The sequence below is a fragment of the Microtus oregoni genome, unplaced genomic scaffold (genome assembly GCF_018167655.1).
Source record: "Microtus oregoni isolate MIOR12 unplaced genomic scaffold, Mior012 000035F_ref0000213, whole genome shotgun sequence".
Taxonomy (NCBI): domain Eukaryota; kingdom Metazoa; phylum Chordata; class Mammalia; order Rodentia; family Cricetidae; genus Microtus; species Microtus oregoni.
In genome coordinates, this window is record NW_024543094.1 from 12,601,710 (window position 1) to 12,673,798 (window position 72,089).

The following is a 72,089-nucleotide window of genomic DNA, read 5'->3' on the forward strand; positions in this document are numbered from 1 at the left end:
CACTATTCTGCTATTGGGATATGGAAATTCCAACGGGAAGAGTCTTCATAGTTGGTGAGATTCAGTGTTTCATGAGGGTCACAAGGAAGAAAAGTGTTGGCAATCAAGGGGAAAATATTCCAGTATAATCTATTAGGTAATTTCACTTTTGTTTCTCCAGAGTCCCCCCTAAAGACACATGTGCACACATGTATGTGCACACACTCCCACACACAGAGTGAATGTTGGATGAGTAAGCTCATTTGCCAATAGAAGTTGACTATTAGAGAAAGTTTTGTTAACTTATTTTCTCTCTACATTCTAGCCTGGAGAGGAACTTCTGCCAAAGGATGCCAATGGAAAATTTATTTTAGACATAGTGGACATTTGTGATACATGGGAGGTATGTATTGCTCTAGGCAATAAGCACTGTGTGTCAAGAGAGGAAGTAATTAATACAGAATTAGAAGAGATGGATTTTGTTTCATTAACTGACAAGTCTAAGGCATATCATAATGCCTAGTCTTATAATACCTTACTATTCTAGGATCTTGTCCTAGGTAAAATGTATCTACTGTTCAGCTGATATCTCTGTGAGGCCTGATCATTCCTGTGAGGGAATGAATGAGGAGTGGATATGGGGGCGAGAGGAGATGAGGAGAAGGAATGGGAGGCGTGGTGGTGGTGGTGGGAACTGTGGTTGGGATATAACACATAAGAGAAGAATAAACCACAACAGCATCAACCACCACAATCCCTTCTCTGTCTTTCTGTAATCTCATCTGTAGAGGAAGAGTTGAGAGAAGCTGAGTTTAATTTTTAATCTCAGCTATGATTTGAGGTAGATATTTCTTTACCTACTAGATCCTATTAACAATAAAAGCCATATAAAAGGAATTAGCTGAAAGAGACTCAAGAAAGGTTACAATACTATTCCAGGACAGATAAACATGCCTTTGGAGAAGTATAATCTGCCTTAGCACAGAGCAGACTGTGATAGAGAATGAATCTTGCCACTATATACCCTATCCTGTATACAGATTTTCAACATTAAAGAGAAAATGTAACAATACATTTTACCTAGCACAAGATCCTAGAATTCTTTATCTTTGACTATGATGACATTTATTGAAGAACCATTATAATCCTGGCATCACAACAGATGCCACTGATGAGGGTGGGGAGGGTAAGGGGAGACTTAATATGTACTTGCTGTTCTCAATGTGCATGTAAATGAATGACATATATATATATATATATATATATATATATATATATATATATATATATTCATTGCAGGTGAGTGCCTTAGGCAAGGCTGTATTCATGTGTCAAAATTGTTTTGAAATTTTAACCAAAATTATGTAAGTAAATGAAGTTATTATGTAAGCAACTGAAATTATTATGTAAGTGTTCAAATAATCCCAAGGAGAATCTCCAAAGGGCAGAGTACAAATAGGATTAACTACATACTTCTTTCTCCCAGGCACTGGAGAAGTGTAAAGACGTAGGTTTAACCAAGTCCATCGGGGTGTCTAATTTCAACCACAAACAACTGGAATTGATTCTGAACAAACCAGGGCTAAAGTACAAGCCCACTTGCAATCAGGTGAGCTCTAGTTCACCTGGACTGTGCCTTACCTTCTGTTCTTCACAAACTTCTTTCTTACTCCATATTCCCCAAATCTCTTTTTCAAACCAGCTATTTAGGTTTATAGCTATTTTCACTGAGACAGGAAACATCAGTTATGGCTCAGGTTGACTATATTGGGAAGAACAAGACAGGGGAAGGCAGTTTGGTTGACTAAAATCACAACTCTTAAATGGAATACCATTGCTCAGTAACACAGTGTGTGCTGTATGAAAATCATTTAAAATCTTAAAAAAAAAACCCGATTGAAATAAAGCAGAGCAAAATTGTCTTGCTCCTATATTGTTCTCGTAGCACCCTAGATCATTTGTGTTGGTTTCTTTCCTAAATTTGTAATGAAATTTTTTTAATAACTTTTAAAGTCTTTTAACCTTTGCACAATTTAAAGCTACAAATCCACCGAGAATTGTGTGGGTACAACTTCCTTCACCTGCACACATCAACACGCTCAGGCAATAATTTCTCTTCTCTACAAATTTGTCATATACATAGTATTTGAAGTTTTGAGGCAGGCATCATATAGTTTTAGCCCATATTTTAAAAATACACATTTTAAAATAATTAACAGTGCTTAAACACGTACACTTTCAGCAAAGATTGGTATCACTAAATATCTTGAGTGTCAAAGTATGAATACTTTTTTTTTTTATTTTCATGGTACTTGGGAGTGAACCAGAGGCCTCACACACAGTAGCCAAATACTCTAACACTGAGTTTTAGCTTGTGATCTTTAATAGACATTTTGAGGTAGGCTCTCTTTGAACGATCTGGTTGACCTGAAATTTTATTCTTCCTGCCTTACTCTCCCAAGAATCTAAGTGTTTGTCACTATACCCTGTAACACATTGTTTTATTTTGTATTTATTTATTATTTAAGACAGGTTGTTTATTCTTTTTATTGAGCTATATATTTTTCTTTGCTCCCCTCCCTTCTTTCTTACTCCTTGTTCTGCCCTCTTCTATATATAATACCCACACTCCCAGTTTACTCAGGAGATCTTATCTTTTTCTACTTCAAATGTAGATTAGATCCATGTATGTTTTTCTTACAGTCCTCATTGTCATCTAGGTTCTCTGTTGTTGTGAATTGCAGGCTGCTTTTCTTTGCTTTATGTCTATAATCCACTTATGAGTGAGTACTTGTTATATTTGTCTTTCTGGGTCTGAGTTTACCTCAATCAGTATGATGTTTTCTAGATCCATTCATTTGACTGCAAATTTCAAGATGTCATTATTTTTTTCTGCTTTGCAGTATTCCGTTGTGTAAATGTACCACATTTTCTTTATCCATTCTTTGATCGAGGGATTTCCTAGTAGTTCTACTCTTATTAGTAGCTCTCATAATTTTGGTTTTATTTTTCCAAGATATTGTTCATCATTTAGGCTTTGGATAATGGATCTGGGACATTTAGATTGTTTCCAGTCTCTGGGTATGACAAATAATGCTTCTATAAACATAGCTGAGCATATGTTCTTGTGGTATAATTGAGCATCCTTTGGGTATATACATAAAAGTGATATTGCTGGAACTTGAGGTAGATTGTTTCCTAATTTTTTGTGAAATCACCACACTGACATCCAAAGGGGCTGTACCAGTTTGCACTCCCACCACCAATGGCGGAGTGTACCCTTTATCCCACAACCTCTTCAGCATAAGCTGTCATCAATGTTTTTGGTCTTGGTCATTCTTATGGGTCATTGGACATTCATAAGATGAAATCTCAGAGTTGTTTGGATTTGTGATTCTCTGATAGCTAAGAATGTTGAGTATTGGTTTATGTGCCTTTCAGCAATTTTAGATTTCTTTTTTGAGAGTTCTCTGTTTACTTAAGACAGGGTAGTCTTGTGTAGCTTTGTAGCCTGTCTTTGAATTTGCTCTGTTGTCCAGAATGGCCTTGAACTCACAGAGATCTGCATGCCTCTGTCTCCTGGGTACTGGGATTAAAGGCATGCACCCCCACTACTCTGCTATCCCCTTATACCACACCTTGTGTTTTTTTTTGTTTTTTTTGTTTTTTTTTTTTTTGCAAATTGATTCAATGTAGGGAGGTAAAATGACCAAACATCACCACTGGGTGGTATATCTATGAAGTTTTTCTTGAAATCAGAGGTTCGCTCTCTTGCATTCATATCCCATTTCCATCTTTTTTCTCTGTCCATTTCCCTTCTCCCTGTCCTTTGTTCTCACTCTCACTCTCTATCTCCTTTGATCTCTTTATGGAAGAAATTAAACATTTATTTTGTTAAAGTTCCCCACAAGATAGGGGAAACTAGTCACTGCTCACTGTGATAGTTTGGTAGGTTGTTTTTGAATTTCTTATACATTGAGGATCAGAGAAAAAGGCTTGATAACAGAAGACAAAAGTCATATAAGTTCCTAAAGCTTAAAAGACATGACATTTCCCCATCCAGTGCAGCCACTCTTGTTCATCTTTCTACTCGCCATTGTTCACCTTGACATCCAGTCCTTCTACAAGGCTTCCACTTCTTCCCTCTCTAGGGGCAAAAGCTTGCAGTCTTCTAACGATGGCTATACCCAGTCCTTGCTCTAACAGGCTATAGCTTCATTCTATAGAAACTGACAGAGACTGCAAGTTGGAAATGTTGACTTTAATCTTAAAATAAAAATAAAAGATAAAATACAGAAAAATGTACTTCCGGGTAAATTTGAAACTTATTGTACTTTAGTCAGTATAGAAGTAGATCTGCCCTTAAGGCACTTTTAAAATAGGCATGACCTTGTTGGCTATACATTCTAATACTGTTTTGTTTTGGAAATTTACAGGTAGAATGTCACCCATATATAAACCAGAGCAAACTCCTGGAGTTCTGCATGTCCAAAGACATTGTTCTAGTTGCCTATAGTGCCCTGGGATCCCACAAAGCCTCAAACAGGTAATGAGACCACTGAACTTTATTTACGTATGTCAATAATTCCATGTTGACAAACATTAACTTTTATCCTTGTGGAAAAGTTCAACTATGAAGAAACCATTTTAACATTGCAGAAGTTCCTATGCACCAGGGATCAACTTCAGGTTCACTAGTGGTCTTTTATTCTTGCTTTATCTGTCTACCTGTTTACAGCACTAATAAGCATAGTTCTAAAAATAGATTTTAAGGGCCAGTTTATAAAGATGAGACTACGTATATTTTACCCAGGCCATTTTAACAAGTGGGTGGAATGTAAAGCCCACATTCATATCCTTTCTAGAAACTTCCTTATTTCTGCAATATTTAATGTTTAATTTAGGAGGGACTTAGAACCATCTTCCCTCATAATATCAGCTAATGTTATACAGAAACCCAAAAGAGAATTCCCAGAAGAGAACATGATGTCTTTCCAAGTGGTGATATTGACTTGCAGAGTATCTAACATGTTATAAGAGATTTTTCAAAGGATATATGCAGCTGAATTCATGAACTTATAGTTGTATGTGCATTGATATGTTAAATAAATAGTACTGCTATTACATTTATCAGTGATTTCTGAGTTCTGTTTGTAGACTCAGAGACAGTAGATTTGCATATGCCCACACTGGTTGATTTTTTTCTTTACTTTTCTTTCTCTCTTTCTTTTTTTTTAACTTGACACTTGACACATGCCTAGACTTATCTGGTAAGAGAAGGAAATTATAACTTTAAAAAAATTGTCTCCATTAGACTGGCTTATTGGCAAGTCTGTGTGGTATTCTCTTTATTAATAATTGATGTGTGAGGGCCCAGCCCACAGTGGGTAGAGCCACCATTGTTGTCCTGAGTTGGATAAGAGAGGAAGTTGAGTAAGGCAATGGCCACCTTCCTTCATGGCCTCTGCTTCAGTTCCTTATGTGAACCTTTTTGAGGATGGACTGTGATGGGGAAGTGTAAGATGAGATAAGCTGTCTCTTTCCCAGGCTGTGTTTGTCATGATGCTTTATCTTAGCAATAGAAACCATAACTAAGACAGACAATAAGAAAGAAGACATTTTGATGACTGTCAAAGACATTGTCTCTTGTCCTGAACTTAGTAGAGTGTAGCCTTTACTGTAAAAACTTGATTTTCTCAAGTAAAAATAAAATAAAACAAAGTTGATCAATAATATAAATAAATAGCATTTTGTATGCCTTTAAAGTTCTTATTACTTCTGAGACAGTTTTCGACACTTCTCATTTGCTCTAGAATATTGCCTGTTCTATAGGAATGCTGTGTTTTTAGTTAAGAGGAATGGATTGAATTAGGATCATGCTATGTAGAGCAGGCTGTCTTCAAACCCATGAATAGCGACCTCCTGCTTCAGTCTCCCAAGTGCTAGGATTGCAGACTTCTGCTCCCATGCCTATCTGGAATTCACATGTCTATGCTTTTGTGGCCTTTGTCATCACAATTACCTGAGCTCATGAAATTTTATAGCAATTCTCCTGAATTCTTTCTTTCCTTCCTCTCCCTCCCTCTCTGTCTCCTTATCTTTTTTCTCTTTCTTTTCCTTCCTTTCTTTCACTTCTTTTCCTTCCCGTAATTTTAGTTATCAATTAATGGTAGCTAGAAATTATCAATGGAAAAGTTCTAGAAAAGAAATATGCAATTCTTATTTTAAAATTTCTTATTATTCTAAGTTACTTGATGAAATCACATGCTGTCTGGGACAATGATTAACCTTTTTTTTACTGTATTCTCACCAAATCTACTCCATGTTTGCGAGCCACTTGTTTGTTTGATTTATCCAAACTATCATAGCATGACAGGGCTTGCAGTTAGGAACTTTTATTTTACTTAATAAAGTCTCAAAATTATGAGAATAGGACTTCTTGAAACTTGGATAGGGCAAAGAGAGACACTTACTTCATTTAAAAATGGGCAAGTTCTCAACTTAATGATAGAGAAAATTTATACACTGAGATTTCCAAGATCCATGATAAGACTGAATCTTCTACCATGAAATTGTCAAGAAGAAAAAGGAAATTCATGCTAGCTTTGAATACAATCAAATATAAGATTCACTTATTCATCAAACATAACTTGGAAAAAGTATTTCATATATACATATATTTATAATACACATTGGTATCAGTGCTATCCCCAGACCCTCTGAAGATAAAAGGGAGTTTCTGTATTTCTGTTATATTCTATTATATGGATACCTGTACTACACAGTATTTATCTTCTCATCTATTGACGGATTACTTAGTTGTTTATAATTGCTACAATAATAAATAAATCACTTTTGAATACTTACAAAATTTGCTTTAATTATAACATATTGTACTTCTCAAAGGTCTGGGAATATAGGTAAGGGGGCAATATATTCCAGATTTGGTATCTCTTTGAGTATATGTCTGAATTTTTTCAGGATAAGCAGTGATAGCCCATACCTTCTGGGGGAACCCATCTTAAAGACCATTGCCAAGAAACACAACAGAACTCCAGCCCAGGTTGCCCTGCGCTACCAGCTACAGAGGGGTGTGGTAGCTTTGGCCAAGAGCTTCAATGAGAAGAGAATCAAAGAGAACTTTGAGGTAAAAGACCAGGGCTATTTCTCCAGAATGAGACCATGGGGACAATTTCCCTCACATGGGAACACTTGCTATTTATTTGCTCTCATGCGTTGCTGCCTTCTTCCACCCCCCACACTTGTGTGATACAGACAGCATTTTGAAAGGCCAGCAGAGAAAGCGTGGCTTTCCTCCACACTGGTTTGCCTTTTACTATTTCGTTAACATGCTGTATTGAATCTCCATTACTTCAGTTGGTTGTGGGAGTATTTTCAGATGGCAGAAACCTTTAAATACCTTCATTTCTATTCTTTGTATTCTATGCTTTTCAAATCCCTGTTTGTACTAAGGACTGCAATTTGGATTAAGATTAAATTACAATATGACTGCTTGTTGGTTAACTCACTGCATTTTATCAATACATTTTTGCTTTTTTTTTTAACTTCCATAGTTCTGGTCATGGGTCTGTTTTTGTTTTCCATTAACTTACAATTATTTAGTTATATACTGGTGAGCTTTCTGAGGTGTGGGATGTTATATATGAACATTTCCCCTTTAATCATTGGTGTTTCTCTATGAAGAAAAGGAGCTAGATAAATTTATAGATTGACCACATGAAGAAATCAATGATTAAAGTTATTCCTTAAATGTTTTTTCATATGTGCACTAGCTAGTCTCTCCTATCAGTCAGTGGTTTTTCATTTGTTTTGTTTAGAATCCCATAAGGTTAAAATTTAACTCTATATTTAGTTTCTGTATGTATTTGTGTTTGAGGGCACACTCACCAGCACACAGTGGGTAGCCAGAGAATAACTTGTGGGAATTGTTTCTGTTCTTCTACTACTGCACCTCAGGGGTGGATCAAAGTGTAAACAAGCACTGTCACCTGCAATATGGCAGCCATATTACTTAAAGAATGTATTTTTCAGAAGGACTTCTGGTGTATAGATGGATGGACAGTGTCTTGGTTTCTTTTCCTATTACTGTGATAAAATATCCCAGAAAAGCAACTCTAGGTAGAGAGGGTTTATTCTGAATCATACTTCAAGGGTACAGTCTACTATCACAGGGAAATTATAGTGGCAGGAGCCTGAAGGAGCTGGTCACTTTGCATCCACAGTCAAATGTAGAGAAGGTTGAATGCATGCTCACCTCTTCTCTGCGTTTTGCAGTGCAAGATCCCCTGCTCAGGGAATGATCCTACTCACAGTCAGGATGGGTCTTCTTATATCAGTTAGCATAACCAAGGTGATCCTATACAGGCATGCCCTACGACTCATCTCACTGATGGTTCTAGATTCTATCAAGTTGACTATTAACTTTAACCATCACAGATACCTTTAATAGATATAGATGATTAGAGAGAAATATATATTTAATTTTACATAATATGAAAAAATGTAAATTATGTATATATATATATAATATTAGAAAGGTCCTTTTGATTAGAAAAAGAATAATGTTTGATAACATTTGAGAAAATGTGATGATCAAGTGGTATTGTTGAACAATTGACCAGGGGAAGATTTTCTTCAACTGAATCAACTCTTCGAAAGGAGTTAAATCATGATGTTTGGGCAGGGCGGAGGTGAGGGTCTATTCAAAGCTGGATCAAACTCCAGGATAGCAAAGGAAGGAAAGCTAAAAATTTGGTTGAGACTAAATCTAGTATTTCATCTAGATTTAAAAATTAATTTGGGAGTTCTTTTTCCCTGCCTTTATTAAGATTAGGGATTGATGAGTCTTTCTTTTGTGAAATGGATCAAAGTAGGAAAGAAATGGATAAGGAGGAGCCTGCCATATTCAGCCAAAAGGTTTGAGACCCAGGCCGTCTGGAGACCAATGGTGAATAAAATTCTTCTCTTAAAATCACCTTTGGTGCTATCACCCTTATATTTCCAGGTAGAGGGACGCATCAATGGCTTATTTATTTATTTATTTATTTATTTTTTCTGAATTGTCTTTCTATCTAGGTGTTCGATTTTGAATTGACCCAAGAAGACATGAAAGCAATTGATGGCCTCAACAGAAATTTTCGATATCTTAAATTTTCATTGTAAGTATTTCCACTAGAGTGTTTTATGGGTTATTGGGTTTTTGAAACATGGAGGTGAACCATGAAAATGTTCTAAAGGATCCAAGAAATGATCAGTTTAGCTAAGCATTTGCTTTTTAATGAATGAGTTAAATTATGTGTCTGTGTAAAATAATAAGTAGTGACAGATAAAAAGGCTGCAAACATAGTTAAATTGTGCACTCAAAATATCCAGAAGTTGACTGAGACAGCAACTTTAAAACAACCAGCCTTAGTTCTCAATAGAGAGGGTCTCAAACAGAGGACAGGGTCTACTCAGGTGTGGCTTCTAGGTAAAAGGGCACATGACAGCATAAAGGTTGTATTAATAAATTTGATGCTTACAAACATTCAGCAAAGTCCAACTGGGAAAGTTGAGGCAGTTCCTAATAGACAGTCTTGAGCAGAGAAGAGTGAGCCCCTAGGGTGGGAATTCCAAATAAAAAAAAAAAAACCCAGAATAGAGAGAGATAACATTATCCAAATGGGTGCCTATAACATCCCGTTGAGACCAGGGAATACGAAGATCTACCAGTGACTGGTGGTGAGGAACTGAAATCAAATTCAAGATTCAACAGAACCAGAGACTCTAGGATCTGCTGCTCAAGAATGCCTTTATACTGCCATTCTGTGAAGTTTTCTTTATTATGGAAAACTCAGAGTTCAAAGGAGGGGGAGAGAAATGATGGAAAACATTCAGATTATTTCTTATCACTAGAAGTGCTCAAGAGACAGGAGATCTCTTGACTGAAGGGGATTGTTTGAATAATGCCTTTGAGCACACAAAGCTGCACAGCTAATAAGGGGAAGGGACACATCTTACCCTTGACATTCCTTGGCAGGTGGAAGGCATTCTCCTCTTGGGAGTAAACAAAGTGCTATGGGAACAGAGTTCACACAGCAGGCCAGTATATTATTATATGCAGGTCACAGGGGAAGATGAGGCAGTTCCCATGGCTGAACTTCCAGCTTCTTTTTCCAATGGCAGGCAATTTACATTATGGAAACCTGTCGCTGTTCTAAAAGCATGATGTTTTCACTCTTGGGCTGTTTTGCTGCTTTCTTCATTCCCTGTCAGAGGTTTTTGGGGGGTGCGAGGATCCCAACCCTAGACAAGGGGCCTAGACAAGAGGATACATCGAGACAAAATAATTGGTCTTAAATGCAGGAAGTGGCAACTCTGCTTCCAGAGCCAGCTTTTAGTGATCTGAAACAACATGTGATAGTATTTTAATACAGTGTCATTACAGAAAACACACCTGATTTTCAGAATAGGTTTGCAACAAAGGAAGGCATCCCTATGGACCTCAGAAGAGAGAAATTCCTTCTGAAGTTCAGATATGCAGTGAGACTCAGGACAACCCCATTTCAAAACTGGCCAGTCTGGGATTGGAGACTGGTTGTTCATCACTTCCCAAGCCAAAAAAACAGGCATGATAGCCTAAACGATTATTCTTAGCCCCTGAGAGATAGAAACAGGAGGATGAGAAGTTTAAGGTCACCCTTGATACACAGTGATTTTATCTGAAACACAGAATACATGTGACCTTGTCCCCCCAAATGGTCAAAGTTGCATCACTGTGAACTGATATTAAAGAATACACTATGACATATGGCCAAAACAAATGTCTTCAAGGTTCATTTGCCCATTATACTCAGATAACAGACAGATGATATAGTAAGAGGCCCATGAAAATACTTTCTTATTAGTGTTTATTGTAATCCAAAAAATAAAAGAGAATTCAATAATAATGAATGTACAGCTATGCATCAATACTATTTTAACTTTGTTTCCACGAAAACCTATTCTAACTTTGTTCATACTAAAGCAGTATAACATGTACTTTGAATAATCTGTGTGGAAGATGAACTCTCAAAGGTGATATGAATAAGTCCTAGGGAAAACATCATTCTCTTTCAGCTTCCTCCTCTCAGTGTTCATTGATACTTCCCCTGGGACAGTCCTTTACCAAGCTACATCAAAGGTGTCCTTTGACCTACACAAGCAAGTCTTGGCACAGAGTCAATCATATTAAAATTCTAAGAATAAAATAATGAAATCAGTTGATCCACAACCTTAATTGCTGATATATTCCATTGCATTTAGCAAGACAGGGTCCACTGAAGATTTTGTGGGTTCTCAAATCATGAGTGTCCTCATTTTGTCAATCAGAAGTGTGACTCGTGAACAACCAGTGTTTATTCTTTTCTTTCAGTGCGGTGGATCACCCTTATTATCCATTTTTGGAAGAATACTGAGCATGAGCTGTTAACCATTATAGAGACTCTCCTCCCTCCAGACAATGTGTATCTGTATTTGGTGGAGTGGTTGAGAAGCAGGATTCCTGCCTCCGTGTGCTTGTCAAATGTTACAATAATCTCAAGTGTTTTCCCTGATGATTATAAAGTAACACACAAGTTACAGAGAATTTATAAGATAAAAAGAAATATTTGATGTATCTTTCTTGATTGTTATGTAATTTCATGACTGCATTGTTATTTACAAAATTAGAATCAATTTCAACACACGGATCATATACTTTTAAATGTATTGTTTACAAATTATCAAACTTTATTGAAGAATTTTAGAGCACCTTTCTGGTTGTAAAGAATAGCTCTTACTAACTTACTTGATTTCTTAGTTATTGAAGCAGGTTTGGCAGTGGCATGCATCCCTTTTTTTTATTCCTTAGCAAAATTTTGTTGAATATCTGTTTTTCCTCCAGGCATTGCTTTATAATAAATTGGGAAAATTTAGTCTGTTTGCATATAAATATTTTTAAGTGGGGACTTTTGTTGAAATAAATGGCATAGGGGAAGAGAAGGGAGAGAGAGAGAGAAGGAAAAAGAAAAAGTGAGAGTTAGATGCAGAGAGAGAGAAAACATCTTGAGTATGAAAGCCTACTGGAAAAAGTAGGCTAGTAACCAAATCAAGTATTCAATGAGAAGTGGGGAGGGTGGGATGGGGAGGGAGTGGACTGGAGAAGGCTCAGCGGGAAAGAGGGTTTACTGTTCTTGCAATGTGGTTCCTAGCACACATGTTGACACTGCACAATTGCATGTAACTCTGCCTCCAGGACACCTAGGTCCATCTTTTGGCTTCTTTGGGCACACGTATTCATATGCACTTACCTTCCCCCCCCCAAAGATATACACATAATTAAAAAGCAAAAATAAAACTAAAAAAAGAAATCAATAAGCATCTATTGAAATTAATTTTTTTGATCTTTTATATTTTTCTTTTAAATTTTACTTTTTGATGTTTTGTTTATTTTTGATTTTCTGTTATCTTCATTGTTTTCTATTTACTTATTTATTCTGTTCTTTATGTTTATTTTTTCTTAAAATCAGTTCTTTAAGAATTTTGTATGCATTGTGTTCATACTTGCTATGGGACAATGGTCCTGTACCCTGTAACATTTTGTAAGTTGTACTGGTTTAATAAAATGATGACTTGCCAGTAGCCAGGCAGGAACAGCAGAATTCTTAGAAAAGGAAAGGCTGCATTTGCAGTCCTAACCCAGATGCAGAGGAAGCAACATGAGAATGCCTTGCTGATCAAAGGTGCCAATTCACATGCCTGACACAGACAAGAATTCTGGGTTAATATAGACTGTAATAGTTAATAGCAGGCCTGAGCTAAGAGTCCAACCCGTTTATGATTAATGTAGACTTCTGTGTATTTCTTTGGGACTAAACAGCCTCAGGACATGGCAGGACAGTAATCTCAGGCAATGCATACTTATCTTCAGGTCTTCCCAGATTCATTCCCCTTCCCTACCCATCTAACTTTGTGTCCTAAAAAAAAAAAAAAAAAAAAAAAAAAAAATACCAACCAACCAGCTAACCAACCAAACAACAAACTAACCAACCAATCAAACAACCAACCAAAACAAACAAACAAACAACAAAAACAAAAACCTCTTAAGATTAGTTTGTGCTTGCCGGGCAGTGGTGGCGCATGCCTTTAATCCCAGCACTCGGGAGGCAGAGGCAGGCGGATCTCTGTGAGTTCGAGACCAGCCTGGTCTACAAGTGCTAGTTCCAGGACAGGCTCCAAAACCACAGAGAAACCCTGTCTCAAAAAAACAAAAACAAAAACAAAAACAAAAAAAATTAGTTTGTGCTGCCAAAATAATTTTGAAAGTGTCATCCTCCACTGGAGTGTGATCAGCTAATAAAGGGATATACACTTAGAACAAACTGTCACATGCATTCCTTGTACTAACAATTGACTCGTGTTCTTTGCCTAGGGGTAGGAACATATAATTATCCACCTGCTAGGATTTCTTACATTGTTTTTACACATGACAAGTGGAGGGACTGACTGTGCTTCATTCTACATTTATTCAACAAGTTTGCATATTGAACAGTCTTGATTTATAAAGACAGCATCTCCCTTCAAGGTTAATGGGAATCATGTCTAATAAAGTAAACAGCCAATCTCCTTGTCAAAGAGACAGCCATTTTTACTGTTCATTGTAAATAATATGGGTTCCATCACCCAAGGTTTTTCTCTTTTTACTCAACCTACTGAATGTTCATATGCCATTGAATTGTTTCACTTCATGTTCTGAAAACTAGCAATGCAAGAACTGATGCAAAAGTGACCTTACTTTGGCTACAGATATTGTCATGAGTAACGAATTCTCATTTATCCCTAACCCAGAAGTTTTAGGGTTTCTACCACATGTACAAAACATATCTAGCTAGTTTATTAGTTTGTAATCTTGACCTTCCATATTCTTGACAATTATTTGAAGAAAATTTAGGAGTAGGAAGAATTGATAGTGGTAGCGGAGTGGGAATGTTAGGTGCTATTTCCTTCTTTTCTTCCTTCTTTCCTTCATTCATTCCTTTTTCCCACCCTTCTGCCTCCCTCCCTCCTTCCCTTCCTTCCTTCCTCCCTCCCTCTCTCCCTTCCTTCCTTCCTTCCTTCCTTTCTTCCTTCTTTCCTTTTTGTTTTGAAGCAGGGCCTCTCTACAAAATTTTGACTGTTCTAGAACTCCCTTTGTAGACCAAACTGGCCTCAAATTCACAGAGTTCTGTCTACTTCTAATTCCTGAGTACTGAATTAAAAGTGTAAGCAACTATGCTCTATTTTTCTTTTAACAATATTTTTTTAATAATTATTTGGGAGTATCACAATGATTATTATATTGTGATCATATTTGACTCCTCCATTTCCCCTAACTTCACCTATATACATCGAACATGTACCAACCTCATGTATTTTTTTTCTTAATTTCAAAAGGATTTCAGTTTGTGCTGCTCATATACTCAGCATTACTCACTTTCCAGGAGCTACAGAATTAATGAAAACTGACTTTCCCTCCCTAACCAGCCATCAGCTATCAATAACTCCTCAGCTAAGAATGGATACGGCTTTCAATACCTTGAGATGATGCTATTGAAGCCTGAACAGTAGCAGTGATAATATTCTCCCAACACTAGTGAATCCTTAAGCTTTCATATCATGTACCAAGTTGGAAACCAGCTCTGTGATATGTTTTAAAGGCTGCTATAATCCTGTCTTATGTTACCCACTACTTGGATCACTCCTTTCTTTATCATAGCTTAGATTTGTACTCAGGATATTGTGTCAGCACCTTTCATTGCTCATACAGATAACGCATGTATCAATGTCCTTTTCTTATTGTTCTTCCTCTCTTATTCAGACAAGTTTTTATTTTTTATAGACTTCTTGCTTAGTTTCTTGTTTTATTGCCCAGAGCAATGGCTGCACAACTGACATCATAGCTTGTTTACAATTCCATCCTATATTTGTTACTTTCAGGGGTTGTAGTATGTTATCTAGTCTCTCGGAGGCTTGGGAGGAACCTTTGTAATCATGGAGCACAGCCCATTTCTCAAAAAGACATTCCAATCGACACTACATAGTAAAAGATGGCCATGTTTTAATTTTCCCTACAGACAAGTAACCTTTAGATGAAGCAGTATTAGTTGTGTTTGTCTTTTTATCTATTTCAGGGATAATGCAATTGCTAGTGTAGCAAGCAATCCTGCCATTCCACACCACCAAGAGAAGAGGTGGCTGTACCATTATTAGCTCTGAGGGTGCTCCACTCAGTTGTGTGTGTAATCAACATCACATAGGTGAAACACGGCAAACTCAGCTATCTGTTTTTGTAAACTGCTGTATTCTTTCATTAAGTCATTCTTTCTGAGTTGAATAGAAAATGAAGTCTCAAAAAGAAGGTTGGTTACTTAGAAGGTACTTACAAAAAATAGAAGAGATAATTCTCCTAGCTGGTATGCAAATCTCAGCATAGCATATAAAACTTATGGAAAACCACAAGCAATAGGAAAAGAAACAATTATCAAAGAGAAGGAACCACCTACAGAACGCAAGTGGACCTTTAGCAGCTATTCATCTTCCAAAGTGTGAGCATCCAGAACATTTAAAGAACTGAACAATCCAAATATTAAATCATTCAACCACAAATGAAAAAAAGTGAAGAGCTCTAGAATTACTAATAAGAGTATAAAAAATGTTCACTGTCCATGGAAATCAAGGAAACGTAAATTAAAGATGACTGAATCCAGAAAATAAAGACCAATGAATGCTGTTGAGGAAGAGTGGTGGTGGGGTCCTTCTATAATGCTGGTAAGAATGTCAGTTACTTCAGCCAGTATGGAAATCATTATGAGTAGGTTCAGAAAGCTAAAACATAACCTTCATTTTGGTCTAGATATGCTGCTCCTGAAGTGTATGCAAATGAATCAGTGAGTATAATAGCAATATCTACAGACCCGTGTTTTTAAAGGTACTTTGCAGTGACCAAAATATAGAATCAGTCTAGGTTCCAATCAGAGGACAAATAGACAAAGAAAATGTGGCTTACATATAAAGTGGACTTCTATTAAGATATAAGGAAGAAAATATTATCTTATTTGAGTCAAAATGGATGAAGCCAGGTAAAAAGGATCTCGATAAACATAAAAATCACAACTTAGGAAGGCAAATAGTTTATGTGTTCTCCATAGATGGTGTCTAGTTTTTCAGAAAGACATAGAGTAGAAGGGGGGCTGTTTAGGGAATCAGGGATAGAACAAAAGACATTGTGGGCAAGGCAGTATGATCAAGATATCATGTCTCTGTATTGAAAAGTCACAATGAGAATCTTACTGTTTACAAAATAAAGAAGAAGAGATACCATTTTCAAGAGAAACTGAGCTCCCATCAGCAGTTGTAGGTAACATATGATCGATCAGTTACTATCCACCAGTTTCCTGTTTTCACTTTAAAGAAGTCAATGTGGATTATGAACAAAACAAGAAATTCATGCCTTCATTTTCACTCTGCAGTAATGTATTAGGGTTCACATTCATAGGAATGCAAGCAGCCTCTAACTCTGTACTCTGTGGACTATTGCTTTAAGCAGCTCCTCCCACATGCCACTGTTTAACTTTCCACTAGATATTTAAGGAGCTGTCACATTTGGCTGGCCTGCACCCTGTGCAAGCAGAAGACTCAAGACCTGTTAATTGCATGATTGACAAGCTATGAGTTCTGTATATCTGCATGTGGCACTGAATGATGGTCACTTCGTCCCTGTACTGGGATTTGGAACCACTGTGCCTCATAAGTTAACATTTGTGTCTTGGGTCTAAAGGTATACAAAAAAAAAAAATCAAGGATGTGTGGAAACTGAAGTGTACTTTCAGAAATGTTCCAGTTTGAAGCAGACTCCCAGATTTTCCAGATTATGTTATCCATGAGTATTAGAGAAATCAGTCTTGCTACTGTTTTTTTTTGAAACTTATCATGCAAACGTATGTATGTGTGTATGTATGTATTTGGGGGGAGTCCAGATATGCAACGTCAAAGCCCGAAGAAGGTGTGGAATTCCACGGAACTAGAATTATAGGCAGTTGTGAGTCATCTGACATGGGTGAAGGGAAACCAGACTCAGGTGTTAATGAGATACAGCATCATTTCTGTGAATTGTAAAAATACATGTACAGGTCTAATTAATAGATAACATACTATTAATCTGTATCTAGCTATTCCTGCTTGGCTAAGCTGTGTGAATTTGATAAGTAAAAGAATTGTGGTCAAGTTCTAACCTATCTCATTTTTTCAGATTAATGATCTACTACCAAAGGTAAATTGGACATGACTGTTAACCCCACTTCATCATGAAACCTTAGATGAAAATGTATCTTGATTCATCTTTCAGCAAAACAAAATGGTTCTTTTACATTCTTGTTTATGTAAGTCATTCATGAGATAATTTTTCAACAGACTGTGACAGTAAAATATTGAAAGAATGCTGTTCTCTCTCCTTTATTTTATTTTTTTCTAGCTCTGAGAACTTTGACCATGACTCAAAGGTTTGGGCTTTCTTAGGAAAGGGACATTTCATTAATTATCAATGTCAAGTTGATTTCAATGTGTGATGATTTTATGAGCAGTTCATTATTTTGTACTTGTTCAACTATGGTTATTTCATTGTCCTTTCAAAATTTATTCTACGTGAAAGAGTCTTGGGTTAGAATGTAACCCAAGTCTTGGTGTGTAGCCTTGATGAGTTTGTACATTCCACAGTAGGGGCATGTGGGTTAGAAATGTTAGGCAGAATAGACAGAGAGACAAAAGAGATACAGAGACATAGGATAGTACCAGGAGTGCAACTCAGTGAAAAATGAATACTATATACACTCACGGTTGTTTGCTATGTGATTATATAGCCCTATAAAAGAGAACTGTTACTTGTATCAATATTTGAGACAATATTTGAGAATATCTCAACCAAGTAGAGATGCAGGGCAAGCAGATATAACTAGAAAAGAATGAAAGAAAAAATTTCCCTGAAAGAATGCAGGGCAGTGGCAGAGATTTAAGTGGGGAGGAGTGGGTCCCTTCTATCCCCATGACTGAATGAAATGTTAAAACAGGATAGGAAACTCCGATGTTCAAAAGCAGAGCAATGGACTTACCTGCTACCTGCAGCATTACCCTAGGCTCAGAGAGGGTTATGGGAGTCACCAAGTCTGGGCTGCATCAATTGTCTGCAAGGCCAAGAAGTTTGAAGGCTGACACAGTCTCATTTACCAATGTTGTTGAGGCTGAACCTCCATGGCATAGAGGATGAGCCCATATGGGGAAATTATGATTTTCAGTGCCCAGTTTTCTGGCACATAGGGAATGGCTTCATAGGTGAAGGTCCAAGGCAATATCATGCCAAATAGCCATTTAGACCACATTTGAAGCAGGCTGCCATCAAGGGTGACTTGGCCTAAGCTCCAGCAGGATATAACCTTGTGGTTGACTTCCCTTGTCCCTCTTCTGGGGGTCCCAGTGGCCTTAGGGCAGATGCTAGGGCTTGTGCTCGAAGCATTCCTATCTGTTGTAGCTTCATCTGTCAGGAGGACTCAGCTATTTCTTCTTGGGCATTAAAAACTTTAAAGGCCATTTTTATCAATTTTTAATGAAGGTTTGGGAACCTTTTTCATCCTTTTTTAACTTTTTTTCTAATATCTGGTGCTGACTCAGAAATAAAATGGTTAGCCAGGACTGTGGCTCCTGCTGGGGAGGCTGGGTCTAGTCTAGTATATTGGACCAGGGTCTCTTGTAATCAGTTTTAAAAAATGGCTGTGTTTTCATCAGCTAGCTGTGTGATCTCTCAAAATTAGTCAAAATTAACTACTTTCTGAAAGACCAACTCCATATGAAGGAGGCACCAGACCGTGATGTCCTGCCTCTGTCAGCCGTTTTGGCCAGGTTAATAATCCCAGTATGCTTTTGTGGCTAGCACAGCCACTTCCCCCACAGGGACTGTCTATTAGTCGAGTCTGGTTTGCATAGTGTCTAGCTGCTGTCTGAATTCTACTTCACTCCTCAGGATGAGAGTAGAAGTCTAAATGACATAAAAGTCTTGCCAGTTTAGATCATAGGCCTGGGAGAGATAGCAAAACTCCTTAATATAAACAGAAGGATTGACAGAGAAGAAACCCAACCACTTTTCTATCTGAGAGAGTTCTGGAAGAGAGAAGGGAACATGGGCTTTAATAATGCCATCAACTACCCCTACCTCCTAGAGAGGGCAGAGAAAGGCGGGATTATGGTGAGATGTGCTATGAGAGGAGACAGGATTGGGAGGGGCTGGTCCAGTGTGTAGAGGAGGTCCAAGAAGTAGGTTGAGGCAAAGCAGGTGTAGGAAGATGAGGCAGGCATGAGATGAAGGGATGAAGTTGGTTAAGGAGAAAGTTGACCTTGACCTTCCTGTTTGGCTGGGGGGGGGGGAGTAGGTGGGCATAGGTAAGGGGAGGAATGTAGAGAATGTTGCTCCACAGGAGGGTGCTGGTAGTAAGGGTTTGAGTGAGTGGGGAAGGGGTCAGTGCCTCTGGATGCATGGTCATGGTGGAGTTATCAGGGTCCCAATTTCAAGATGGTTGGGAATCTGGAGGCACCATGACCCTGGTGACCAAAACGGGTGCTGCAAGACACTGGCTACTGAGGGAGGGGCGAGAGCAAAGTGCCCAAGAACTGTGGACATATGCAAGTTCTGTCCATTTATTCCCATGGTGGCAAATATTTTTTAGGCCACGGAGGATGGAAAACTCAAGAGTTCCTTCTAGTGGCCATAGTGTTCCATTGTCAAGGTCTTATTGAGGACAAATCTTTTTTTTTAATTTATTTATTTATTTAAGGATTTCTGCCTCCTCCCTGCCACCGCCTCCCATTTCCCTCCCCCTTCCCCGATCAAGTCCCCCTCCCTCATCAGCTCGAAGAGCAATCGGGGTTCCCTGACCTGTGGGAAGCCCAAGGACCGCCCACCTCTATCCTGGTCTAGTAAGGTGAGCATCCAGACTGCCTGGGCTCCCCCAAAGCCAGTACGTGCAGTAGGATCAAAAACCCACTGCCATTGTTCTTGAGTTCTCAGTAGTCCTCATTGTCTGCTATGTTCAGGTAGTCCGGTTTTATCCCATGCTTTTTCAGACCCAGGCCAGCTTAGTGCATAAAGAAATTAGCCATTCAGGACAGATTGTATTGGAAAGTCCCAATTTATAAAGATTTTGTAGGAGGTAGCCCAGGGGCGATAACAGATATGGCTTCGAATTGCAAGATCCCATTTTAAAAGTCTATGCCCAATTGCGGGCTCAAGTCTATCACAGTGCATCCACTGGGATAACTCTTGAGCCAAAATGGAATAGGGATTGTGAAAATTGAATGGTAGGCGTCCATGACCATGCAATTTTCACACCAGCTAAGCCCACCTTAGCCAGTTGGATCAGACTTTCACTGAGCGATCATGACTTCAATGGAAAGCCCAAACATCAACAAATAAAGACACAAATGAACCCCCTACTGTACCAGCAAAGAGCATAAAATGAGAGCTCACCAAGATGAAGCCAATCTAGCTTGTAAGCCAATTTGAGCCTGGAAGAGTACAGGCAATAAGGGCCTTTTCCAACACATGGCCTTGAGCCTGTGTAAAAAACAGCACCCCTGGCAGAATCTCCAAAATGTTAGGAATATTCCTAAAAACAAACCTCTCCACCAACATAAATAATTTAAACCAGACCAAGTTAGGACAAATTAAAAGATATCCTGGTAGCCGGGCGGTGGTGGCGCACACCTTTAATCCCAGCACTTGGGAGGCAGAGGCAGGCTGATCTCTGTGAGTTCGAGACCAGCCTGGTCTACAAGAGCTAGTTCCAGGACAGGCTCCAAAACCACAGAGAAACCCTGTCTCGAAAAACCAAAAAAAAAAAAAAAATATCCTGGTTTAATTGGACATCTGTGCCCTCATTGGCCCAAGGGAGGAAGAGAAAGCAGACACAACCACTGAAGAGGAAGATAAAAGACCCCATGTTTATTCTCTGGGAGAAAGTTTAAGTAACCTGTAGGAGTGGTCTTGAACTTTCCTGGGGAGGGGTCAAGGTTTGGTGAGCTTCCAAAGATTGATGCCAGGGGCTGAAATTACAACCATATTTTTTGCAAGACCAAATGGCCAGTATTTGGAACCTGTTGGACAATAGAGGGAACCTTTGGCCTGTATATCATTTTTAGGACAAAAGTCCTGATTTTTGGTGAACTTGGACACCCGGACCAGATTCCTTACATAATTGCTTTGAAGGACTTTGTAGCACACCCTTGCCCTTGGTTAAAACCCTGTATCTCCACAGTCCCGGCAATGTGGGGGATCCGAGTCTTACTTCTGTGCATCTTGGAAATGTGTGAGTACTGGTGTCTGGTGGACACCACCAATAAGAGATGATATGATCACTGTCTGACAGGGTATATATGATATGGATTGTGAGTCCTATGGAAGAAAAAAATGTAAACCTTTCAGGATAGAATTTGCTGATCAAGGAAAATGGACTCTGATTGAGAAATGGACTATTAATAAAACCTGATGTATTCAAATGTATGATGGCCCTGGGCCTTATCTTGGGCCAGTACCAGGGGCCCTCTTCACTATTAGGTTAGAGGTTCAGACAAACCCCACAGTGGCAATAGGATATAATTCAGTCTTGGTACCTCAGGAGGCTCTAGTCACCAGACCCCCAGGAGGGGGCCAGACAGCAGTAGTCCACTTGGGAACCAACCCTCAGAGCCAAGATTCTTCATATGGTCAACACCCTTTATGAGACTTGGTTTCAAAATCCTTCCAGGTGATAAATGCCTTGAAATCCAATCTGACTAAAGAATGCTGGCTTTATCTGAATACATAACCTCCTTTCTATGTCAGAGTTGCAATAGCTGGTGTTTATACCTCAGTCTTCCCGAAATTCTGCCCTTGGGAAAACCAAGAAAAAAATTTCACTACAACATCTGACAGGTACGGGGACCTGTGTAGTGCCCCCTGGAAGGCAAGCCCCAATGGGTCTAGGTAACCAAACCATCAGCATACAAAATAAAACCTTCTATTCGGCATCTGCTGGATGGTGGACTTGCACGTTGGGACTCAGTCCCTGCATCCATGGGACAGTCCTTCACAGAGGATGAGGATTTTGTGTGATGCTCTAATTGTTTGTCAACATAAAATACTGTACAGAGGCCCAAATGGAACTGACCTTATGTCCTGTTCCTGTCAGGGGAAAACGGACTATAGGAGCAACAGCTATATTGCTCTCTTCCCTGATAGGACTGGCCATTTGTGGAGCTACGAGGGTGGGCACCTCAGACTTAATCCTCCAAGATTACCAGGCCCTACAGTTGGCCATCAATTCAGATCTCAAAAACATAGAACAGTCTATACTCAAGTTAGAGACCTCCTTAGATTCCCTGGATGAGATTGCCTCACAGAATCGAAGAGGTTTGGACCTCCTCTTCATTTGCTGCCTTGGGGGAAGAATGTTGTTTCTAAGTCAATCACTCTGGGGTAATTAGAGATTCAGTTAAGGGATTAATGATAGGGAACAGACTGGCTCATGTGGAAACTGGAAGGTAGGAAAACTTGTTCAACTGGTATCCCTGGTTAATCACTACTCTCAAACCTAATAGGCCCCCTAACCATCTTGCTCCTGCTACTTACTCTTGGTCCCTGTCTCATCAACAGACATTCGCAGGCTTTCATTTGAGAAAGGGTCAATACTGTTCAACTGATGATATTGAGGTCCCAGTATCACCCACTTGAGCTCTGGACAGATAGGATCCATGATTGAGTCCTGTCATTGCTACTTTGTGAAGGGGGAAAAATATAGAGCCCAAGGCAGCTTTTCCAGGCAACTTGGTACAGACCTGTCGAGATGGGTTCTATAGATCATAAGGAAGGTAGACCTGAGTTTCAGTTTGCCCTAGGACAATGTTAACCCTTAGACTCCCTCCTGTTCCCATTTTACCCGAGGACCTTTTCCTTGCCTTAGCAGGAGAAAACATTAACAGCTAGATAAAACTTGTTCTGTTTTTACCCTCAAAATGACTAATGCAGTTTCTTTATTAGCTTTAATTGAAAAATTATTACAGAGTGTTGAGTTCTAGTCTTGTAAAAGCTGCTAACTTATTATAGACTGTTAGGAAATACAAGTTAGTCAGTCATCCTTAAAGTACTGATATAATTAGTTACAAGAATAAGCCTTATTAAGTTCTCTGTATTTGTTTTCAAAGTCAAACTTAAAATAAGTAACTAGAAACAAAGTTTGTCTAATCAGATATGCCTAGGCAGTCCTCATACATCAGAGATCTGCTGAATATGGCATTTAAAATAATGATAAAACTCTTATTGTAGTAGACAGAGACTCTGAGATCCTAGCAATAGCCCAAGGTCTCAAAGAAGTTTATGGGACACCATGATGTCTCCACCTGGATTACAATGATGCTCACCACTGGGCAAGGTGCCTCAGTGCAACACCTGTTGCCAGGACCCAGTCCAGACTGTGGACAAACAGCAGGACATTGGAGAATTAATTGCACCACTTTTGCCTAAAAAAAATAAGGTCAGTTTTTTCCATGTCCCTCTTCCCCAGGAAAAAATTTTATCTTATGGGAATAGCTAAGACTGTAAGACTGCTGTTCTGGATATTTCTGCCTCCAATGCTATGGAGACCTGGGTATGACTAACTGTATATAGACTCTTGTCCCTGTCATTTTTAACAGATTCAGTAACTACTTGATTTGTACTCAGATATACTTTATTTATCCTTCTGAGATCTCTGATAGTATTGATGGCTAGGGAAGTTATAATGTCAATTTAGCAGCAAAAGGTATCCAGATCCTTCCAGAAAGCTATAGCCAGCTTGGTAGTGCATTCTAAACTAGGATTCCTAAAAAATGTTTTAATGTTTGAGAACATAAAGGTTCATAAGCTTTGAGGATCTAAAAAATGACTCAAAATTTAAATACAGGGTAAGATGTTGAAAATATTTCTGATTCCCACCCCCCCCCTATAGTATAGTTCTAATAAGCTGATAGAACAATGACCAGTTACTGTTTGGGTCAAAAGTTTAAGATTTTAGATTTATTCTCATTGCCATTAAAAATTAACTAAAAGGTGTTTCTCATCAAGCCAAAGGCATCTCTTCCCAAACCATACATGTATCTATGGACAGCAGAAAAATATACTTGCTTCTAACCAAAATCTGTAGTTTTTGCCATAACTCAAAGGTATGAGTCTATTCTTTCTGTTTACAGATACTTGTTATCTACAATTTTTCTACAATATGGATTTCAATAATGTATTATTTTTCTTTAAGTACATAAATTTTAATTTCTGTTCCTAGTTTAAACTTATCTCCAATGGGCTTCCAGTTGGCTGGAAGATGCATCTAAGCATCGGTTGCTGACAACAACCTGCTCTGATTGGTGGTGAGCCCTGAACTTTCTGAAAGCTGATGTGGACTAGTCCAGCTGATACAAACATTCCCTGTCCCTTTCAACAGAGTCTGATGAGCGCCACATTGCCTGAATTCCCTCCCTACCTTTGGCTAGCCTTTCAACCTGCTGGGACCCTGATAACCATGCCCCATGTCAGTTTGAAGTAGTTGCAGAAATTAACATATAATCCCATGCTCCCTGATCAAAAAAGGTTGAAAGGCTGAGACAAGGGGGAACTCCCTGGCATAGGGAACAAAACAACTACCTATAGTGTTGACTGATATGCCCGAAAAGTAGGCCCAAGTTGTCAATTAACAGATTTATTAACATAAGTAGTTCTTAGATCCCAATAATTCTTCCTTAAAAGCATGGAACAAATAAGCAGCCTTCTCAAAACAGTTTCTGTACACAGTTGACTGCTTACTAAGAGACTATATTGTCAGTTAGCCTGGGTTACATGATTTATCTGATGTATACATAAGGAAAACTTGAAGCTTCCTAGTAACACCCTAAATTTGACACTGTAAAACTCTAAATTTTCAGGATTGGGTCCTGTCATTGGTGCTTGTGATGGGGGAAAAGTAGGAACCAACCATGATAAGCTAAATAGAAACAGCCCACCCAAAGGAAGTTCTTTGCTTCTAACCATTATCACTGGTAAGACTCAGCCATCGATAAGTTTAATGGAGGCCTGAGTTTCAGTAGTTTACTTTGAAGTAATACCCAGTTTAAGGGAGAACCACAGACTGAGATTACCTGAGCACCACTCAGGAACACACCATCCAAAGGAAATGCCTAATGTTCCAACCATTGTAGAGATGATCACCTGCCAGCACACATTTATCAGGACACCCCTAGACAAATGTCAGCCAATCAGGCATCATGAACCTTAGAAATCTCCCCCCCCTCCACCACCTTTACTGCTATAAAAATCCAACTCTAGCTGAGCTCAGGGCTCTACGTTTATTCCAAAATGTTGGACTCACAGAAGGATCGAGTTTGCAAACTTGCAGAAAATAAAGGCCCTTTGCTTTTACATGCAGGGCACTGTCTCCTTGTTGGTTTTAGGGGGACTCTATGGATCTGGGCACAACGCCAAGCAGTGTTGTAATAATACAGTTTCTGTGTGGTTATTTTGGGTCTTGGCAGCCAGTAAACAAGCAAGCAGCCTCTAACTAGAGGAAATGTCACTCTTTTTAGAGCCTTGAGAATAAGGGAAAAATTTCAAGCAAATTTAAACAAAATGTAAATGAGACTACAACATGAGAACTGTTGTGCATGTAACTAAAGATCTTTATTATATAAAGTTTAAATAAATTATCAAATTCTCATAATCTTATATGATAAACTCTCAGGTCTTATTTTTGTGCCTAAAACTGAATCACATCCAAACTGAATTTATAAGTGGAGTTTTATGTATACGATATAGTCTTTAAAGAAACAGAGTACAGACAATCATGGATTAAAGATAATAAGTATTAAACTTGTAGAAAAAGTAATAGAGTAAAAATAATAAGCCATGTAAAGATGGAAAATTCACAGAGAGTCTAAATTATTTATATTATTGTGCTTTTGTGCTTTTTTTTTTTTTTTTTTTTTTTGCCTGTGAAGAAGATAAATACAGAGAGACATTTCATTGTGTGGGCTGCTAAATTAAGCCAGCATATATGTTCTAAAGATATCATGACTTCAAAATTTGGGTCTAAGGATTTGTTGCTTTGGAAAAGAGGTTCTGTTTTTTTTTTTTGTTTGTTTGTTTGTTTGTTTGTTTCCACAGAAGAGGAGACCCTGTGAAATCCTAATAGACTAATGTGGTTTGATGAACCAAAACCCCTTGAAAAGTCCCTGTAATTATCGTCAAAAATTACTTCGCCCACCAAAAAGCAGGAAGGAGTTTGGAGAGAACTATATCCAAATTCTCTAAATGATTCTTTATAAATGTTTGTTTACATTTAAAGGTTTGTAAGATGTAATTATCTTTAAAGAAAAAAAGAGAAAAATAAAATTAGTAAAAAACCCAACCTTGGCATCATTTTTGGGTAGAGCTAAGATCAATTCCCTCCTCCTGATGTTTCCCATCCTGACTTATAATGATTCTATTAGGCTGATTCTCGTGTCACCTCTTTAGCCTAACCTATCTCAGGAATGCCCCACTCACCAGTTCCAAGATTCTAATGCTAAGCAGGTAGAGAAATCTTGGGTGTCAGTACCCAATGGTCCCATGTGTGTCTCATGTTTCCGATTGAGAATCACAGAAAGTGTGCAGGGTTTTCTTGTTAACTCAGGGCTAGAGGACTGCTGACTCATAGACAACTGTTAAGAGTCATTCTCTGGTCTGGAAACACCACCTACCCCAAGTCTGAAATGTTTGTAAAATGGAAATCATCATCTTCAAACACCAACCACAGACTTCCAATAAACCAGTTTTCTATCAAATTATCTTATTTAAAAGAAATAAAGTATCTTTTGAGGAGAAAATGTTATATTTATTTTAATTCACAATGAAAATCAAATCCCTTTTCTTAAAGACCATTAGCTGGAGCCTCAGCTGAACATGACTGTTACCAAGCAGCCTAGGTTGACGGCAAATGAGGCATCCACCAAACCGCATCCAAATCAAATCACCAACATCACTGTCCACAAACAGTAATTTCAGGCAGTCATGACTAGGTCCCCATGTTAATATTCCTCAGAATATGGATATTCAGGGTGGTCAGCAAAACTAAAAGAAATAAAAGCAAACACACACTATTTGATCTATTTCTACAATGTAAATTGTTACATCTAGGAAGGCACCATCATGGTGCTCTCATTTTGTTCCTAGATCAGTTGCTAAAAGTGATATACTTAAAATCATTTACAAACATGTATAAGAAATGTTTTTAAAATATAAATACATGCACTTTTCTTAATGTATGTCCAGTTGCCTAGGACCAAACACACAAAGACCTGTGATCATAAATATTCATCTTCCTCAGCTTCATCTATGTATCGAATCAATGAAGAGTCAAAAATCCTTTACAACTTCAGTCTCCAAAGAAAGAGAAAAGTATAAGTCATCTTTAGTCAAAGGTAACTCTACACATTGATGAACGCAAAAATACCTTAATGTACCTTAAAATATCATTTATGCCTACTACCTTCACTACTATTTAATTAATAGTAGTGCATTAATTATTTACTCATTGTTCATTCTGTAAAAAGTAATGTATTAAACTCAATTAGGAAAAGAATGTCCTCCATAAAATGGGCATCCATGTCTAAGGAGATAACTGTATAATTTGTAGAACTCTACATAAAAATAACAATCCAAAATATGCATTGATAAAAATCATTACTTGCTAAAGTGTGGCAAGAATTATTCATTACTTACAACAATGACTCATCACCAAGTTATATTTCTCCTTTGTCTTCATTCTGTTCTTTACTAACAGAAATCTTAAGAATAATATATATATACCAATTTTACATAGCATTGTAGATTTTCTAATCCTCATTCAAACATAATTATATTTATTTCTATTGAGAATTAAAATTATAACAAGCAGAAAATATAGATAGATGACAAACAGGCATGCAGATAGATAAAAAACAAAAAGATAGATCAATAGATGAATATATACATTTATATATACATGCAGGTTTCATTTATAATACAGCCTATATACAGTATTAAATTTTGTAACCATAGATCATAAAGGGAAACTAAAGATCTTTTGGTAGCTATTAATTCTCAAATATAATAGTGTTTTTTCCTGAAGATTCTTTTCTTACTTTAGACTATGACTATCAAAACCTTCTCTTTGTTTTAGAATGACACATCCACATTTTCAAATACTCAGAAATAAGTACTGTACTAACTATGTCCATGGAAAAACTTGCTACAGATGAATAGGACATTAGGTTTCTGGACCATCATGAATGGAAAAGCAGGGGAGAGACTTGGACTTGAAACAAACTGAGGTGAGGTGTTTACTTACCACTTAGTTGGAAGATATCGAACATTTCTGTTCAGGCCATCTAGGGTTTTCATATCCTCAAGAGACAACTGGAATTCAAAAACCTTTCAGAAAAACACAAAGGTTTTAATATTTGAATGAATCAGACTTTTGTCTGAAAAGCAATGTCAGTAGAACACATCTCTGAAAACAATGGACTTTGGATACTAAAACATTCATGATTAATAAATTCCAAGTAAAAATGAAGAAAAATTGTTTGAGATATATTAAAATTACATAAAGCCTTAAACAAGAACAATCACAAATGCAGTTTGAGGGGGGAAAACAGTTGACATACATAGTTTTCAAGAAATCTAGAGCAAAATTTCAAAAAGTAAAAAATTGCTCTTTTCAGCATTTTGTAAGTCAAAATTTACCTAAATTCTAATTATAACATGTTCATGTAAGGACAAAAGAGTTGACTTAAAAAAGAATCTTATTTTAATTAGAGACATTTTAACTTCAAAATGATTTTTCACTAATAGTTCACATCTTAAACACATGCAGGGCTTAAGTCCTTTGGTGCCTTAAAAATATGGAGACAGATAAAGGTGGAGGGAAGGACAAGAAAATTTGTCAGCAGTTTAAGAACTGCTAAAACCAGCAAGACACAAAATTAGAGTAGTGAGAGAAAATAATGAAACAGAGAAAAGAACTCAAAAATGCAATTACTCTGAATAAATCACTTAAAATTACATATATCTTTCTGGATCCATATTTTACAACTTATAAAAACTACATTTTGAGAACAATTTGGGGGGTAATAAGACAAAGCTTTAGTAAAATAATAAGGGAAACTCTTGCCTGACAAGTGAAAAGATGTGATGGTCAACCACATAGTGAAAGTATAAGACTGAAAAAGGTCCCTCCTTTTCATAAAGTAATAAGAAGAGAATGAAAACAAGCAAAATTTAGGAGAAGGCAATTCAGCAAACTCTTCTGAATCTGCCTAACAATCACTATTGATACTGTGCAAATACAGCAAACATATAACCCATACTTTTTGAGAAAATATACCATCTTTTTATTACCTAGATTTACAAGTTATTGCATTTTCATAGTTCTACACTTGAACTACCAGTGTTCATTTATGTGTGTGCACGTATGTTGCTTTTAAATAATCCATATATATCATTTTCAAATTATCACATATATCATATTATAGCATATATATATATATTTATATAAGATAAATACTACATATACTTAATATATGATTTACCATATATTTATGAAACATATATCTATCATATATATAAATTTAACACATCATTAACCACTCACCCCTGATCACTTCTGCAGGCATTTATTATAAAAACTGGGCTTATTCTTCTCCAGGACCATTTCTAGGAACACCAGCAAAGCTTGCCTACAACAGTGAGACAGTTGTAGTTGCCTGCCAGGCTTAAGTATCAGAAGTGCCTTTGGTTCAATTGCTGTGCTCTGGTTTTAATACCAATTTTTTAAATTAAATTTATTCATTTCCTTTACATCTCTAGGACAGTTTCCCCTCCCCGTGTTCCCTGCATCTCCTCTGTTTCTGTTCAGAAAGAGGCAGGCCTCTGATGGGTATCAAGAAAGCATGGCATATCAAGTTTAGGAAAGACTAATATCCCCTTGTATTGGGGCTAGGCAAGACAATGTGCTCACTTACATGTAGATATTAGCTGTAAAGTAAAGGATAACCATGCTACAATTCACAGACCCACATAGGCTACATAACAAGGAGGGGTCCAAGGAGGGATGCATGAATTTCCTGGGGAAGGGAAAAATGAAGAGATCTCACTGGAGTTGGCTGGAGATGGGCAAATGAAGAACCTGGTTTGGGGTGGATAGTGGGGAAGAGTGTTGAAAGAGATGACTTGAAAGGGCACATTTTGGAGCCAGGCAGAAACCTGATGTAAGGGAAACTCACAGGAATCTAGAATTAGAATACCTGAGCATACAATGAATTAAAAATTAAACCATAGAAAAGTCTAGAATCAAAATTGCTCAGTCCAGATCCCTCATTTCAAAATATAAAGAAGAGGTCTATGTAAAAGGGATATATAGTGCTTGGCTGACAAGGCAAAGCAAACTCTACATCATCTCCAACACTAAATCTATCAAGTTGATACTGCTGTTTATGTCATAGACAAAACATTTCTCGATGCACCTGAAAGTTCACATGCATAAGAAATGCTGGAAATATAGGCTTGATCTCAAAAAAGTAAACGGATATTTGAAGGAAACAAGCATATGGAAGATACTAAGTAACAGCCCTAAGGAGCAGAGTTCATCACCTGCAAATTCTCTTTTATCTCATTTTCTTTGAAACTCTGGACCACAGGCACAACCCCACGCTGAATCAGGTATCGCAGAGCAATCAGGGCGGGGCTTCGCTTGTTCTTTTTGGCCACATCACAAAGAATTGAATCATTCAAGAGAACTGGAGAATTCTGATCCACCCTAGTAAGAAAGTAGAAATGAGCCCCCGAGGTCAAGGTTTTGGTTTTGTTATGGTGCTTCAACACACAGTAGAGGACTCCTTCTAGAATGGACATGATGGTTACAGATAAATGTCACCTGGACAAAGTCCAGAATCATCTGAAACATGGGCTTCTAGAATGACTGTGAGAGATTATCTTATTTTGAAAATTGATGTGGGAATACCCATTTTAATTATTGGTGTGACCACTTGCCCAGATCCTGGACTGTATAAATGGAGAAAATGATCAGATCATTAGTTTCATTTGTCAATCTCTGCTTCTGGATTGCAATGTGAAGAGACCACCTGCTTTCATCTCCTGACTCCCTGACTTCCTGCTCTTATGCTTTGCACCCTAGAATTGTGATCAGCCCTTTCTACCTGAGGTAGTTCTTGTCTGAGTATTTTATCAGAGCAACAACAACAACAAAAAAAAAAGAAATTAAAATGCAAGGGCTGTGTAGAAGTCCCTGGGCCACAAACTTCTGTTTCACATGGTTCTTCTAATGTTGCCTCTCTCCCTGAGAACTGAGTGTCATGATGCTAAATGACAGTCTTGCTTCATGCATACTCTTCATCTTCTTACCATTCTTTATATCGTTGGGTTCCCAGGGCACCATAAGCAACCAGAACAATGTCTTTTGATTTGCAGTAATCCAGTAGCTTACTCTGGTTTAAATAAAGATGACATTCAACCTGTGAAAGAATATGAGAGAAAGACATCAGATTATATCAAATGCTCATATTATGACAAACTAAAACTTAAAGCCAATAAAGTAGACAAAGAAAATCATATGCAATATCACATTTGAATTTAAAAGATCAAACAGTTGCATTTATTCTTGAAGGACAAAAGAATTTATTTTGAGGGATTCTGTTAATATCATTTTCTTGGCAAGATTTTATTTCAAAATCATACTTAATGGTCAGCAAGGTAGTAAAGTAAGTAAAGATACCAGCTGCTAAACTTAATAAAATCATGAGGAAGGAATGTAATAGGATGGTGAGAAGCATTTAAACTTTATATAAGTCCTGACCATTTGGCTGTTGTTTTTTTTTAATTTCATCTCAGTCTTTCAAGAAAGTATCCCAAGCTCACCCATTATTCTTAGGTGGGGTAGAAGATTAATTTTCCCTGGGCTTAACTTCTGCCTGTTAGACCAACTCAGAACTTATACATTCTCACAAATACTTTAATAGTCCCAGGTTAAAATTAGAATCCCCCATGTCTTTTGAAACAATGGTACTGTTCTCAGAATCTTCTTTTCCACAGTATGAAAATCACTTGGGCAGAGGGAAAATAAACAAGTGTTAGTAGTACAAGTGAGCAAAAGCATGAAAGATGAGGAGAGAACAAGAATCTTTACCTGATTGCAGACAGGCTTGTATTTAAGTCCTGGCTTATTCAGGATTCTCTCTAACTGCTTGTGGTTAAAGTTGGACACCCCAATAGACTTGACCAATCCTGCATCCTTACACTTCTCCAATGCCTGGTGATGAGAAAGGGGTTATGAAATGTCATACTTGTAAACTGACTACATCAATATAAAGAGAAGTTATAGCAATTACAAAGAAAACTGTCTAGAGCTAGACATATAATTCAATATTAGAGCACTTGCCAGTGTGCACAATGTCCTAAGTTTGATAAGAGACATTAAAATAAAAAAAGGTGTGAAGGGGTACATTGCCCAGATGATCACAGGACTTAAATATGAAGAAGATAAAGGTGATAATGAAGAATAAAGTATCAGCCAAATAGAAATTTATAGGATTTCTCTTAAAATTGAGTATGATATACTACATATGATAAGTATGCATATAAATAAATTTCTATACTTATGGGAAAATAGACTGATTCACCCTCCCTCTGCTTGGTTTATTTTTCCTTTGAAAAGTACTCACCTCCCACGTGGCACAAAAATCCACTGTGTCCAATAATAATTTCCCTTGTTCGTCTACTGGGAAATCATTATCCCCTGGCTGGAAGAGAAATGCTTGTTAAGAAAATCTCACAAAACAGGTCTCACCAATAGTAATGTTTTTAAGAATATCTTGAAGGAGATGGAGAGATAGATCAGTGATTAAGCAATGGTTTCTTGTTGTAAAATGTTATTTTAAAGTGTGTTACGTTTGTTTATGCTGTGGAACATTTGTTTAATAATGTATTGCATTCTTTTGTCTTGTAATTTTTGTTTACTGCTTCTTTCAGGAAAAAAGGAAAATGTTTCATACTCACTGAGAAGCCCAGTCATTGCATGGCCTTGAATGCCAGCAAGAATTTATATCAATCCTATCCCAGAATAAATAATAAATATGAATGCCTGTGGGCACAAGGGCAGGCATGTGAGCAAAGAATGGCCAATCAGGACAGTGTACAAGATTGATTGTGATAAGAAAAGATAAAGAGAAGCCCACTGAGACAGTGTGCCTGAGCTAATGAGAGCTCACCAAATCCAGCTGGACTGGGACTGAATGAGCATGGGCTCAAACTGGTCCCTCTAAATGTGGTTGACAATTGGGGCAGAATGAGAAGCCAATGAGAATGGCACTGGGATTTGTCCCTACTGCATGTACTGGCTTTTTGGGATTCTATTCTACTTGGATGCATACCTTCCTAAGCCTGAATGGAGGGGTGATGGCCTTGGACTTCCCACAGGGCAGGGTACCCTGCCCTCTCTCTGAGAAGTCATAAAGAGTCAATGACCCTGAAGCTGAAACTCTCTTAGGACCACGCTTGCCACCAAGGGAGAAAATTGGGATAAGACCCAAGCAAACATCCAGTAATACAAATAAATGTTAAAGATGTGTAAATACAAGATTTTCTGGAAGTTAATTCTAATCTGTGATTCTGACCATTTCTTGGATACCTCATTTCACAATCTAGTAAGCCCTTTGTGGAACCTACTCAGAAGTTTAGTAACAAAAAGTTATAAGAAATTATAATGGAAAATTGTCTCAACCATCCATAAAAATGATATCCATGCCCCATGAAAAAAATATGTACACTTGACAATACAATCACCTACCTTCAATGGTACTGGGTAATGTATAAGGTAAAGATCAACATAGTCCAGTTGCAGTCTTTCCAGTGATTTTTCCAAACTAGGTTGAACAAGTTCTGGTCGAAGGCAAGTACCCCAAAGCTGCAGAAGTTGAGGATGAGAAATTGTGATTAATTAATTCATTGCCCAAACATGAATACCTGTTTATCCTAATACTACAATATTTTTTGTACTTGAAGGAAAGTCATAATCATTACCTTTAATCCAGAATTTACTTAACTCATACTTAACAATGTGAAGTTGCTTATATATTCTTTGTAATTGTTAACTCATTGAACAATGAAAGGATATTACTCAAGAAATAAAAACATACCATTAATAACATTCAAAAACTGAATTATTTTTCATAGAGATTATAATTGAAAATTACTTTCTCTAACCCATTTACACAACAGACACCTTTAACCAACTTCTGATCAAGTAATTTAATTTTCCCTTCCTTATATTTTAATGATTTGCACACTTGCATGCTATAAAAACTCTACCTTTGTAGTGATGAACATGTCTTCTCTCTTTACAACGCCAGCTTTAATCTTGCTTTGAATGGCCTGCCCTACTTCCTCTTCCACGTGATATGCAAAAGCAGTATCAATATGGCGGTACCCAACACCTATAGCTAGGTTGGTGGCCTCCAGTGACTTGCTATTAGGAACCTAGAGGAACAACCCAAAGAGGTATTTAGAGATGCACATTCAGAAAGCTAACTCAGAGTGAGCCTAGATGGGAGTTTACCAGACCAGAAAGAATTTGGTCTTTCAAAGTCACCCTTAGATTACTAGGCAAGAGCCTAGTCCCCTGATCCTTGAATTCCCACTTTTTATTTTATAAAACATAAGGAATTCTACAGAAATATTGTACATGTCACAGAAAACTAAGACTCTTCATAGAGTCATTGTTTGCCTATATTTTGCCCCCCATTGGAGACAATGAGCCAAGATCTACTTTCTTGGGGTATTTCCTGATTAATAGCAAGACTTTCACAATCAAAAAAATCTCGTTATACCCATGCAATCATGGCTCTTACTGGCATTTATCAATGCCAAGCTCATACTGGGTTCAAATGTTTGCTTGGAAGTCACACTCAATTTATACTGTGAGGTTACTAAGCAAAATAAACAAAAAGAAGTCTTCTTGGGACAAGCAAAATTACACAGACAATCTTCCTTGACTCCAGCTAAGACACTGTCACATAATCATGAGACAGCAAAGATCTCAGATACCACACAACACCAAGTTAGTAATAGGGATTTGAACAGAGAACAGTATCTTATGTTGGTCTTTGTGTATATCCATTTTCTTTGTCTGCGAGAACTAAATACAGGCAGAGAAAAAAAACCCTACTCTAGGAATATATTCTCCTTAAAATAAATTATGAACATCATATTGGAGATTATTCATTTGGTGTGTCAGCCCTTTCAACCAAAGATAACTTGCTTAACAAAGATATGATTGAAATTAAATCTAAGAGTATTGCCTTGACTGTGAGATTTGGATAAAGATATGACAGTTCTTTATTAAAGAATTTAATGTGTAAACTGGGAAGATGTCTCATTCAATAAAGTGTTTGCTAATAAGTCTCAGGATCTTAGTTCAGACCCCAGCCATCAAGTAAAAGGGGAGTATGGCACAGTGGCACACACGTGTAGACCCAGTGCTTGGGGAAACAAAGTCAGGGTGATCCGTGGAGCTCACTGGACTGCAAGTCAAGCTGAATCCCTGAGTTCCAGATACAGTGGGACACCCTACCTCACAAAAATAAAGTGAGAGCAGTTTAGTCAGACTTTTACCTCTGGCATAAACACACATGTGCACAAAAGCACAAACATATGTAGTCATACAACACATGCAAAGGGGTTGAGAAGAAAGGCAGACTACATTTTTTTTTATTATTTTAACAATTTCTACAGTTATCTTTCACAATAAACCACAGTAACTGAAATTCTGCCTGGTACCACTTTCTCTGGTACCAGCTCTGACAGAGTTAAAAACAAAGTCACTCTATGAGTTACCAGCACTGAAGTTTTATCAGGACCCTTGACTTGTTGCTGTCTTTCTTTCTTCTTTTGCCACCTTGAAAAGTAACTAATCCTGTATATATCCAGAATCATCTAGGTAAATATAAATAAATCTAATAGGAATAAACTGGGTGAATTTGAAGTTAAGGGAAATGAGTTTTTGTCACAGAATTTAAAAGTTTCAGGAAGTTTACAAACAAGAAATTCCCTTTAGGTTAAGAAACAGTACACCTTGATAGTTTCAGTTCTGGAGACCACCATGCTCTAAACCCAACATGCATTAATAAAGACCAGTAATTCACACTTATGGTTACCAGGTCCTCTTTCCCCCAAAAATAAGGATATATTATAAGTTTCAGTAAGTTTCCTATAGTTCAGAATTTGTACATGGGGGACCTTACTTAGCTCTAGTACAGCATTCACTGTGTGGTGCAGAAGGCTACTCCAAAACAAAACTGAAGTAGCCCTCAAATACTTGTATCATGCACAAGTATTACAGCGAGGCACCCTGAGTTACCACACTGATTTCCAAGGATCTTGCATTCTTGAAAGAAAATAACATGCTGTGGATTGTAGACATGAACAGAGAAGTCCCTCTCACTGCAACCAATAACACTGATAGGCAATCTGGTGACTTTCTTCTCTTCTTTCAAGTCAAGAAACAGACATAGGAAAAGCACAGTGCCCAGAATTGTTAAGTCATGGATATATCCCATTAAGCTTGGAGTTTATAGCCTGAAGATTCATTTCAAGTTCACTCTTAGAGTTGACATGCCCCAAACCAGAACAGTAAACTCACAGGCAGGTCTGGGCCTGAAAAGCAAATGCAAGAAAAAAGACTCGGCCACATTCTGCTAAGACCAGAGAGCCTAGTCTCCAGCAAGAATAACCAGAGATCATAAACAATCTTTCTCTCTATTCCTGAAGTCCAAGATTGAGTTATAGTAAATGTCCCAATGCCTCTGAGGCTTGTGCCCTGTAGCTCTATCATATACAACACTAACACCCATGATCAAAAAAAAAATATTTGAAGAGTTAAACTTTCTCTTTTTTCTCCTGCATGGCTCCTGGCTTACCAGGAGCAGGGCAAGCATGAATAAAGACACTATTCTGACAGAATCATGACTCAGCCTATCTAGGGAAACAGATTAGTCTCCTACCCACAGCCACCAATTGCAGCCACTGCTCCAACCTCTATTTAACAGGAATAATAAACAAGTGTGGTCTCAATGAAACACTGATTTATGTCAAGCCTAACTATTTGCCTTCTTGTACATAGAATAGCTCTGGCCTGGAAATACTTAGAATCTTACCTCTTGGGATTTACAGGTTCCAAAACCCAGGGCATGAATGAAGTGGCCATCGTTTAGTTTGACAAACTGCTGCTTGGAACTCATGGTCTGTCACTCCTCTGCCTAGGCACGTCCTGAATCTTCTGATGCCTTGAAGGGGAAGTTGGTAATCATCATATATCAGCTTCCTATATAATGGCTAACAAGTGGCACTCCCATTCTGGTGGTTAACCGTTCCTACTTAGTGGCTAATGTTTAAATCTTTCTACACCCTAGCTAATGACGATTAATGGTGCTACTACTGTTAGGCTAATGGTTAAACAATATTGCTCTATACCTACTTTGTAATATTTGTATTACCTGTCTAATGGTCAGCCAACAGAAAGAAGTCAGTAAAGTTAAATTATTACATACCATGTAAGAAAGGAAGCCATGCATTTTCATATGAAGGATGAATTTTAAACAAATTACTATATACTGATAAAGTATTTGTTTCCTGTAATGGTCTCTTTATTATTGCATACATTATATTTGAGGAGAAGAGATTGATTGAATAATTATACTACTTCAGACATTTATTTTCATTTGGTCATTATGAAGCCTCTACTTGGCCATGTATTATTGGAAATAATTAGCTGACACTCAACATAGAAACATATTCAAAGAACAAAGAAGCCACAATTGGACATGTAAAAAAAATAATACTCCACATTAAATTTAATTAATAATTAAAATATAAAAGGTTAGTCTTTCTGAAATTTTTTCCTGTATTTTTCCGTTATTATTGTCTCAAATACAATCCTGAAATGCATAAAGGGGACAACACAGAATAGTGCATCGTGGTTGATAAACCATTGACAACTGCTGGGTATTATTTTATAACAAGCAAAGGGACTCAGACATTTCTATAGAACTTGTTTGTTAGGTAATTTTGAAATATTTGTGCATATGTGCTAGGTGTGTGTTGCCAGGTACTATTTGTTTATTTTCAGCCGCTCCAATCCAAAATAATCCCATAGAAACTATATTATTTGCAATACTGTTTGGAAAATAATTTAAGCCTATTTATAGCTAGCTTTTATTTCCTAAAATAACCCCATCTCCATTAATTTGTGCAACACCATGAGGTCATGGCCTACTGGCAATTTTCTGTGCTCTCCAACAAAGGCTCTGGTTACATGGCTTCTCATTGACTCCACCTTCTTTCTCTATGTATCTTTTCCAAACTGGCTCAGAAAATGGTTGTAAGATGACCCATTAGATATAATTCCAACCAGTTTTATCATGAAAAAAAGATGATCATTAACAATTACAGTATTAACACATGGGTCCATAACTGGTTAATGTTTTTTGGAATGTAATTTGGTTTTCATTGACTCAACAGCTTAACATCCACGCAGAAGTGAATATGTATCTTTTTCTTTCTGTGTGTGCCTCCCTCCCTCTTTCCTTCTCTGTAATTTATTTATTTTTCTTTCAATACAAAAATCCACTCAGTGTCTCAGGCTAAATTTCTAACAACTTCCTGTCCTCTTTCAGACCTTATCTCAACGGAATATTTGACCATATCCTTGCTTTAGTCATTATTCAAAGCCCTTTGTGTTCATAGAACTTGTCATGTCTCCCACGGAAAAAAATGGTATTTAGCATCAAAGATCTAGCCCATGAGGTTACTGAATCTCAAGAATGTTATTTTATTTTAACTTCCCAAGAGAGATATCAAATTTATTTGAAAATATCATGACATGGTATTGGAACTCTCAATTTAAATTTCATGCTAATATTGACTATTTTATTCAGCTTCCTTCCCTTTAATATTTCTTTGATATGAATAAGTGATTTTAAATTATTTTATACCTTCCTATTCTGTTTACAGGTCAAATGTCATCCTTATTATAACCAGAGCAAGCTGCTGGATTACTGCAAGATAAACAACATCATTCTGGTTGCCTATGGTGCTCTGGGAACTCAGAGACATAAAAATTGGTAATAAGAATGGCAGAAGTTATCTCTAAGTCACAACTCTTCATTCTACAACAGTCAAGTTTCTGGAATTCACTCTCATTCAAGGTGGGGTTATATATCTTTAGAGTTTTCAATTGTACAAAAAGTTTAGTAAATTAAGCAGTACATCTCTTACATAAATTTTCAGTCTTTAAATAGTTGCATTTTAGTATTTCTCTATAAGACTATTTCAGAATAACACCAATCAGTTATGAACCCATGTGTTAAAACTGTATTAGTTACCTCCATTAATTCTCTTATTTCTCTGTTAGGTTTCTGTCTGATTGACCTGTCTATTGGTGAGAGAGTGTGTTGAAGTCTCCTACTATTAGTGTGTGTGGTTTGATGTCTGCCTTGAGTTCTAGTAATGTTTCTTTTTTTTTTATTGAGAAAAGGAGGAAAAAAAAACAAGTTTCCACCTCCTCCCAGCCTCCCATTTCCATCCCCCTCCTCCCACCCTTCTCCCCTTCCTCCCACCCTTCTCCCCCTCCCCCCACTCCTTTCCCCCTCTCCAGTCCAAAGAGCAGTCAGGGTTTTCTGCCCTGTGGTAAGTCCTAGGTCCTCCCCCCTCCAGGAGGATTGGGATAAAGGAAGGTTGGACAGGGGAGCACTGAACCGTAATGTTTCTTTTACATAAGTGGGTGCTTTTATATTAGGGGCATATATATTCAGGATTGAGCCCTCATCCTGATGAATTGTTCCTGTTATGAATATAAAATGTCCATCTTGATCTCTTCTGATTGATTTTAGTTTGAAGTCCATTTTGTTAGAAATTGGTATGGCCACGCCTGCTTGTTTCTTAGGACCATTTGCTTGAAAAACCTTTTCCCAACCTTTTACTCTGAGTAGATGTCTGTCTTTGTGGTTGAGGTGTGTTTCTTATAAACAGCAGAATGGTGGATCCTGATTTTGTATCCAGTCTCTTAGCCTGTGCCTTTTTATAGGTGTGTTGAGTCCATTGACATTAAGTGATATTAATGACCAGTAGTTGTTGACTCTGGTTATTTTTTTTTGTAGTAGAGTTTGTGTGTTTCCCTTCTTTGAGTTGTGCTGGTGAAGGGTTGCTAGATGTCTGAGTTATTGTAGGCAATGTTGGCAATGTTGGATACCTTGGGTTGTGATTTTTCCTTTTATTACTTTCTGTAAGACTAGAGGTAATGAATCAAATGGACTTAACAGACATGAATAGAACATTACACCCAAAAAGGAAAGAATATACATTCTTCTCTGCAGCTCATGGAACCTTCTCAAAATTGACCACATACTGGGTAACAAAGCAAACTTCCACAGATACAAAAAATATTAGTAACCACCTGTGTCTTATCGGATCACCATGGATTAAAGTTAGAATTCAACAACAATGCTAAACCCCAGAAAGCCTAAAATCTCGTGGAAACTGAACAGTCAACTACTGAACCACACCTGGGTCAAGGAAGAAATCAAGAAAGAAATTAAAGTCTTCCTTGAATTTAATGAAAATAAAGACACAACACACTCAAACCTATGGGACACTATAAAAGCAATATTAAAAGGGAAGTTCATAGCACTAAGTGCCCACTTAAAGAAAACGAAGAAAGCTCATACTGGAGACTTAACAGCCCACCTGAAAACTCTAGAAAAAAAAGAAACAGACTCACCCAGCAGGAGTAGAAGACTGGAAATAATCAAACTGAGGGCTGAAATCAACAAAATAGAAACACAGAAAACAATCCAAAGAATCAATGAAACAAAAAGCTGGTTCTTGGAGAAAACCAACAAGATTGACAAACCCCTATTCAAACTAATCAAATGGCAGAGAGAGAATATGCAAATTAATAAGATCAGAAACAAAAAGGGGAACATAACTACAGACACAGAGGAAATTCAGAGAATCATTAGATCTTACTACAAAAGCCGGTATACTACAAAACTGGAAAATGTAAAAGAAATAGACTTTTTTAGATAAATACCACATACCAAAGTTAAACCAAGACCAGGAAAACAATCTAAATAGACCTGTTAGTCGCGAAGAATTAGAAGCTGTTGTCAAAAATCTCCCTTCGAAAAAAAGCCCAGGACCAGATGATTTCAATGCAGAATTCTACCAGAACTTCCAAGAAGACTTAATACCTATACTCCTTAATGTATTTCACAAAATAGAAACAGAAGAGTCATTGCCAAATTCCCTTTATGAAGCTACAGTTACCCTGATACCAAAAACACATAAAGACTCAACCAAGAAAGAGAATTACAGGCCATTCTCACTCATGAGCATCGACGCAAAAATTTTCAATAAAATACTGGCAAACTGAATCCAAGAACACATTAGAAAAATTATCCATTATGATCAAGTAGGCTTCATCCCAGAGATGCAGGGCTGGTTCAACCTACAAAAATCTATCAATGCAATCCATCATATAAATAAACTGAAAGAAAAAAACCACATGATCATTTCATTAGATGCTGAAAAAGCATTTGACAAAATTCAACACCCCTTTATGATAAAAGTCTCGGAGAGATTAGGGATACAAGGTTCATACCTAAATATAATAAAAGCTATTTACAGCAAGCCCACAGCCAACATCAAATTAAATGGAGAAAAACTCAAGGCCATCCCACTAAAATCATGAACATGACAAGGCTGTCCACTCTCTCCATATCTCTTCAATATAGTGATTGAAGTTCTAGTGATAGCAATAAGACAACATAAGGGGATTGAGGGGATTCGAATTGGAAAGGAAGAAGTGAAACTTTTGTTATTTACAGAAGATATGATAGTATACATAAGTGACCCCAAAAACTCCACCAAAGATCTCCTACAGATGATAAACACCTTTAATAATGTAGCAGGATACAAGATTAACTCCAAAAAATCAGTTGCCCTCCTATACACAAAGGATAAAGAAGCAAAAGGATAAAGAAGCAAAGCGGGAAATCAGAGAAGTATCATCTTTCATGATAGCCATAAATAGCATAAAATATCTTGAGGTAACTCTAACCAAGGAAGTGAAAGATCTATTTGACAAGAACTTAGTCTTTGAAGAAAGAAATTGAAGAGGATACCAGAAAATGGAAGGATATCCCTTGCTCTTGGATCAACATAGTAAAATGGCAATTCTACCAAAAGCAATCTATAGATTCAATGCAATCCCCATCAAAATTCTTCACAGACCTTGAGAGAACAATAATCAACTTTATATGGAAAAACAAAAAACTCAGGATAGCCAAAACAATCTTATACAATAAAGGAACGTCTGGAGGCATTACCATCCCTGACTTCAAACTCTACTACAGAGCTACAGTATTGAAAACAGCTTGGTATTGGCATAAAAACAGAGAAGTCGACAAATGGAATCGAATCGAAGACCCGGATTTTAACCCACAAACCTATGAACACCTGATTTTCGATAAAGGAGCTAAAAGTATACAATGGAAGAAAGAAAGCATCTTCAACAAATGATGCTGCATAACTGGATGTCAACCTGTAGAAGAATGAAAATAGATCCATATCTATCACCATGCACAAAATTCAAGCCCAAATGGATTAAAGACCTCAATATCAATCTGAAATCTGAACACACTGAACCTGATAGAAGAGAAAGTGGGAAGTACTATACAACAAAAGGGCACAGGAGACCACTTCCTACATATAACCCCAGCAGCACAGACATTAAGGGCAACATTGAATAAATGGGACCTCCTGAAACTGAGAAGGTTCTGTAAAGAAAAGGACACTGTTATTAAGACAAAAAGGCAATCTTTTTGACTGGGAGAAGATCTTCACCAACCCTACAACAAAGGTCTGATCTCCAAAATATATAAAGAACTCAAGAAACCAGACTTTAAAATGCTAAGTTACCCAATTGAAAAAAAAAATTGGGCACTGAACTGAACAGAAAATTCTCAACAGAAGAAGTTCAAATGGCCAAAATACACTTAAGGGCATGCACAACCTCCTTAGCGATCAGGGAAATGCAAATCAAAACAACTTTGAGATACCATCTTACACCTGTCAGAATGGCTAAAATCAAAAACACCAATGATAGCCTTTGCTGGAAAGGATGTGGAGTAAGGGGTACACTCATCCATTGCTGGTGGTAATGCAAACTTGTACAACCACTTTGGGAAGGGAGTGGCAGTTTCTCAGGAAACTCGGGATCAACCTACCCCTGGACCCAGCAATACCACTCTTGGGAATATACCCAAGAGAGGCCCTATCATACAACAAAATTATATGCTCAACTATGTTCATAGCAGCATTGTTTGTAATAGCCAGAACCTGGAAACAACCTAGATGCCCTTCAATGGAAGAATGGATGCAGAAAGTGTGGAATATTTACATATTAGAGTACTACTCAGTGGTAAAAAACAATGACATCTTGAATTTTGCTTGCAAATGGATGGAAATAGAAAACACTATCCTGAGTGAGGTAACCCAGACCCAAAAAAATGAACATGGGATGTACTCACTCATAATTGGTTTCTAGCCATAAATAAAGGACATTGAGCCTATAATTCGTGATCCTAGAGAAGCTAAATAAGAGGGTGAACCCTAAGAAATATATATATAGTTATCCTTCTGGATATTGGAAGTAGACAAGATTGCAGGGCAAAAATTGGGAACTTGTGGGTGGGGTGGGATGGGGGTAAGGGGAGATGGGGAGAGAAAAGTGAGAAGGGGAGGATGAAGAGAGCTTGGGGGAATGGGATGGTTGGGATGGAGGAAGGGTGGATATGGGAGCAGGGAAGTATATATCTTAATTAAGGGAGCCATTTTAGGGTTGGCAAGAGAATTGACTCTAGAGGGGTTCCCAGGTGCCCATGGAGGTATCCCCAGCTAGTTCCTTGGGCAGTTGAGGAGAGGGAGCCTGAAATGGCCCGATCCTATAAGCCATACTGATGAATATCTTGCATATCACCATAGAACCTTCATCTGGAGATGGATGGAGATAGAGACAGAGACCCACATTGGAGCACTGGACTGATCTCCCAAGGTCCAAATAAGGAGCAAAAGGAGGGAGAACATGAGCAAGAAAGTCAGGACCGCGAGGGGTGCACCCACCCACTGAGACATTGGGGCTGATCTAATGGGAGCTCATCAAGGCCAGCTGGACTGGGACTGAAAAACATGGGATCAAACCGGACTCTCTGAACGTGTTGGTCAATGAGGGCTGATGAGAAGCCAAGGTCAATAACACTGGGTTTTGATCCTACTGCATGTACTGGCTTTGTGGGAACCTAGTCTGTTTGGATGCAGGCCTTCCTAGACCTGGATGTAGAAGGGAGGACCTTGGAATTCCCACAGGGCAGGGAACCCTGACTGCTCTTTGGAATGGAGAGGGAGGGGGAGGGGAGAGAGAGGAAATGGGAGGCGGGAAGGAGGCGGAAATTTTTAATAAAAAACAAACAAATTTAACAAAACCTGTAATAGTTAATGATCATCTTTTTTCTTGATAAAACTGGTTAGAATTATATCTAATGAGTCATCTTACAGCCAGTTTCTGAGTCCTTTGACCAAGACTCATTAATCATTGAGGAATTCCTACTTTAAGTAATATTGAAAATGACTTTTTCCGCTCATCCTAAGTTTTCGTGGTGAGGATATAGAAGCACAACTTTATCTATGATAATTACTGATATATCCTATGAATATACATTCTAGGTGTTTCAATGACACATATTTAAATATTCTAATGATCAATTTTACAGTATCATCTCTGAAATCTGCTCAATTTCTTATCAGACCAAAGGCACTTCCATCATCTCTGTGGTACATGTCAGCGGCTCTTACCATCTCCATGTGGAATTGATTATTGAATCCTACTAATTTAATGGCTATAGGAAAATCAAACCTCTTATTTCCTGTGCACTGTATGTGCATTCAGGACTCAGACAAACATTTTCTCAAAAAATTTTGCATTGCTGTAGTAAAAGAAACAACATTTATACTCAACGGAAAACCATTACTCTTTTTCAAGCTATCTAAAATTCTGTATAAGTTACAAAGAGTAGTGCAATATAAATGAGGTTAATCAAGTAACTTCTTCTTAACCTCTTTTTATTATATTATCATAATTATATTTTATTACATTATCATTCTATTACATAATTTTTACTTCAAAGTGATAGAAATACTGGCAAGCAATCAGTGATTTCTGTTCTTATTAAAATGATGAATCATTTTATCACTTTCATACTGCTATGAGTAACTTCCTTGGACACAGACGTTAGTCTCATAACTGACATTTCTTCTATCTCTGAATCTAACAAAGCATAGCCTGTATGATTATCAGCTGGTGAATAATTAATGGTTGAATAAAACTGACACTAAGATACTATCATCTGTTTTATCACTTCAGAGTAGTTTTTAACTTTTTATTAATTTTTAATTTGGTGTGTATGTGTTCTCACACATACCCTGCATGTGAAGGTCAGAGGACGGCTTGCAGCCATTGAATCTGTCCTTCTATTATGTCGGTCCAAGGATCTAATTCAAGTCACCTGGAATGGCAACAAACACTGTTAGTTGCTGAGCCATCTTTCTATCCCCCCCAAAGTATTCATTACTGTCAAACACATAACTGGACTTGCCCAATTCAAAACAAGACAAAATCAGTCTCTGGTTCTTTGAAAGTTTGCAGTAAAAAGAAGTGGTCGTCTTTTTGTTTTATAGAAAGGTGTATATATTTGAATGCATGACTCTGTTCTCTCTATGGGTTAAATTCCAAAAATAATGTATTTAAACAGTTCATTTTTTCTTCCTCAGTTCTATTAAGAAATAAGATTTGTAAAAGAAAGGACACATGTCATATGAATTATCAGAAAAAAGTTTTCAACTTTCACCTCTGTTGCCATATCTGTAGAAATCAAAAACTAGAAATAGTCTTCAGGTGCACTGTGCATTGTTCTCTCTCATTGTCAGTTCAAGACTCATCCCAGCTTTCCATTCTTCAATGAGTATTAATATGGAGGCCTCTGCCATGGCTTCTGTTAGAAGCTCTTGTGTGTGATACTGGACTATCATATGCTGAAAGCTGGACACATAACCTTCAATCCATACTGCTTAGAAACTCTCCCTGGCTTCGGGCTATGTTTATATATCAAGGAGCAAAAGCATTAAAGTTTAGTTCATTTATGCAAATAAATAAAAATAGTTTGCTTCAGCCTCACTTATGTTTATATATATATATATATATATATATATATATATATATATACCTTGAATGCTTTACCTCTTCCTGCCCTCTTAATACCTCAAACTGATTTATCTGATTTACATATTTGTGAGCAGTGTTTAAGAGATAATAGCTTTTTATTGACATTTCTAGAATAGGTATGGATAGAGTGCTCATCCTTTACGGAAGTTTCAGTTAGTTGGGATTGATGTGTAAGTGTTTCTCTTGACCTTCGAACAACAAGAAAATGCATCACATGTGGTCTGGAAGGCAAGATACACATAAGTAGAGCAGTAAACAGCCTAAGAAACTCAAAGATTAGAATGCCAAGAAGCTGGAGAATGCAGTCTCTGTAGAAGGCTTTGAGGAAGCCAAGAGGGGAGTTGCTCTGCAAGGGTCTTGAGTTCATTGAGGTCATTGTATCACAGGATGGAATTTGTAGATGACAGATGAAATTCCAACTAAACTCTTCTGTGTCCTGATTCCAATCCACACAAATACAGCATACAAGGGTTCCCTTCTGTAGAAACAAGCAGTTCCTTTGTTTTTTACAAGATACTTTAGGATACCCGTATTTTAAAATTGCTTATGGATAAATGCTAATGATCTATTGGTATTGCCTGTTATACCAAAATAGATAAATAAAGTGTATATATCTACATATACATACACATATATGTCTTTATTAAAGGTCTTAAGGTGCCAGTGGATTTGCTCATTCTATTTGAATTACATAGTCTCTACTCATACAATACCAGAGGATTATGTAATGTCATAGCCTATATTCTATCAAAAATTAAATTTATATCATTTGAGTTAGAGTCTCTCTGATATAAACAAGCCTGCCATGTCTTGCTGGTAATCTGAGGTGGATTTCACTCCTGGTCAAAATATCCAGTGATGGCAGAGATCTTTTATGATAATTAATGGTTTCTAAAGACACTCTGGAACATAAACACATCCAATCTCTGGATAAATGGACCACACTCAGTGATCACCTCTGGTGCCATTCTCTACTCAAAGTCACATGTCTTTTGTAATGCAATTTCACAGTGGTAGTTTTTTCAGAGAAGTGATATACTCCATGATTCGAGGCATTATTGTAAACAGTGAACCAATGATATTTTCCCACTGTATCCCACATCAGATGCCAATGATATAGTCAGACTACCACTAGAGAATTCTTGCCTAGTCTCTATGGCTTGCCTATGTGATGTATGCTAAGAATACGTGTTATTACTATTGGTTAGGAAAGAAGCTACTTTTTCCTATGGCAAGGAAGAATACAGCCAGGCTGGAAGATATGTATATCTTCTCCATATATAGATATTGATATAGATATAGGAGTCGAGGAGATGTCATGTAGCTGCCAAAGAGTAACATGCCAGCACCAGTAAGCCACAGCCAAATGGTAATATACAGATTTATAGAAATGGATTAATTTAAGATGTAATGGCTACCTAGGAATATGCCTAAGCTATGAGCCAGTCTTGTAGTTAATATAGTTTCTGTGTGATTATTCAGGAAACAAATAAGCAGTCTTCGCCTACACCTATGAGGACTCAATAATTAAGGCCTTGCTAAATCTGTATTGATATTGTAATACACTCATTTCCTCCCATCCCGTTTTTAAAAGTTATTCTATCTTCTATAGCATGAATTATATTACTGAGAACAGATGACATCCCAAGTCTCAATGTCAACACACTGTTCAAAGGAACCCCATTGGATCTTTATGGGACCCCTGCAAACATGTAACTCCACTTTGCTAGCCCTAGTATCTTTGCAAGTGGTGACATAGTTAATAAGCTTGAAGACCCACCTACTCTGATCCATTGAAAGACATTAACATAATTTAATTCAAGGCAACACCAGACCAAAGATAAGAAATGTCTAGTAATGTTTCTCTAATGTCATCTAATAAATGCCAATCAAATCAAGAAATGATCAAGGAAGAAATTCTAACATCTTTTTATAAAGGCCCTCCCCAACTACACTTCCACATTCATGGGAAACCTAGTGATTGTGTATAAGTCCTCCTTCCTCTGTTGTTTGTACAACTCCATGGAAGAGGGGCTCTAAAACAAGAGGCAATTGTTTCAAATGTGATGAGGATTCTTCAAATTCTGTATATGCATTGCTTTTATTGGTTAATAAATAAATCCGTTTTGGCCAGTGTATTAGCAGAGTAAAGCCAGATGGGAAATCTGAATGGAGACATATAGAGGGAATAGGTAGAGGCAAGGAGACACCAAGCACTTGCTGAAGGAGAAAGATGCTGCCAGATCCTTCCTGGTAGATCATAGCATGTTGTGATACACAGATTAATAGAAATGGGTTAATTCAAGATGTAAGAGCTAGCTAGAAATATGCCTGAGTCATTGGTCATGCAGTGTTTTAATTAATATACATTCTGTGTGATTATTCGGGTCTTGACAGCTGGGAAAAAAAAGAGCAGTCTGATTACAAAATGGTGCCTCCTGTCTGAGGCATGGATCTACATAAGACCTAAAAAAGCTTTAAAGAAAAGAGGGCTTCCAGACACACAGAACTGGAAGCCAAGCGCAGCTTTTCTATAGCTACATTTTTTTTTCAAATAGGCTCTGTTTGGTAGAGGAAGTGCAACTGTATTCATGATAATTACTGAAGTGTATTTTCAAGACTGTCTCTGCACTTCTCTGAATCTTTTGCATACATGACATTATCTCTTTTGAATTGTTAAGCTATCTTTCTTCTCCAGCTTCCTTTGAAATCTAAGTCTGTAGTATTACACATGATTTGTGTTGATATACTTCCATTTAATTTTTTAATCTGGAATTCAATGATTTGCTTGATGACTTTAGAAATTGGGGCAACTTCTCAGAGGTTACAAGCATTGTCTATTTTCTCAGGTTGATAGATATTCTCCATAAATATATGATGAAAATAACAATTCTTTTTTTACAACAGGTTTTTGATTTATGGTTGGCTTCAGATCACATGAAAATCCTAGATGGCCTGGACTGAAATTTATGGTACTTTCCTACTAATATGTAACTAACTTCCATAACTTTTGTAATTTTGATGGTTCTCTCCTAAGGAGAGTATATTAATACCCTGTCTGTCAAATATTACCTCAGCATGAAAAAGTCAAAGAATATTTAGAGTCAGACAAGGCACAGATTTCTCGAATTCTCTTTTTAGACTCAGTCAGAGTTTTCTGTTGGACACAGCAAAAAAGAGGTGGGTACAGGGCCACCTGATCAGTTGCACCTGTTCCTCCTGTATCTGTGGCATGGAACGTGCTGAGAGAGCCCACATCATTGCCGAGTTTATATACTTCCTGCAGATCTATGTATTCTATGGCTATACATCCTGGGTATTTCAATGTCACAAACTTAAATATTGTAATGATCAATTTTACAGTATCATCTCTGAAATCTGCTCAATTTCTTATCAGACCGAAGGCACTTCCATCATCTCTGTGTCAGTCACTCTTACCCTATCCATGTGGAATTGATTGCTGAATATTACTAATTTAATGACTCTAATAATATGAAATCTCTTATTTCCTTTGCACTGTATGTTTGTTCAGGACTCAGACAAACATTTTCTCAAGAATTTCTGCATTGTTGTAGGAAAGGAAATACAATTTATACTCAATGGACAATCATCACTTTCCTTCAAGCTATCTATAATTCTGTATAAGTTACAAAAAGAAGTGCAATATAAATGAGGTTAATCAAGTAATTTCTTCTTAACCTCTTTTTATTTTAATATATTTTTGAATATATTATTAAAATTATATTTGATTACATTATCATTCCATTACATAACTTTTACTACAAAGAGATAGAAATACTGGCAAGCAATCAGTGATTTTTATTCTTATTAAAATGGTGAATCATTTTATCACTTTCATGCTGCTATGAGTAACTTCCTTGGACACAGACGTTAGTCTCATAACTGACATTTCTTCTATCTCTGAATCTAACAAAGCGTAGCCTGTATTATTTTCAGTTAGTAAATAATTAATGGTTGAATAAAACTGACACTAAGATACTATCATCTGCTTTATCACTTCAGAGTAGTTTTTAACGTTTTAATTAGGTGTGTATTATTCTTACACATGCCCTGCATGTGAAGGTCAGAGGACAACTTGCAGCCATTAATCCTGTCCTTCTCCCATGTGAGTCCAAGGATCTAACTCAAGTTACTTGGGATGGCAGCAAACACTTTTAGCTGCTGAGCCATCTCTCTATCCCCCTAAAGTATTTATTGTTGTCAAATACATAGCTGGACTTGCCCAATTCAAAACAAGACAAAATCAGTCTGTTTCTCTGAGAATTTGCAGTAAAAAGAAATGGTCGTCTTTTTGTTTTATAAAAAGGTGTATATATTTGAATGCATGACTCTGTTCTCTCTATGTGTTAAGTTTCAAGAATAATGTATGTGAACAGTTCATTTGTTCTCCCTCTGTTCTATTAAGAAATGTTGTTTGTAAAGGTAAGAATACATGTAGTATGAATTATCAGAAAAAAACGGTTTCAACTTTCACCTCAGTGGCCATATCTGTAGAAATCATAAACTAGAAATAGTCTTCAGGTGCACTGTGCATTGTTCTCTCTCATTGCAGAGTCAAGGCTTATCCCAGTTTTCCATTCTTCAATGAGTATTAACATGGAGGCCTTTGCTGTTAGAAGCTCTTGTGTGAGATACTGGACTCTCATATGCTGATAGCTGGACACATAACCATCAATCTATGCTGCTTAGAAACTCTCCCTGACTTTGTGCTATGTCTACGTATCAAGGAGGAAAAGCACTAAATGTCAGTTCATTTATGCAAATAAATAAAAATGGTTTACTTCAGCTTCACTTACTCCTGTGTATATATTGAATGCTTTACCTCTTCCTGCCTCATTAAGACATCAAACTGATTCATCTTTTCTACATATTCATTTACAGTGTTTAAGAGATAACAGATTTTTATTGACATTTCTAGAATAGGTATAGATAGAGTGTTCATCCTTTTGGGAAGTAGCAATTAGAAGAGGTTGATCTGTAAGTGTTTCTCCTGTCCTTCAAACAACAAGAAAAAGCATCACATGTGGTCTGGAAGGCAAGATACACATAAGAAGAGCAGTTAACAGCCTCAGAAACTCAAAGATTAGAATGCCAAGAAGCTGGAGAATGGAATCTATGTAGAAGGCTTTGGAGGGAGCCAAGAGGGGAGTTGGTCTGCAAGGGTCTTGAGTTCCATAGTATATAATCAGATACATTGTATCACAGGATGGAATCTGTAGATGAGAGATGGAATTCCACCTAAACTCTTCTGTGTCCTGATTCCAATCCATACAAAGGCAACATACAAGGGTTCCCTTCTGTAGAAACAAGCAGTTCCCTTATTTTTTCCAGGATACTTTAGGAGACCTATATTTTAAATTGCTTATGGATAAATGCTAATGATCTATTGGTATTGTCTGTTATACCAAAATAGATATATAAAGTGTATATATACACATATACATATATCTTTATTAAAGGACCTAACTGCTGGTGCCAGTGGATTTGCTCATTTTATTTGGATTACGTAGTCTCTATTCATACAATGCCAGAAGATTATATAATATCATAGGATATATTTTATCAGAAATTTAATTTATGTTATCTGAATCAGAGTCTCTCTGATATAAACAAGCCTGCCATGCCTTGCTGGTAATCTGAGGTGGATTTCACTCCTGGTCAAAATATCCAGTGATGGCAGTGATCCTTTATGATGATTAATGGTTTCTAAAGACACTCTGGAACATAAACACATCCAAGCTCTGGATAACTGAATCACAGAGATCACCCCTGGTGCCATTCTCTAGTCAAAGTCACATGTCTTTTGTAATGAAACTCCACACTGGTAGCTTTCTCAGAGAAGTGATATATTCCATGACTAGAGGCATTATTGTAAACATGAACCAACTATATTTTCCCACTGCAACCCACATCAGATGCCAATGATATGGTCAGGCTATCACCAGAGGATTCTTGCCTAGTCTCTATGGCTTGCCTATGTGATGTATGTTTTTTTTTTTTTTTTTTTACCTTTGGTAAGAAAGAAGCTACTTTATCCTATTCAAGGCAGAATATAGCCAGGCTGGAAGATATAGCCTACTGGTAATATACAGATTAATAGAAATGGATTGATTTAAGATGTAAGGGCTAGCTAGGAATACGCCTAAGCTAGGGGCCTGATAGTGTTGTAGTTAGTATGGATTTTTTGTGATTATTCAGGTCTGGGCAGCCAGGAACGAATGAGCAGTGTTTGCTTACACCTATGATGACTCAATTATTACGGGCTTGCTAAATCTATATTGGTACTGTTTGCTGCAGATATTATAAACTTTCATCTCTTTATCAGTTTCTGTCTCCAAATAAGGTGTACAATAGAATTTTAACCTGCTTGATAATCCTCAAAAAGCATATTTAATTGGAAGACACACCATCTCTTTCAGTATATACTTGCTCTGTAGATGATAATCAAGCTCATAATCTCATGAATGTATCACACTCATAATTCTTTCGTTGACACTATTACATTCTAAATTTCAAGGATATTTACAAGCCTTCATCTCTTCCCTTACAAGTTTGTAATAAGTACTTTCTAAAGGTGCCATATTCCCAAAGATGTTATCTCTATATAACACACTCATTTCTTCCCACTCCCAGTTTTAAAAGTCATTCTATCTTCTACAGAATGGATTATATTACTGAGGACAGATAACATCCCAAGTCTCAATGTCAACACACTGTTCAAAGGAATCCCATTGGATCTTTATGGGACCCCTGCAAACATGTAACTCCACTATGCTAGCCCTAGTATATTTGCAAGTGGTGATATAGTTAATACGTTTAAAAACCCACCTCCTCTGAGCCATTAAAAAAACATTAAAATAATTTAATTCAAGGCAACACAAGAACCAAAGATGATAAGTATCTAGTAATATTTCTCTAATATCATCTAGCCAATGCCAGTCTAATCAGGAAATGATCAGGGAAGAAATTCCAGCACTTTTTATGAAGCCCCCTCTTTTTACTACACTCCTACATTCACGGGGAACCTTGTGTTTGTGTATAAGTTTTCCATCCTCTGTGTTAGTACAGCTCCATGGAAGTAAAGCTCCATGGAGGCAAGTGTATCAAATGTTTTCAAATTTAAAATGGAAACAGACCAAATTTGACAAAAAAAAAAAAAAACCCACAAGAATGTCATATGTTCTTATATTTGTCAAATGTCATAGCCATCAAAAGTTGATATGGAAGGCATTATTTATCCCCCACAGGACTGGGAAAATACAGGAAATTTACAGAGTCTAACAGCAAACTGAAAGGGTTTAAGTTCCTCAAATGACAGAAACAGAACAAACTCTTGACTTCTGAACATCAAAGACCAAAGGTCACAAGAGAAAACGATCACAGCAAGTATTTATGTTTGACTTCCCACTGAGTGAATGGGAGTGTTTTCAAATTGCAGGACCCTCCTACTCCTATATTAATGACACAAGTAACATCACTACCTAACCAAAGACTGTTAAATAGCCTTATATAACTGTACCTCAATCTGCAGTTCCACTGTGACATTATCCAGAACCTGGACAATTTTCCATAAAAGATGGTTTTCTTACCTAGATTCTGTCCATCAAACTGTTGTGCCTTTTTGTGCTCTTTGATGCAAGGCATCTTGGTTACTATCTTTACAATACACCTATATCATGCTTCATTTAAATGTGACAGATATGTGTTGAATTTAATCTCACCCTAAGTACTATAAATGTCCTTCCCATAGAGGTTTCAGCTGTCAGCTCTTCTTGGTCTGTATTCTCTTTCCAAGCATACTAACTGCCAACAATCGTACGACCTCCATCGGGTGAATTGTATTAATCATGATGTTAATCTCAGTGTAGCAAAGCTGTAGCATTAACAAGACAGTCACTCACTTTTTTCACAGAAACCCTGATTTGACCAGAAATGTCTGGAAACTATAGACATCTCCAGATCACACTCTGCAAGAAGCAGAGTGAGCATGAATTTTTCAGGTGTGCCACATTCACCCACAGCTAGCCAGTCTTAAATTCACTGAACTGGGTTACAGGGTTCTTCCAGTAAAGAACCACAGTGTAGAGAATTCCTGTGCCACCTAGTGGCTCTCCCACATTTCCTACAATGGTGCTGTTCTCAGGGAACTGAGTGCTTTTGATAAATCTAATGTTCTCAACCATTCTGACTTGTGGGAAGGCTTTGGGCCCTTGTAGGTATAACAGATAGATGCAAAAGAGAACTTAAACCCCTGGTTTCAGATATTCAACTCAACTCAGACAAGTCACCTGAACTGAGAATGTTTACCACCAACACATTATACTGGCTTTGTAATAAATCCTAAACTCCAGTGATACAAGCTTCACTTATATTTTTAAGCTTTCTATCCATCATTAATGTTTTATATAAATTTGATGAAAATTTATCCAATATAAAAAGACTACTAGAATATAAAATTTATTGCATGCATTTATATATATGTATATATACATATATATAAATGCATGCAATAAATATATATATGACTTTGTGCAAATCTATTATTTCAATATTCAGGATTCTTGATGACCACTGCACAAACTGGGAAAGCCACTAAGCATGTAATAACTCATTACTTAAAATGCTTCTCATTTACGAGGACCTAAAAAATCATAAAGACAGATAATGGGTCCAGATATGCTAGTAAAGCATTTCAACAATTTTGCTCCCAATGGAATCTCAAATGTAAGACAGGCAGTCCTTATAATCCTCAAGGACAAGGAATCATAGAGTATGCCCATGACACCTTAAAAACACAACTTCAAAAAAGAAAAAGAAAAAATTTTATCCTCAAACACCACATAACGTCTTGAACCATGCACTTTCTATACTAAACTTCTTGAATATGGATGTCCATGAGCAATCTTTTGGCATGATGGCAACAAGACAAGTTTTACTAAAGTAAGGTGGAAAGATTCTTGCACTGAATTATGGGGAGGACCTGATTCTGTCTTAATATGGTGTCAAGGGCATGTCTGTGTTTTTTGACAGGATAAGGATCAAACTAGAGAACTTCCAGAATTTCTGTTTTGATGCATATAGCAGAGGAATGCCAGTCCTGATGACATCACAGTCACTGATGACTCCATAAAACAAGCAGAGAGAGTTTGCTAAACCTGTGATCCAGATTTCCTCATCCCAACATGCTGCAGGCCGAGGAAACCCCTGAACCAATGCTCCCGACTTACTACAACTTGCTGCAATCTGAGAAAGGAAAGAAGGTTGTGGTGACAACTGTGATTCCCAGCTTCTTGAGGTACTTGCTTCTCAAACTTTCAGACCTAAGGAGTCCCATTTAACTTAGAGTCAGCCCCAAATTGCAGACTGAACATTTAATTGTTTTACACTTGGGACACAGTACTCATTTTTTCCAGTGTGATATTCAATCTGCTGCTAAAAAAAAAAACCACCTTAGAACTGAGACCTCAGTTTTCCCATCATAGGAACAAAGACTCATTACAAGGAGTGACTGAAGCCCCTCTTCAAGAATGGGAAGAGTAGCCTAAAAGTTTTTGCTGCTCAGAGACTGAGACAATTACCTAAAAGCAGAAATACAGTTGGATTCTTACCCATCAGAGAAATATTTTTTATTTTGATTAAAATTGATTTAAGAGAATTAAGATTTGACAAATTGTGTGTTTATTGTTAATTTCTACTCTAGAATTATGGTATTGACCTGCTAATGTTTGTAATTGCTTTTTTTAGTTCACTATAAGGTGTTAAGAAAAGTTGGACATTTCTGATGAGTTCTTGGATTTGGCATATTTAATAAGAAATTTAGATTTTGATACAGCCAAAATTATTTTTTTAAAAAGCTAGGCCAATTAAAACAGGGCATTCCCAGCCCTGGTGATCTTCCACTCCTTTAATTAGGAGATTGTAGCATTTATATTCACAAAGCATTATCTAATTGTAGATAAACTCTTGATAGAAACTTGGCTCAGAGATACACCACCTAGAGGTACTTTCTCCCTTAACCCTTTGCTTACAGAAATCAGCAGTCAAAAATGATGAGTTTGAGCCTTTTCCTCCTAGGCTCCTAAGACATGGACATGGACATGTATGATTAAAATGCATATACCAAAGACAAGTAAGTCTGGGAATGGGAAAGTGTTTACCTAAGGCAGAAACAATCATCTATCCCTTGAAAAAGCACAGTCTTTATTAAAATTAACAAAAAGAAAAGAATCATGGAGGCTCACAAATGTGAGCCTATTGCCACCTTGTCTAATGGTCAAAGAGTTTGGAGGTTGCTCAAAATGGTTGACAGGGGTAGCTACACATCCCGACTCAGGATGTGTTTATTTGGTTCTTTTGACATTAAATGGTTCATACAAGTAGATCCCTTCCATCCTGACAGATGGTCAGGATATGCAAGCATACCTCAGATACTTCTTTTGTAATATGAGGTTACCTGGAGAGTGGCGCCTTCAAGATACTTGGTTTAGGGTAACTTTACTGCCTAAACCACAGAACGCTAATGACTTGATATCAAAATGTTCAAGCAATTAACTGCTCAAGCTGTCCATTGTATCATGTTAAAGACATCGTTTGTTGCCTTCATCTCCCTTTTAGATTGGGGTATAAAAGTATATAGAAAATTAAACATGGACAATTTCAGTATTCACTAGACTGCCTCCCTGGTACTATTCTATGGTTTCCGTTTTATTAATTTTCATGTGTCTTCATATTATTTATTCAGATATCTAAATCCCCATGCTGCTACCCTGGAAAGAGGTGTTTTTGTCAAGGCTGGTCCCCAACACATGTCCCTACAATCACATACTTCATAAACACACAAAAAATAAAGTATTTGAAAAGATGATGTGTATCAAATCCAAGTTTATTTTTAAAACTAAGAAGGTTGAACACAGAACAAGTATTTAGGAGTTTTCAGTTGTCAGTTAATTTGATTTTCAGCCTCTCAATCAGTACTCAGTGGGGCCAGTGCTATACCCTTTATTTGAAGAAAGACATTAGGTTTAGCCCTCAACTCTGGCTCTTGGGAGGAAAGTTTTCTTTATCTATATGATAAACCCATCAATTACCCATATATCTCAGATAGGATTGTCCAATTCTCATCACCTTAATTCCATGCACCCAATTGCTAATCCTTCAAAGCTGGTTGTCTACAGCATTCTCCGTCAACATTCAAATTATAGTTTCCTTGAGCTCAGATGAGTCAGAGGGAAACAAATTACGCAAATGAAAGACAATAGTGGTGCTATACTTGCACCTCATAGAGTCAAATATCATCGTTTAGAGTATCACAAAAACACTATACCCATCTCTCTTGATCTGGTTGATTATAGGCTGACACACAACATTGACCAGAGGTGATATCCAGTCAGCATCAATGGCACCTCCCATATTGCTACCATCAAGGTGATGTCACAACAAAGGCTTAATATTCATCTGAATACGGATAATCAGGGTGGGCAGATGTACTGTAATGAGAAAGAAAACGTATAGAACAAGTTTAGACTGTAGAGAGAATGACTCTCCTTCTGACTGCTATCACAATAAAGGGTTTATATTTGCTTGCTACAATCTTACTGTCACAAAAAGCCTGCATAGCAATTGTTTGTTGATCAAAACTAAATTATTTCACTCTAGTTCTCCTTCCTGAAAGGTAAAAGAACTTTGATATTCAAATGAAGAAACATATTCTTTTCCATCACCTACATCATCAGTTTACCAAAGCAGTATCTCATCCTCATTCCAGATTTCAATGCAAACAGAATCTGATAGTGATTTGTGTACAACATTTTTATAGATATTTATCTAAATATATATGTATGTGTTTATATACACATATATGTATAACTGTACATGTAAGTATGTATATAAAGTTTAGTGCTGGTAATCCAAAATTCATAATTCAATAAGCTTTAACTCACTAACTATCATATATAACACACTATAGTTAATTAGAAATGAAAATGACAAAATTATGAGATATACTTCCATGTCCAAGAAACTCATTACATACTTTGTAGGTCTCTACACTTGAAAAACAAGACAAAATATAAAATGATAAAAATAATTTATCTACAATAACTAATTTGATGGTTTTTGGATCCTTCTAAATAAGCTACAATAAAATTCACAATGTCTATCCACTATATAGTTGTCAAATATAGTGGCTTATATGTTGATATAAAGTCAGCAATATTGGCTGACCTTCCGACTGTGGAATAGTAAGTACAGAAGCCCATATGTAGCAATACAAGCTAACCCTGATTACATGCACCCTGTTAATGAACCAGACAGATCTCTGTGAAGAATTTGGGACCAGAATCCCCAAAACTCCTGTCTCACACTGACCCCATTACCCAGTATTAAGACTACTCTAAAATACCACATTAAATTCAACATCATAAAACAAATTGAGCAATGCTTTTTCCAGTACTTACATTTTAGCAGTAGAATATCGGTAATTTTTGTTCAGGCTATCGATAATTGCCATGTCCTCTTCTGGCAACTGGAACTCAAAAACCTGTCACATAAGTAGACAGATTTTAGAATGACAATATCTTTGACTATCTGAAAAACACAAGCTAATCAGACTAAAGGTTTTGGGGATAAGAGCTTCCAAAGGACTTTTAAGAGAATAGCAACAAAAAGAATACAAGTTAGTAAGCAAATGAATCTCAGCCTTTTGCTAAGATCAAATAAAACTATTAATGAATACCAAATGAAAGATGAATGCAAGTATACTACTATGTACAATATATTTAAATTTCACTTTACTACAGGCAATATCAGATCTCAAAAGAGCCTGGAAAAGAAACCAAATTGACAAATGAAAAGATTACAGGATCAATCGTATGCAAGACCTGGAGGAACCTAATGATCATGTTTTATTTAATTTTTTATTTTTTTTAATTTTATTTATTTATTTATTTATTTATTTATTTATTTATTTGAGATAGGCTTTCTCTGTAGCTTTGGACCCTGCCCTTGAATTCACTCTGTAGACCAGGCTGGCCTCACTTTGAACTCACAGAGATCTGCCTGCCTCTGCTTCCTGAGTGCTGGGATTACAAGAATGTGCCACCAACACCTAACATGATCACTTTAAAACATATGAGTTAGTAACAATTAGCATGGATAGAGTAGGCTTTGTACATTCAATCAATGAAGGATTAGAATGTAAAGAAATGAACCTTTCTTATATAATCAGAAATTTCCCAAATACAGATGATAATTTGTTTAAGGGATCCAAAAGCAGGCTCAAAAAGGATGTCACTATTGAAATTTGCAACACTTAAAGCATCAAAATTATTTTCAGTTATTACTAAACCATCAACATGAGAGGTCCCTTCAATATGCATTCTTTATAAATAGAGGAAGAAAGAAACAGAAACAAAAGTATCCATAATGTATTAGTTGATGAATCTAAGTAATAGGTATCGATTTATTATTTTTAACTAACTTCCATAAATTGGAGCATTATCAAAGCAAAATGAACATTATCAAAATTGAGCTAAATTATTAAGTTCAAACTGACAGAATATTTACAAATGCTTTAATGGACAGAGTAAAAATTTACTTAATAATATTAAATAAGATCTAAAATTCAGAAATGTATGCCTAAATCATATTTAAAAGCTTGCAATGTAAAAAAATAGATCATGTTTCAATGCATGAGGCAGCATTGGGAAAATGTGATGTCGAGTTTTATCTGACCAGATGTAGTCAATAAGCGTAAACACATTTAAGTAAAAAGCATAAAAATCGTAATAAAGCAAGCATGGTGGCACAGCTCAGTGTTATAGAAATTGCCTAACATGTGTGGGCTCTAGATTCAATCTCTAAGACTAAAATTGGAAGTAATAAATCAAACACCAACTTTCTAATACAATGATCACAAAAGAGAAAAGCAAACACAACAGTTAAAAGAAAGTGGGTCAATTTTATGGCTAGAAGTGTAAGTGACATTTTACAAAAACTACATATTTTTTTGCATCCTTCCCTATTTTACATAGCACTCAAAAACTTGCTTTGAAATAAAGACCAGTTGGGAAAAAAATTATCACTTGTATAGAATGTAAAAAAATTTATTTTGCTACACATATAGGAAAGAATAATATTCATTGACCACAAAGTAAAGTCATGAATGGTGTGAGCACAGTAAGGGAGAGATTCTAGCATATAAATATATATCATAAAACTAATGAAAACGTGCATGAACTATGAAAAAGATACTTCAACAAACAATTCTGAATCTGAAAAGCAAACATTGAGAATACATAAATGTGGTGAATGGACTGTAAAGTGCCCCTTCCCCCGACTCTTCTAGTTTCTGAGGACACACACACTTTTGTAATATGAACTTGCAAGTTTTTTTTTTCCTGTATGGAATCATGTCTCTCTCCCATCCCTTGAGGTTTGCCGGGCCTGTAACTTATAATGACCCACAGAGCGTGAAAACATTGATAATGTGGCAGTGTTAAGCTTAGAAATGAAAGGAGTTTTCGAGTATCCGGTCCTAGCTGAATATGGAGCGCACCTGTAATCCTAGCTCTTGTAATCCTAGGCTAACAGCAGAGGACAGTGAGTCTGAGGTTAGCCTAGATTGCAGAGAGACTGCCTGAAAAAAGACACGACAAGAAAGAACAATAGCATTAATTTCTTTGTTGTAAACTTGTACCTTGCAACTGGTTTACTAGACAACTACTACAGGTAACAGTATTGTCCTACATGAAAATAAAGACAATCCACAGAGTGAATCAATATATGATGACTATTCTTTATGAGCATCAAGGACATATAAAGTAAATTTTTAATGAAGGTTGAAAATCACACAGTCTGATAACCTCACTCCAGAGAATGAATGAAAGGTGTGCGTGTATACAAGACTACAGAGCACATTGTTATCTTAAAGAGGAAACAAAGGCAGTTTTAATCCTCTACAGCCATGAACCCAGAGTGCTATTATAGAGAAGAAAATGCTCATGCATACAATTGAAACACATATGCCTACAGAATGCCAGGCACAGTTGCCTGACACCAGGATACTGGAAGCTTGCAAACAAGCCTTCAAGGGAGAAACACTACACAGGCGCCCCGATGCCCGTAGTCTTTTCTTCACCTTCATATTCTCTTTGATCCGCTTCTCATTGAAACTCTTGGCAATAACCACAATCCCACGCTGCAGTAGATAACGGAGGGAAATTAGGGCTGGAGTTCTTTTGTGCTTCTCAGCCATAGCACCAAGAATTGGATCTTCCAAAAGATATGGCGCATTCTCATCTACCCTAAAAAGAAAGGAATGTTAACTACTTGAGGTTAAGATTTGACGTGTTAGGAGTCTTACAAAACACATGGATTTGCTCACTCTGGACCTAGGACTGTTAAAATATGACTCCAAAATCAGTAATACTAGCATCATCTGGAACATTTTCAGAATTGTATGTTGATGTTACCTAGATATGGAAATAACCAGGCTACCTTAAAGATAGACAAATATATTTTATTTATTATAAGGGGAAAGCTTATATGCCACAGGAATGGAAGATCCAGGCTTTCCTGGACCACGGGGAAAGCTACACAGAGAGTGCACATTGGTGGTGTTTAGGTTATCTCTGGGTACCAGACAGCCATGGCTAAACTAGGTTCCGCATCTTAAAGATTATTGGTTAACAAGGCTTTCCTCATCAACTGTAGATTGTCCTCCCCATCCTGTTGAGGTAATTCCAGAAAACTTGGGATTTCAAGACTGAAACTATTTTATTTGTGCTTTTTAGGTATGATTTAGTTACAATTCTCATTACCAGTTCTTATATCGTTGGGTTCCTAGAGCACCATAGGCGACCAGAACAATGTCTTTTGACTTGCAGTAGTCCAAGAGCTTGCTCTGGTTGAGATATGGATGGCATTCTACCTGTAGATGAACAAGACAGAAAGATTTCAGATTATAGAAAACCTCAAATATCCAGGAAAAAGAAGTCCTTATAAGTAAAAGAAGTGGAAAAGTCTACAATATGTAAAATATGAGTAGAAAATCTCAACTTCAAGTAATGATCCTCTTTTAAAAACTAAAAACATCCCTGAGGTGAACTGACTGGACCACTGAATGCAGATACAATGAGAAAATATGAAGTACAGATAGGGCACAGAGAATAAGCTCATCAAGCCTTGGATTTGAATTCCACAATAAAGCAAGAATTTGGCTGAAAACACATGAGGGCAGGTATGAAGGACAAAAGAGTAAATTTGTAGGGATTCTGCTGGTGACATTTGGGTATATTTGGGCATCAAAGCAATCAGGGGTTGGCAAGGGGATGAAAGAGCTTGCCATGCATGCCTGGTGAGCTAAGTTCTATTACAGAACCCACATAAAGCTGGAAGGAGAAAGCCAACTCCACAAGGTTGTCCTCTGACCTCCACACAGACACCATTGCATTCATGCCTGCCTACACACACAGCCACACATGGACATACACATGGACACACATAGAGAGATACAGAGACAGAGACAGACAGACAATATTCATATACATACACACAAAAAAGAATTTAATTGTGTTTTAAAAATCCCCAGAGTGCCGAACGGTGGTGGTGCATGCCTTATAACCCCAAAATTTGGGAGGCAGAAGCAGGTAGATCTCTGTGAGTTTGAGGCCAATCTGCTCTACAGAGTGAGTTCCAGGACAGCCAGGGCTACACAAAGAAACTCTATCCCAAAAAACACACCCACACACACACACACACACACACACACACACACACAACCCTCCAAGAGAAGATCGTACAAATTGTTTATACAATGTCACATGGTCATCTTTGAATACATGCATACAAATAACATTACAAAAAATCAGCAAGATGTACTTTATGTGTTCAGGAATGTATGTGTAAACATATATAATAATTACATAGTAACAAATACATACACACAGACAGACAACACAGATATCTGTCTCTACTGTGCTGCTATCAAAGTAGAAATTCCCTCAGGTCATTGATAACTAAGGAAAAATGAGGCTTACCCCATTACTTAGGGATAGCTGTGGTTCATTTTCACTTCTTAATCAAAATTTTATTTTTTATAGAGATTTATTTATTTATTTAAGATTTCTGCCTCCTCCCTGTCACCGCCTCCCATTTCCCTCCCCCTCCCCCAATCAAGTCCCCCTCCCTAGTCAGCCCAAAGAGCAATCAGGGTTCCCTGCCCTGTGGGAAGTCCAAGGACCACCCACTTCCATCCAGGTCTAGTAAGGTGAACATCCAAACTGCCTAGGCTCCCACAAAGCCAGTACGTGCAGTAGGATCAAAAACCCATTGCCATTGATCTTGAGTTCTCAGTAGTCCTCATTGTCTGCTATGTTCAGCGAGTCCGGTTTTATCCCATGCTTTTTTCAGACCCAGGCCAGCTGGCCTTGGTGAGTTCCCGATAGAACATCCCCATTGTCTCAGTGTGTGGGTGCACCCCTCATAGTCCTAAGTTCCTTGCTCTGCTCTCTCTCCTTCTGCTCCTGATTTGGACCTTGAGATTTCAGTCCGGTGCTCCAATGTGGGTCTCTGTCTCTGTCTCCTTTCATCACCTGATGAAGGTTAATATTCAGGAGGATGCCTATATGTTTTTATTTGGGTTCACCTTCTTATTTAGCTTCTCTAGGATCACTAATTATAGGCTCAATGTCCTTTATTTATAACTAGAAACCAAATATGAGTGAGTACATCCCATGTTCCTCTTTTTGGGTCTTACCTCACTCAGGATAGTGTTTTCTATTTCCGTCCATTTGCATGCAAAATTCAAGAAGTCAATGCCCTTTACTGCTGAGTAGTACTCTAATATGTAAATATTCCATACTTTCAGAATCCAATGAAGAAAAAACCAAACAAGTATCTTAAAATAAAAAATTAACCTCGGAAACACCCCAGTAAAACAGATAATTCAGGCAAAAATATACTAAGAGATGTATGAAATAGTTTTCAATTATGGGAAATCCTGTGTTAAAACATGACTTCCCCATAGACATCACCTGACAGGAGAGTAATAATTGAAGCAAAAGAAAACATCTTTAAAAAAAAACCTTCTCTGAATAACAAGAAGAGATGAGAGACCACATTATTAAAATTATAGAAGATAGAGAGGAAGCTACAACAGACACAATGAAATCCAGAGGATTGTTACAGCATAATTTGAGAATTTACATCCTAAAAAGCTGGAAAATCTAGAAGTAAGCAAATCCTTAGACACATATGTCTTACCAAAGTAAGTGAAAATATGTAAACAATTGACAAAATCGATAATAGCAATCCAACTAATGTAAACGAGTAGAAACCCAGGCCCAGAAGGATTCAGTACTGAATTCGACCACACCTTTAAAGAGAAATGTTCAGGTTAGCATTTGTGAACTTGACACAAGCTAGAGTTATCTAGAAATAGGAGTATCTGTTGAGAAAATGCCTCTATTGGTTGCCTGTAGGCAAATCCGTATGCCATTTTCCTGATGAATGATTGATGTCACGAGAAGACACCACCAGGGGCAGGTGGTACTGAAGTGTATAGGAAAGCAGGATGAGCAAGCCACGGGAGCAAGTCAGTAAGCAGTCTTCCTTACGGTCTCAGCCTCAGTTCCTGACTCCAGGTTTCTGCTTGCAAGAACCTGCCCTGACTTCCCTCAGTGAAGGACTATAAGTTGCAAAATGAAATAAACACATTACTCTCCAAGTTTCTTTTGGTCATGGCCTTTTATCAGAGCAATAGAAAGCAACCAAGACAAGATACTGACACCAATGCTCCTCAAACTGTTGTGTAAACTAGAAAGAGAAGGAACATTATAAAACTTTCCCTACAAAGTCAGAATTAAGCTCATGTAGAGGAAGTCAGGTCCCCTAGAAATGGACTTATGAGCTGCCATTTGGGTGCTGGGAAATGAACCTCTTTCAGAGGAGTCATCACGCTTAATGACCAAGCCATTGCTCTAGCCCCTCCCTGGCTTTCATTCTTGCAGCTCTTAGTCATTTTTCTGTATTACCCAGTGCGACCCTCCTTGAATACTTTTACATTTCCATATTCTTGCGTGCACAGAAGCACTGTGGCTCCCAGGCTTTTCCACAAACAACCAAGCAGAAATACAATCAGCATTCTCTGCTCCACGAAGTTCAGGTAAATAAGAGAAGAGGATTGTGGCTAGTAATAAAAAAAGAAAAGAATGAAGAGCAGAAGAAAAAATACCGTAGATGCTCACCTGGTTGCACACAGGCTTGTACTTGAGCCCTGGCTTGTTCAGGATCATCTCCAGCAGCCTGCGGTTAAAGTTGGACACCCCAATGGACTTGGCCAACCCTGCATCCTTACACTTCTCCATGGCCTGGGTCAGGGGAAAGTTGATAAAAAAATAATTTATGAAAGTGGCTGGAGATGGTAATAAATACAAAGAAAGGAAAATAAAACATATGCACTAATTATTAAAAAGAGAGAAACCAGCTTAAAATACAGGCAGAAGATAAAGACAGAATGAATGCCTTGGGTCACCTAAGAAATCATATATTGAAACGTATTTCTCCCAATACTTTTCCAGTAGTCTCCAATATATTCCAATTATGCTGTCCTACCTGCAACTGCAAAATAACCCTAGAAAAGATCATGTGTTTCATGATCTAAAGATCCATATCTGACTCTCACATGTGATGAGACCTGACTCCCTCTCTTAACTTCCCCTGTGCTCTGTATTCCAAGTACTTACCTCCCAAGTGTCACGGAGATCCACTGTGTCAAATAATAATTTCCCATTTTCAACTGTTGGATTAAGATTGTTGTCTGGCTGGAATATAAACAGTCATTGTCACCGTTTCACCAATGCCATGACTTCCACATTGCCATGTTCCCTAGTACACAGAAGGCTACTCCATAGGTTAGGCAGACCAGCATGCCACAATTTACATCGGCAAAAGGCTTTGCATATGAAGTTGTAGTGAATATATAAAGTAACAGATTTCTTTTATTTTCTCACATCTATTATATGTGTTAATTCACAAAATTTCCCAGATCTCTACAGTTATACTATTTGTCTTGCATTATTGTTTAATACCAGTGTGATAGACCCTGAAGGAACATCTATTGTTGAAAAGGTCACTAGTTTCAAAGGTCATGATCCCTAGTAAATAAGAAATTGTAGTCTTAACATGGTTACAGAATCAGTGTTCTCATCAGTGTTACTTTGCCTGAGCATTTCAAAGGTCAGAGGTTAGACACAACAGCTAAACACTTGTCCACCAAGGGACTGGGATACAACTTAGCTGGTAGAAATATAGAGTGTTCAATATAGTATTCTCAAGGCCTTAGTTAGGTTCAGTCACCAGCTCTACATTTAAAATATGGTGGTACATGGCTGTAATTTCAGGTCTTAAGAAATGAAGGTAGAAGGATGAAAATTTCAGGGTCATCCTTCACTACTTGATGGGCTACATGGAACCTTGTCTCAAAAATAAGCAAGTAAATAAATGAATAAATTCTGGGTCTGTAGACTTTTTTCAGTTATAAGAAGTATGAACTAAGGAAAAAAAGAAAACATGGAACTAGGGAAGTAGCTAAGACACTGTGATCAGAATATCTCTTTAGATTAATTTTCTCTATATTCAACAATAACTAGGTCAGAATAAAAACCACTATCAGTAGTAACAACTATCATCTGTAAATTGCTGAACACACAGAAATTCCTCACAGGGAGGGCTTCCATTTGCAGCCCTGTTAATGACAGACAAAAGTATAGACAAATCCTTGGTCTGACTAGGAAGTGTGACCCATTAATTCTTGGGGATGCGGATCTTTGCAGAACACTAAATGTAGTTACTGAGGAATCTGTTTTCCATGTCTTAAGATCAAACATTCTAATGAGAAAATATATTTTTTAACCTCAAGCAATGTCTCTCAATATATTGTGACTTATGTCTGCCATCATCTTCTGTATAATTGTAAGCTTTTTTAAAAATCATTCTTAGTCCAGCATGTCAATGGCCATTCAAAGGGGATTGAGTCACAGGGGAGACATCAGTAGTCAAATATCATTTTCGTTGACTAAACAATATCATGATGGGTAAAATTTCCATTATTGCTAGGCATGGATTAAGATTTGTTTTATTAAGGATTATTTTGCATACATTAAAACATATTTGAAAAGTACTCTCCATGTTCCAGACACGATATAATTCATGTAATCTACTTTTTCTCTGTGAGTTATATGGTATTACTCTTATTTGCATTTACAGATAATAAAATAAAGTCATGGATTTTAAGGAACTACTCAATGAGAACCAGATAATTAAAAAAAAAAAACCGTTCCAAACCATTCGGCATGCACCAGACCTGTTGATACACACCTGTCATCCCGGCACTCAGGTAATTGAGGAAAGGTAATCAAAGCCTTCAAAGGAGGCCAACAGATCAACACAGCTAGGACCCGTTCAAAAATAGGTATGATCTCCTAAGTAAGACACTGCACTTTATTCATTAAAATAATCTTGCTGCTTGCCATTGCCTAGGTTTGTGTAGTTTTCAGATGTCAAAAGGCAAATAATAATAAAAAAAAAAACAGAGAGAGATCAGTGGTCTTGAGTACACATATCTACAATACTAGCATATGGAGGCCAAAGGATGTGGACTCAGTGTTAGCCTTGGTAACACAGCAGGTTCAAAGCCAGTCCCTTTTTTTTTAAAAAAAAAGATCAAAGCTAAAGAGATTAACATAAAAATATTAAATGTAAAAGAACCACAGTCTGAAGTGAGGATAGATCCAAGCATATTTATTTTCATGATGAATTTTTCACTAGAAGGTGCAGATAAGGCATTCAATATAAACAACCATGATCAAACCATATTTACTACCAATGGGAAAAGATAGAACAAAGGAAAACCCTATAAACAGAGAATTTCTAAAGACTTTTCCAAATCCATCAATCTAATGTGATTTGGGTTCCAAATTTTTCCGCATTTAAATTTTTATCAGTTTATCTAAACAAATCAGCAGCGAAATTAAAGTTCATGCTGAGCACTGGAGTGAAATAGGTATGAAGATGTTGACTGCTTACCTTCATTGCCACTGGGAAATGAATAAGATAGAGGTCAACATAGTCCAGCTGAAGCTTTTTCAGTGACTTTTCCAAACAAACCCGGACCAGTTCTGGCCTATGGCACGTGGAGGGGAGCTGCAATTATTAGAGTGAGAGCTGTGATACGTGAACACACTGCCCAAATTTGTGGACTTCTTTTACCCAAAATTGAGTCTTTTTCAACTGGTCAGAAACTAGTGACCCCAGAGCAAAAATACTCTGTCTAGACTTAAGTTTTCCATTGTCTAATATGTTAATGTCAAGTCTGATACATACCTGAGGTGTATTGGTCAATCAATAGGAAAATTAATACTTGAGTAACATTGGATATAATAATAATAACAATCATGCTCTGAGTTATATTTCACAAGAGTTTACAAAGGAGGTTTCTCTCTTATCCTTTCACTCATTCAGTCAATGGGAAAGAGTTAATATTCCTATCATTTACATAAGTGAAAGGAAGTATTTTTGATATTTTAACATATATTAGACATAATACAAGACTCTATCAATGTTTTATGAGATACTTAGGATGCAATTTTTTTTTAAAGATTTATTTATTTATTATGTATACAACATTCTGCCTCGATGTATGCCCACACGCCAGAGGAGGGCACCAGATCTCAGTACAGATGGTTGTGAGCCACCATGTGATTGCTGGGAATTGAACTCAGGACCTCTGGAAGAGCAGCCAGTGCTCTTAACCTCTGAGCCATCGCTCCAGCCCCCAGGACGCAAATTTTTATTCTTCTGTATCACCAATGAAAGTGAAAATGGATGTTAAGAAACTTAAGTAATATTTGTCACTCAAGAGATAAAATATGAGATTGTTCTAAAATGCCAGTCTTATCATAGTTATGTCCATGTTAAATCACACTGTTTTTAGGTGAGAATCAAAATAACAAAATTTTACCCTAAGGTTACAAATTCAAACACAGTGGTGAGCAGCGATCCATTAGCTTCCTCTGTTTTCAACACCAGTTTAGCATATGTAATTAAACAGTAGACTAATATGCCTAATTCAATTACTGGTCAAATCATACTAGCATTTCATTCATTTCCACAACAGCATACCATATGTGTACAATACCTTTGAAGTGTAGAATATATCTTCTCTCTTCACAGTACCATCAGCAATCTTGTCACGGATGGCCAGCCCTACTTCTTCCTCATTTTGGTACATATAAGCTGCATCGATATGGCGAAATCCAGCATCTATACCCATCTTGGTGGCCTCTGTAACCATACTCTTAGGAACCTAGAAAAGCAACCATAGGGAATATCTTGAGATCTGTGTGATTGAATTAATTCTGAAACAGCTAGTTACTTTACAAAACCACAAGTTTCTGCTGTGTTAAAGTGAGTTTTAGGGGTGTTGCATCTTCTCAGGTTTGCCCGGCCCTTATCCTCTCACATAATGAGAATTCGGCATCTGAGCCAAGTCTTCAGACTGAGACATTCATTAATCACTGCCATCCAAGGTCTTCAGGGACTCTTCCAGGTTCAGTGATCTGCTGGGAGGATTCCCAGAACTCAGTATACAGCTGTAACAGTGCTTGTTATTTATAGAATAAGGTTATAAAGTAAAACAACCCAAAGACAATGTGCACAGCAAGAGGAACAGTATCGAACATTTCCCCTGGAGAAGTCACACAAACACACAAACTCCCCTCACGTTGCACTTCGAGTATACATGTATTCATTGTTCGCAGGAAATCTATTGAGAGCCTCAATTCCTAATTATTTAGCTGAGGATTTATATAGACATCCCCTGTCAGTACACTCTAAAATGTACTCTCCCAAGCAAAGCAGACCTTCAAAACTTCTGCTTTTTATGCAAACAGTTAAAAATATGGCTGTTCTTCTCTATTGTGAAATGGTAATAATTAATATTGCCAGCTGTCAACAGTATCTAGTTTTAAAATAAACACTGTAACACATAGCAGGATCCTGTCTTAATTCATTCTCCAACCACTCTTTCTGTATGACTGAAGTAAATTCTAGCATTAAAGTGTATTAGGCCAGGATATAGATTTAATCATAAGAATTACTTTTAAGATATATAAACGGAACTATTTAAGTAACTTTGCTTGATGCTCAGAGGAGACTTGAATTTGGGCCTTTGCTGGGGCTGTTGATATTTGAGGGTCTCTTTAAAATGGAATAAATGAACTTGTGTTACTATGTAGAGATAATCTTTTTGGAGCCAGGCACAGAATGTTATAGTTTTAATCTTAATTGTCCCCTGATGGATCAAGTGATTGAAACAGAAGGACTTTAACCTCACTAGGAGGTCAATCCTCAGTTAATTTATGATTTGATTATATCATTGGGAAATGGTAGAAATGAGGAAAGATGGTTCATTGGCGGTATAATGAAGAGGTTGGCTACAATTAGACATGTCATGGGGTTGAAGTATTTTGATCAATGTATATCACATGCACTCATCAAATTAGTGCAAAGGACATTTCTCTCTTCTTCATATTACATTTAAGATCTTTGAGTTACTCTCCTCCACATATTAATAAAATAAAAGTAGACCTGGTGGCACAAGTTGAGGCAGGAGATTCCTGAGTTCAAGGACTGAGTAAGCAACACAATGAGATCATATCTCAAAATGTAGGTCTTTTTGTTAAGCCTGGTGATGCTTTATATAACTTCTTTCCATGATAGAATATTTACATAGCATGCTCCAGGGCTTAGGTTCAATCCCCTTTACTGAAATATATATCACCATAAAATATAGTCAACATTCTATTGATATGCCACAATTTAATCCTTATCTGTGTTTTTGTACCTATGTCCAACCTAATAATCACTATTCTACATTTCAGTCAAAAATGAGCTTTCATAAAAGTGGCGTTTTATTTGGTTTCTGTGATTCATTTATTTTTAAAATGTCCTCTAATTCATGCAGTTTATAAAAATGGTAAGAATTATTTTTTTCTTTGTGGATTCTCAATACTTTGTGTGTGTGTGGTGTGTGCATGCATGCGTGCATGCAACATCTTAATAATTCACTGTTTGATAAGCACCTAAGTTAAACTCATATTTGTTACTAATGGGACTGCATCTATCACTCCAATATACTGACTTTATTTCCTTTGTACAGTTGAACGAGGTTATGGGTAGATCATACAAAAATTTTAATTTTAGGAATTTATATATTGTCTTCTTTAGTGTTTGTACAAATTTACATTCCCATTAGGAAGCTTGAGAGTTCTGCTCTTTCAGCATTCCATCAGTGTTTGTTTTCTGATGTCCATTTTTAACAGACAATCTAAGGTGAACCATTATCTCATTGTAATCTTAAATTTCAAAACATGCTACCGAGCCATAATAAGCAAAGCAACATTGTATTATCCTGAAACAATGACATCAAAAAAAGAAAGCACAGAGCAAGCCTTCAAATCATTAATGTAGGTAACATCTTTTATACATGTCCTCAATGCAAAGAACATAGAAACA

At 37.1% G+C, this 72,089-nt stretch overlaps 3 protein-coding genes across 5 annotated transcripts in view; 1 reads left to right on the forward strand and 2 right to left on the reverse strand.

The window, feature by feature from the left end:
* The window catches only part of LOC121432600 (aldo-keto reductase family 1 member C15-like), a 22,487-nt gene extending 10,649 nt beyond the window's left edge, over positions 1-11,838 (forward strand). The window contains exons 5-10 of the mRNA XM_041630667.1: positions 305-382; positions 1,466-1,588; positions 4,416-4,525; positions 6,961-7,126; positions 9,076-9,158; positions 11,393-11,838. Of these exons, the coding sequence (XP_041486601.1) occupies positions 305-382; positions 1,466-1,588; positions 4,416-4,525; positions 6,961-7,126; positions 9,076-9,158; positions 11,393-11,435 (603 nt within the window). The 3' untranslated portion in view covers positions 11,436-11,838. The remainder of the gene's footprint in view (positions 1-304; positions 383-1,465; positions 1,589-4,415; positions 4,526-6,960; positions 7,127-9,075; positions 9,159-11,392) is intronic.
* A 15,248-nt stretch (positions 11,839-27,086) lies between these two features.
* LOC121432601 (aldo-keto reductase family 1 member C13-like) lies at positions 27,087-37,401 on the reverse strand. Of its 3 annotated transcripts, none has more exons than XM_041630668.1 (9): positions 37,318-37,401; positions 34,475-34,642; positions 33,954-34,070; positions 32,830-32,907; positions 32,295-32,417; positions 31,514-31,623; positions 30,743-30,908; positions 28,443-28,525; positions 27,087-27,184 (listed from the first exon to the last, which is right to left on the reverse strand). In XM_041630668.1, exons 1-9 carry the CDS (start codon positions 37,399-37,401, stop codon positions 27,142-27,144), a joined length of 972 nt encoding a protein of 323 aa, XP_041486602.1. In that variant the 3' UTR covers positions 27,087-27,141. The 3 variants fall into 3 exon arrangements, with proteins under 3 accessions (XP_041486602.1, XP_041486603.1, XP_041486604.1); XM_041630669.1 differs by having other exon boundaries at positions 32,830-32,903; positions 33,950-34,070; XM_041630670.1 differs by having other exon boundaries at positions 27,142-27,184; positions 28,446-28,525.
* A 19,978-nt stretch (positions 37,402-57,379) lies between these two features.
* LOC121432587 (prostaglandin-E(2) 9-reductase-like) overlaps positions 57,380-72,089 on the reverse strand; it is a 16,145-nt gene continuing 1,435 nt past the window's right edge. The window contains exons 2-9 of the mRNA XM_041630637.1: positions 69,712-69,879; positions 68,601-68,717; positions 66,260-66,337; positions 65,762-65,884; positions 62,336-62,445; positions 61,654-61,819; positions 58,973-59,055; positions 57,380-58,003 (exon numbers count right to left, since the gene is read on the reverse strand). Coding sequence (XP_041486571.1) covers positions 57,961-58,003; positions 58,973-59,055; positions 61,654-61,819; positions 62,336-62,445; positions 65,762-65,884; positions 66,260-66,337; positions 68,601-68,717; positions 69,712-69,879 — 888 coding nt within the window. The 3' untranslated portion in view covers positions 57,380-57,960. The remainder of the gene's footprint in view (positions 58,004-58,972; positions 59,056-61,653; positions 61,820-62,335; positions 62,446-65,761; positions 65,885-66,259; positions 66,338-68,600; positions 68,718-69,711; positions 69,880-72,089) is intronic.

What these genes read in the sequence shown, in the direction of transcription:
- LOC121432601 (XM_041630668.1), bottom strand. Translation starts at nt 37,401, where the DNA reads ATGAGTTCCAAGCAGCAGTTTGTCAAACTAAACGATGGCCACTTCATT. An exon ending in ACATGTTCATCACTACAAAG is followed by an intron (nt 34,071 to 34,474) that starts GTAGAGTTTTTA and finishes CAACTTCTGCAG; the next exon opens with CTTTGGGGTACTTGCCTTCG. An exon ending in ATTTTTGTGCCACGTGGGAG is followed by an intron (nt 32,418 to 32,829) that starts GTGAGTACTTTT and finishes TCTCATCACCAG; the next exon opens with GCATTGGAGAAGTGTAAGGA.